At 37.5% G+C, this 72,089-nt stretch overlaps 3 protein-coding genes and 2 long non-coding RNA genes across 16 annotated transcripts; 1 reads left to right on the forward strand and 4 right to left on the reverse strand.

Annotated features, from left to right (window-relative positions):
- Positions 1-14,306: 14,306 nt before the first annotated feature.
- LOC110877709 (folylpolyglutamate synthase) lies at positions 14,307-18,996 on the forward strand. 2 transcript variants are annotated; one of them, XM_022125901.2, is made up of 16 exons: positions 14,307-14,474; positions 14,605-14,729; positions 14,798-14,863; positions 14,959-15,068; positions 16,117-16,177; positions 16,409-16,492; positions 16,582-16,638; positions 16,718-16,778; positions 16,874-16,920; positions 17,064-17,141; positions 17,403-17,567; positions 17,637-17,900; positions 17,996-18,074; positions 18,184-18,339; positions 18,438-18,595; positions 18,676-18,996. In XM_022125901.2, exons 1-16 carry the CDS (start codon positions 14,465-14,467, stop codon positions 18,733-18,735), a joined length of 1,581 nt encoding a protein of 526 aa, XP_021981593.1. In that variant the 5' UTR covers positions 14,307-14,464; the 3' UTR covers positions 18,736-18,996. The 2 variants fall into 2 exon arrangements, with proteins under 2 accessions (XP_021981593.1, XP_021981594.1); XM_022125902.2 differs by lacking the exons at positions 14,307-14,474; positions 14,605-14,729; positions 14,798-14,863; positions 14,959-15,068 and having other exon boundaries at positions 16,121-16,208.
- Positions 18,997-19,599: 603 nt separating this feature from the next.
- Positions 19,600-30,655, reverse strand: LOC110877708 (serine/threonine-protein phosphatase PP1 isozyme 3). 2 transcript variants are annotated; one of them, XM_022125900.2, is made up of 4 exons: positions 30,303-30,652; positions 28,318-28,877; positions 19,970-20,192; positions 19,600-19,887 (listed from the first exon to the last, which is right to left on the reverse strand). In XM_022125900.2, exons 1-3 carry the CDS (start codon positions 30,478-30,480, stop codon positions 20,004-20,006), a joined length of 927 nt encoding a protein of 308 aa, XP_021981592.1. In that variant the 5' UTR covers positions 30,481-30,652; the 3' UTR covers positions 19,600-19,887; positions 19,970-20,003. The 2 variants fall into 2 exon arrangements, 1 of the variants encoding a protein (XP_021981592.1); XR_004865947.1 differs by lacking the exon at positions 19,600-19,887 and adding an exon at positions 24,866-25,567 and having other exon boundaries at positions 20,056-20,192; positions 30,303-30,655.
- A 231-nt stretch (positions 30,656-30,886) lies between these two features.
- On the reverse strand, positions 30,887-31,551 carry LOC110877707. Its single transcript, XR_002557246.1, has 3 exons — positions 31,513-31,551; positions 31,254-31,382; positions 30,887-31,161 (listed from the first exon to the last, which is right to left on the reverse strand). It is a non-coding gene; the product is annotated as an uncharacterized LOC110877707 (long non-coding RNA).
- A 284-nt stretch (positions 31,552-31,835) lies between these two features.
- Positions 31,836-35,288, reverse strand: LOC110877706. 10 transcript variants are annotated; one of them, XR_004865952.1, is made up of 10 exons: positions 35,144-35,288; positions 34,586-34,957; positions 34,456-34,494; positions 34,174-34,279; positions 34,061-34,095; positions 33,832-33,906; positions 33,056-33,411; positions 32,647-32,970; positions 32,400-32,443; positions 31,836-32,108 (listed from the first exon to the last, which is right to left on the reverse strand). It is a non-coding gene; the product is annotated as an uncharacterized LOC110877706 (long non-coding RNA). The 10 variants fall into 10 exon arrangements; XR_002557240.2 differs by having other exon boundaries at positions 33,056-33,130; positions 33,238-33,411; positions 33,832-34,095; XR_004865955.1 differs by having other exon boundaries at positions 33,062-33,411; positions 33,832-34,095.
- A 29,500-nt stretch (positions 35,289-64,788) lies between these two features.
- On the reverse strand, positions 64,789-68,062 carry LOC110877705 (mitochondrial substrate carrier family protein B). The gene is made up of 7 exons (XM_022125898.2): positions 67,612-68,062; positions 66,623-66,799; positions 66,384-66,533; positions 66,191-66,292; positions 66,036-66,106; positions 65,862-65,929; positions 64,789-65,266 (listed from the first exon to the last, which is right to left on the reverse strand). The coding sequence occupies exons 1-7, from the start codon at positions 67,804-67,806 to the stop codon at positions 65,025-65,027; spliced, it is 1,005 nt and encodes a 334-aa protein (XP_021981590.1). The 5' UTR covers positions 67,807-68,062; the 3' UTR covers positions 64,789-65,024.
- Positions 68,063-72,089: the final 4,027 nt, after the last annotated feature.

Consider the following 72,089-nt stretch of genomic DNA (forward strand, 5'->3'; position numbering starts at 1 on the left):
GTTTCTCTCACCGGCAAATTTTTGAAATTTCGAACAAGTGAGGGGAAACCACGAACGGTTTCCCCTTATATACCCATCGCAATTAATGCGGAGGGAGAAAACGAATCATCACGTTCAAAAAGACCGAATTGCGTGACACCACGTGTCAAGCGCCGTTTTCGTTGACGGTTATCACGCGCGCGTGGCCGCTCACGCGCCTGACATAAGAGACGCTTACACTCTTTGCTACAGTGCATTTAATGCCTCGGGCAGTGCAAACGTCCTTTCATTTCAGCACATGCCAGAAAGATCTCACCAACTTCCACCAACTCACACGTGAGATCAGCCACGTATGCAACAAAAAGCGACTACCTTATCCAATTACAAGCGGCATGCGGTTTCTCTGGTATACCGCACCATAACCCATACCGCATATCGTTTTTTTTACATACCCCTAAAAATAGGCAAAAATATATATCTCCACACTATAAGGGGTATAATACCTTTCCGCACTACCCACGAGCACACGTGGAATATGCGGAAATGACACACACGAGCCCGTTCAGGTGTGTCAGATACTCAGAACCAGCATTGTTCTTTGGACTGAACCGCATCTCAGAAATAGGTAAACCGCATTGCCTTCATTCTCTTCAAGCTTCAAATCCCTCCTATCCGGTTCACAACCGCAGAGGGTACATGAACACCTTCTTTAACTTGAAGAAGGAAGGGAATGTACGCACGCGCACATCAGCAACCCTGACTCCTGAACCTTCAAGAGCCATATCCGAGCAACACACCCGTTTCGAGCGAATATGGGAATGCAAAACCGCAGACACTCATGAGTTACTGCGGACATAACCATAGCTTCCGGAAATGGTTGCTACGGTGGAGCCACAACTAACTCCACATCGAGGGACGAAACTACTCCAAGGAAAACTCCTCGGTATTGGAGCGGGAAGGAAGGTGCCTAAGGAAGAGATGCGGACGAAATCCACAATAATCACACGAGCCCTTTGTAACATACCAATTTTTATCATATAAATTATAAGGTTTGGTTAAATTTATTAACCACTAGTAACTAGTAATTAGTTTATTTTCAATATAAATATTCAACCCAAATAATTTTAAACACTATTTTATATATATTTGGTGGAAATAATATTTAATTAATTGGCCTGGATATAGTTGACCTTTCTAATAAAATAAAAGTATATAAAAACTTATGTCATGAGACGGGTAATCTACGGGTAAGTTGACTATTAGAAATATGAAGTTCCTAGACAGGCCTAAGAACCATATAATACTTAAATTATAATAATACATCGTATTTTGAACCTACTCTATTTTTAAAGAAACTTAGACCCAAATATAGACAAAAAATATTCTGGTTCCAATGACATATTTATTATTTTATAAAGTTATACACTACAAATAAGTGAAGCTGTTTAATTAATTATAATAATATAATAATAATAATAATTAACTTATAATTAAAATTTGATTTCCCTCAAACTAAATATTTCCGTTCAAAATAATGACTGTTACCTATTACTACAATTTAATTTTAATATTTAGTCTATAATAATAATATTCAATTTACAAATCAATTTAAAGTAAATATGTAGGTAGGTTTGAATATGTATACGTGTAACTTATATAGTAATAGTAATCTGAATTGTTATACGTGTCTTTATATTTCTCAACCAGCAAAAGCAATCTTCAACTATAAAAGCACAAAGCAGCATTCGAATATCTTGCCATCTCTCTCGCGAACTCTCTTTCTCTCTTCAGATCCTTTTTATTTTTCCTTGTAATAATAATAAAGTCCTGTCCCGTTTTAAGTATTGTAACTCCCGATCACCACTACCCTTTCCGATTGAGCCGAGTTCTATAACGCATGTCAAGGCTCTGCCCGACTAAGTTCGTGTGGATTCCATCTCGGGACTTCGGGACAAGATTGAATTAGGGGTATTATACTTAACACGAATACATTATATATTTTTCTTTAGCCCAAAGGTTATACCCAAAATTTATACCAGGAGTCCTTCTAATTGAACCCTAAAGTTACACAGTGGGTCCATTCTTTTTCTCACCATTTTATTCTCTTTTTGGTAAGTTACCCAAACTATTATTTATTACTTATTATTTATTATTTCTATTTTGTAACCAAACTTTTATCAAAAAGTCCTGCCTATTATTTTATTTACCCAATAGGGAACCATAGTTGAGACACCCAAGTAAACCTGCACAAATCCTAAAATTTTCATAAGCAATCAGAATCAGGATCAGAACCCCTAAAACTCAAGGGGGGCAAAACCCTAGTTACGATTATCTTCATAACTGATTATAAAATTCGAAAATTTAAAATCTGTCGACACAGCAAGCCTACATGCACGAAGGGCTACCCTATGAAAATAGGTTGATCACTCGCGTAGCGCGACGACTAAGGGGGTACCCCCTCGCGCTACGCGACGGTGTCAAATTTTCAGTATAAATAGCAGGGGTTGGGACTTGAATTTTGGCACTTGAACGACGAAAATCGGAGTTACGTAAGTCGAGTTATAAGCAAAACAGTCCAACACACACACACAATTATCAAATCGCTGCCACAGAACAGGGTAATTACTCAATCGCTATTACGATTCAGTTTCCGAGATCAATATACCCAAGGAATGCCTAAGTGCCGCCCGCATTGGGCTATGCTTTATCGTTGTCGATAATTCGATAATGAGCCGAAGCATTGTACTTTGTCGTTGTCGATAATTCGATATACGAGTTGAAGTACTATACTTTGTCATTTGTCATTTTGATAAATGAGCTGAAGTATTTCACTTGGACATTCATTGTAAAAAATTGATCTCGGGGAATTATCGTAACTGCTGTATTGGTCATTAACCTGGTTCTTGCAAAATTCGTTAAGATTTGATTTAGGTTTTTCACCAATACGTATTCCATTCTGTTAAACTACCAAGAATACTCCCAACTACACCCTTACAATCAAACAAACTATTAAATCATCAGAAGATCCAGAATAATAAAGTGCATGCTTAATTATCGGAAGAAGTAGAATCAGGAAGTTTGTTAACTCAATCCTGCATGCTGATTTGTGAGTTATTCTCTTTTTATAAATTCTTTTATCACAGTTTGTGATTAATTTACAATACTCCAAATTCATTTTCCGGGATTATAATACCAGTGATTAAGTTGATGTAATCACCAAATTGCAGCCAGTATGTGGGGTATTGTGCACAATATTACAGTTTAAATCATTTTAGGTGGGCGTACCTAATTTAATTGATTTACGTCATTCATTGGGGCAGCCAATGGTGATATGACCACTGTCACAGATTCGGTCGAGTGACAAATACTGTGGGTAATTGGTTGATATCGGAAACATGCGTAAAAGATCTTAACACTGTGAATAATCATAAAATGTGTCGTTTTCAGTAAAATGAATAATTCACTCAGTATTTCCCGCTGACAAAATCTTTTTAAAACGCGTTTCAGGTAATTACAATAGATTGGAGCAAGGATTGGATCCAACACTGAAGGACTTCAAGAAGTGGCTTATTTTATTAATTAAATCAAATTAAGAAATATTGTTTTTATTAAAAGCTACCTTTGTAAAACTTGGAATTTATTCCATCCATTTGAATAAAATCCGGTGTTTCTAAACTCTGATATTTTTCCTAACTCACGGTCCTGATGAAATTTCCGCTGCAACGTTTTTCAAAATAAACACCGGTACCACCGGACTGCTCACGGCACCGATTCCGGCTAGATGGGGTCGGGGGTCGTGACAGAAGGTGGTATCAGAGCTAAGCCACTACTTTAAGCCTATAAAGTGTTGTGATAACAATACTTAAGCTTAAATAAAAGAGTTAGGAGATTGCTATTAACTTAACTGGTAGCACATCTGATAGTATTTAGACTTGAACATAAGAAAAGATGCCTTAGTATAAGCTAAGCCACTTGTTTACGCAAATAGGTGTTATAATAATACCTAAGCTTAAACGGAAAGTTAGAAACTTAATATTATTTGATAGCACTCTGAATGATATTTAGACTCGAACTTAAGAATTTTGTCTTAATATAAGCTTCAAGATAAAATTACTTATATGAGTATAAATAAGTATAATTGGTATTCAATAAGAATAACGACTAGCAGGCAATAGCATTTAATTGTTATTTATTCTTGTTTATTGGTATTACTTGGTCAAGAATAAAAATATATTATGGAAATATAAATTTCCTTGATTCTGGATTAAAGCCCTAATAAAAAGAGGCACTTTTTGAAAAAGATACTATTTATGGGAAATAGGAAATTTTCTCTGGCAAAACTGGGTATAGAGTAGCAGACTCTCCAGCTTGTCCGGATATACTGAAATTACCGCTCCGGCGCGAACCGGATAAGACGGGGTAAATGGTATGTCAAACCAGTAACAAGATTTCCCTAAATAGTATCATGACCAAATATCTAACTGGTTTTTTTGGGAATATGAATCTATTATATACATTTAACCCTATGAAAGGTATGTATAATACAACATATGAAATATATAATATAGATATGTATATCTATAAGGAATTCCAAAAGTCAATTAAGAATAAAGCACAAGCATATGTATATAGATTTCTTTATCAGAAATCTTTCGCATATATCTTTAATTTTGATATCAAACATTCTTTCGTTTGATCATCTACCTCGTAACTCGTGTAACAAAATAATACTGGAAACCCATTAAGTTGGGACAACATCAAAAAAAATATAAGAATTACCAAAACGTTACCATAAATTATTAACGCCATAAATTATGAACGCAAGTAAGAAACATGTCAAGTTGTGCTAATGCACAAGAAAACACATGAAACTTAAATTATATATCCACAGATGTCGAAGTTTATCACACACGACTTCCAAAGGCAAGATCTTTGAAAAATATAAATTAGGCACGATGATACCTACACTAATTCCATCAATAAAAGAACTCCTAAATCAAAAATCGGCACTTTGCCACATGATCTTACAAACAATTAAAATATCGCTGAGGTACGTTGGAACAATATTTTATAAACATCGGTGCATAGTCTAACCTGAGTCATAATTATTAGCACTACAAAAGAAGTCATATATTTTTGCAAATCCCCGATTTCATTTCACCTCATTCAACATTCTCTGATAATGTCATCTAACAAATAGTTATCACACGAAATTTCAGATAAGAAGTTCTTATATTTCTTTCGTTGCAATTCTAACTTCTGCCTATAATAAGTTGACTTTCGTGTTCTTTTAATGGTCATCATACCATAAAGAATTCTTTCATAATAGCAAATAGTGATCTATTTTATTTCTTGGAAAATCCACACGGTACACATGCACTGTTTGTTGTGCATGTGATTCACTTGAGTTACGAAGACCATAGGAAGGCTCCATTCTAATTTGTTGTTTTATCAAAAGTTCCAAATCTCATTTTTCTATACTTGAGCTTTGCTTCGTAAACCGCATTTTACAAAGCGATAACTCTTTAATATCGAATCAATGAATTTATTGAAAAACTCGATTTTCTTTTTGAAGGGTATACATGGTTTCTGTTGTAATCATGTCCGAACTTCCTTATTAAAACTCGTTTTATCCAAACCCAGTTAACTTGCTCGCAATACAATTCAAAGTCCCATATGATGAATTGAAACCATCATATTCAAAATAGTCCTAACAAGCACTTCAATTCTCTTAAAACCATAATATGCTTGTTTAATCTTCGAATTCATCAAATCATCTCTTTGATCACGATCACTTTGTGATGACGTTTTCACAAAATTAAAGATTACGCTAATCTAAGATTTAATTATTTATTTATATTAAATCCGCTTTATTGATTCATTTTATAAAAGCAATCTTAACACAATTATGTGCTATAATAATGCTCCACCATTTCATGTCCTAAATTCCGTAGTCCTTACAACCAATCGAGCCTTTCATGATATTTCTTACCTTTCATTAATCGAAAAACATTGTATAAACTTAATTGATTATATAAAGAAACTTACAATATAATATTTCTGTAATTAAAAATTTTGTTAAAACCATCAAGGTAAAGAAATTATATTTTTACGTATAAAATTTTGTTTAAAGTATATTCTCATTTAAGTTTATGCATTTATTATTGATAATTAATATTAGTTTTATTATTAGTAATAATATATTAATAATAATAATGTTAGTATTATTTTCAGATACTAAAGTTATTATCAGGGGCATGTATTGAATAGCCTAGCCTTAATTAGGCATGGACTGGCCACCTATGCTTAAACAAGGCAGCGCTATCCAATATCTGCCATGATAATGACTAGTTAATTAAGTCATCATACTTATTTAGTAAATCTTAATTATATATTTTACTTTGTACTGTAAAGAGAGAACATATTTTTATAAAACAATACCAGAATTAGAGGGACGAATAAAATTATACAAATAATTATGTATCACATATTTTGTGATAACTATGTACCATAACACTCTAATAAGAAAATAACCATATAAGAATAATATAGTAGTCAGCGACTACATTGGGTTAGAAGAACATTGTAATACATAAAGAATAGTCACCACAACATTTGTAACTACATTTTACAACGCTATATGGTTTCAAAATAAAAATAAGTAATCACATAGAATTGACTCAGTGTTATATAAAATATTTTACAAATACTTTTACTCCTTTTATTCACAACTTTCATTTAAAAGTTATAAATAATAGTGATTCTTTTACAAAATCATAATACTAAAATATTTTGTAAATGGAATAACTTTACTACAGTATTTCGTAATCTATATTACATAATAAATATAAGTTATTTTACATAGTATAATAAATACTAAAATAATATTTATTTGAAAATGGTAACTATTTACATATAATGTGAAACAAATAATATATATTACACTTGCTTTAGTAATATAATATAATAGTTGGTCATGCCAAAATAACTTGTTCTATTTCCCTCTCTATGACATAGTATGAAAAATATAATCACTAATAGTGTACTATTACATTATTTCACCATTTAAAACAACTTGGAACTCTAATATACTAACTCTATTGTCCTTTGGTGTATCTTTACAATTCACTCATCTCAACACATAGAGTTTCTTATAACATAATTTACTTCCTTTTTGAACCTGTCAATTTTAAGTCTTCCTCAGTTGTCAATCAAATAAGATTTCTTTTAAATAAAGAATTTATTTGATTCTAAAAAGTCCTTCACATTTATTTTAAATTCTATTTATCATATATCTTTTGACCTGAACCCAGTCATCCTGGAAACTATACCCTTTCATCTCATTCGTTTGTTATCGAATTCTTACACTAATTCAGTTGAACCATTGAGTCTTATCTATTGTACAACTCATAGTTACAAAATTTGATATTTTGATTTGGTATCAATTACCTTAATATTATTCTTTTTGATCAAAAATATGACATAAGTCTAATAGAAATATCGTAGCCCAAATCTCGAGGACGAGATTTAAAACAAGGTGGGGAGAATGTAACATACCAATTTTTATCATATAAATTATAAGGTTTGGTTAAATTTATTAACCACTAGTAACTAGTAATTAGTTTATTTTCAATATAAATATTCAACCCAAATAATTTTAAACACTATTTTATATATATTTGGTGGAAATAATATTTAATTAATTGGCCTGGATATAGTTGACCTTTCTAATAAAATAAAAGTATATAAAAACTTATGTCATGAGACGGGTAATCTACGGGTAAGTTGACTATTAGAAATATGAAGTTCCTAGACAGGCCTAAGAACCATATAATACTTAAATTATAATAATACATCGTATTTTGAACCTACTCTATTTTTAAAGAAACTTAGACCCAAATATAGACAAAAAATATTCTGGTTCCAATGACATATTTATTATTTTATAAAGTTATACACTACAAATAAGTGAAGCTGTTTAATTAATTATAATAATATAATAATAATAATAATTAACTTATAATTAAAATTTGATTTCCCTCAAACTAAATATTTCCGTTCAAAATAATGACTGTTACCTATTACTACAATTTAATTTTAATATTTAGTCTATAATAATAATATTCAATTTACAAATCAATTTAAAGTAAATATGTAGGTAGGTTTGAATATGTATACGTGTAACTTATATAGTAATAGTAATCTGAATTGTTATACGTGTCTTTATATTTCTCAACCAGCAAAAGCAATCTTCAACTATAAAAGCACAAAGCAGCATTCGAATATCTTGCCATCTCTCTCGCGAACTCTCTTTCTCTCTTCAGATCCTTTTTATTTTTCCTTGTAATAATAATAAAGTCCTGTCCCGTTTTAAGTATTGTAACTCCCGATCACCACTACCCTTTCCGATTGAGCCGAGTTCTATAACGCATGTCAAGGCTCTGCCCGACTAAGTTCGTGTGGATTCCATCTCGGGACTTCGGGACAAGATTGAATTAGGGGTATTATACTTAACACGAATACATTATATATTTTTCTTTAGCCCAAAGGTTATACCCAAAATTTATACCAGGAGTCCTTCTAATTGAACCCTAAAGTTACACAGTGGGTCCATTCTTTTTCTCACCATTTTATTCTCTTTTTGGTAAGTTACCCAAACTATTATTTATTACTTATTATTTATTATTTCTATTTTGTAACCAAACTTTTATCAAAAAGTCCTGCCTATTATTTTATTTACCCAATAGGGAACCATAGTTGAGACACCCAAGTAAACCTGCACAAATCCTAAAATTTTCATAAGCAATCAGAATCAGGATCAGAACCCCTAAAACTCAAGGGGGGCAAAACCCTAGTTACGATTATCTTCATAACTGATTATAAAATTCGAAAATTTAAAATCTGTCGACACAGCAAGCCTACATGCACGAAGGGCTACCCTATGAAAATAGGTTGATCACTCGCGTAGCGCGACGACTAAGGGGGTACCCCCTCGCGCTACGCGACGGTGTCAAATTTTCAGTATAAATAGCAGGGGTTGGGACTTGAATTTTGGCACTTGAACGACGAAAATCGGAGTTACGTAAGTCGAGTTATAAGCAAAACAGTCCAACACACACACACAATTATCAAATCGCTGCCACAGAACAGGGTAATTACTCAATCGCTATTACGATTCAGTTTCCGAGATCAATATACCCAAGGAATGCCTAAGTGCCGCCCGCATTGGGCTATGCTTTATCGTTGTCGATAATTCGATAATGAGCCGAAGCATTGTACTTTGTCGTTGTCGATAATTCGATATACGAGTTGAAGTACTATACTTTGTCATTTGTCATTTTGATAAATGAGCTGAAGTATTTCACTTGGACATTCATTGTAAAAAATTGATCTCGGGGAATTATCGTAACTGCTGTATTGGTCATTAACCTGGTTCTTGCAAAATTCGTTAAGATTTGATTTAGGTTTTTCACCAATACGTATTCCATTCTGTTAAACTACCAAGAATACTCCCAACTACACCCTTACAATCAAACAAACTATTAAATCATCAGAAGATCCAGAATAATAAAGTGCATGCTTAATTATCGGAAGAAGTAGAATCAGGAAGTTTGTTAACTCAATCCTGCATGCTGATTTGTGAGTTATTCTCTTTTTATAAATTCTTTTATCACAGTTTGTGATTAATTTACAATACTCCAAATTCATTTTCCGGGATTATAATACCAGTGATTAAGTTGATGTAATCACCAAATTGCAGCCAGTATGTGGGGTATTGTGCACAATATTACAGTTTAAATCATTTTAGGTGGGCGTACCTAATTTAATTGATTTACGTCATTCATTGGGGCAGCCAATGGTGATATGACCACTGTCACAGATTCGGTCGAGTGACAAATACTGTGGGTAATTGGTTGATATCGGAAACATGCGTAAAAGATCTTAACACTGTGAATAATCATAAAATGTGTCGTTTTCAGTAAAATGAATAATTCACTCAGTATTTCCCGCTGACAAAATCTTTTTAAAACGCGTTTCAGGTAATTACAATAGATTGGAGCAAGGATTGGATCCAACACTGAAGGACTTCAAGAAGTGGCTTATTTTATTAATTAAATCAAATTAAGAAATATTGTTTTTATTAAAAGCTACCTTTGTAAAACTTGGAATTTATTCCATCCATTTGAATAAAATCCGGTGTTTCTAAACTCTGATATTTTTCCTAACTCACGGTCCTGATGAAATTTCCGCTGCAACGTTTTTCAAAATAAACACCGGTACCACCGGACTGCTCACGGCACCGATTCCGGCTAGATGGGGTCGGGGGTCGTGACACCCTTGTCGAACAACAAGCGGTCGAACAAGCGGTAACAAGTCTGCTTATGACTTTGTTACCCTACTTGTACGTTGGATAGAATAAACAATGATGGGCATTATCATGCCTATGATCATGTTTATTTGACCGTTGTCCAGAATCACATTGTTCGACCAAACATGGCCAACAATGACGCAAGTACCCAACATTGCTCCCACAACCGTGGCCAACAATGTCAAGCAACGAGGTAACCGCAAAAGACGTGCGGTTACTTGAGAGCTAATGGGAAGAACATGAACACTCCACGAACGGAATCATCATTAGATATCCAATCATGGGAACAACATGCTCTCTTCTTCATTCACCACTTCAAAGGTTGGGTCGAAGTTTGTGCACACCTTCAACCACATCTCAAAGATTGGTTCGAAGTTTGTACACTTCCTCCAACTAATTCCTACAGTTGGTTCGGCACACCAACAGGTGGCAACCAGCCAAAGGCTGAGAATTTCGCATCAGACGAAACATTTTCACCGGTACGGAAGAGGCGTCAAATGACCCTTCCAGACCTCCAGCTTGATCTACAAACAGAAAAGACCATCCACATGGTCTAGGATCTTCTCCAGACTCCAAACTACCTTCTAAACACCATAGTCCAGTACTCCTCCCACATACAACTTGTATGTGGCAGCAACACTAGATTGGGGGGACTTGAAGGGGTATGGTCCCAGATCTCGCGTCAGCATCGACCGCGAGTGACCATTACCCTTATCAAAACCCCCACCAGTTAACAACCTACTTGTGCCCATGCGAGAACGCATCGACACAAGGGGTGAATCCAATCTATCTAGTAACGAAGGAGGACTTACATGGAACATGAGAACGGTAGAGTGATGCGACATAGCATCACATCTGGTGTATGAAAACGAAAGTATTCACAGCGATGCGGCCTCGCACTGCGTCTAGTGAACACTTCTATCAATACAAGGAAGCTGGATAACAGCAACAGTCACCACAGACGACGATGCGGCCAGCACCGCATCTCGCGTATTTCTTGATCACTAGAAAGAGACGCGATAACATCAGATGTTACCGCAGACAGCGATGCGGCTAGCACCGCATCCTATACGCTCAACAAGTGGGACTGACACCACAGTGCAAGTGGAACCAATGGCAGTCACCTGTCAGATCTACGGAAGCGACAGACTGACGTGGCGTCGTCTCAACGGCCGACATGTCTGACACACCTGCAAAGGTGCAGCATGCCGTCAGTCTATTCATCCACCTCCTCCTTCACTCCTCGGCTATAAATACCAACCCCAAACCAGGTTTGAGGTATCTCTTCACAACTCTCTCACTACTACTACTATCTTACTTTGCTTCCCAAGCAAACTACTGATTCTCACGCCGGAGAGTGGTAACAAGGAGCACCCCCCACCCCATCCTCCTTGTTACGAGTCACGGTTTGTTTCCCTGTGCAGGAGATCAACCCACCGGTGATCCAGCCAGCGATTCTCGAGAGGAAGGGATTAACCTTTCTTGACGAGACCAGTAAGTTAACCCTGCCCGATTAACCATTGTTTCATCAAACTCATAATTATTTTTTATATCCTAAAGTATCAAGTTTTCATTGATAAGTGATACACAAGTCAAGATTGTGTAATAAATATTGGATTTTTTTTAGTTGACTACCACCCAAGAGATATTTTCAGATGGTCGACGAGTGACAAGTGTAAAGTTCATACGCGACTACAATATGTGATCATCTGCTATTAAGTTGGCACTAATGGAAACATAGTCTATATGCAAACAAAAGCAGTGGCGGAGCTTGATCAAAAGTTTCGGAGGGCGGAAAGTCATGGGACCCAATTTATATATTGTATAAATATTTAGACAAAACAATCCGGGGGGCGGGGGGGAGTCCTATATAATTTTAAAATTTTCGAACGAAAAATCAAAAATTTTACATTTCTAACCGAAATATCTGGGGAGGGAGGAGGTGCACCCCCGGTTCCCACTAAGCTCCTCCCCTGAACAAAAGTATATGGAGTCACGTATCACTTGGCTAAAGGTGTGATTTTATTTTCTTTAAAGTTACTATAGATCTAAGAAGATAAACTACTTTTGTGTTTTCTGTTATAACAATCTATCTGGATAACTTTAAACCTTAAATGCAAAATGATGACATAGGTCACCTTTAGACTAGAATACCTACATCCTACCCTTACCAATAATTTTGTTATGGATAAAATTTTACTTGTATACCGAGCAAGTTTACTATTTCTAAGACTGGAAGGTATGGGGGCCGGCTAGGCCAGGCAAGGACCGGCGCCGGTCCCCCACACCGCCCCCCTCCATCCCACCCCGGCTAAACCAGTAAGCCCTCGCCGAAGTTGCCGCCCCACATTTGAAATATATATCCGTTGTTTAACGGATAGAATAAATAAAAAAAAATTCTTTTCCACTTTAAATATATATCCATTTTTATACCATTTCACATCCATTTCTCCTAATCTTCTCCTTCTATCATCCATTTTTTTAAAAAAACACTCTCATTTTTTTTTACCATCATGAATCCATTCAACCCAAACGATCCCAACCCGAACAATCCAAACTTTTTTTCTAGTCCCGCTTACACTCCGACTATGGATTCTTCGTGGGGGTCTCCACCATTTACGTTCTCGGGTTTCCAACAATCACCTAACACCTTCAATCAAATGTCCCAACTTCAACAAATGCAATTTTTTTTTAGGAAATGTAATTTTTTTTTAGGAAATGTAATTTTTTTTATGTTATGAAATGAAATTATTTATGTTGTTTTATGTTGTATTTTTTAATTTTTATAAAGTTTTTATTAACTTATTAAATTAAAGCTTAGGAAATTATAAAATAATAAGGTGGGGTCCCATCCTCCATCCCCTTCAATTATCAATTTGGCCCATCCCCCACGAGCCGCCTACGTGGCGCCTACGTGGAGGCTCATCCCCGTGGATGGGCCAAACCATACCCTTTAGTCTAAGTGTCAAAACTCAAAAGACAATAGGCTTTTTTAGTCGTCTTTCTATTTTTTTTAAGTAAAATGTCTGGATAATCTCTGTGGTTTGGTAAAATAACACCTACAGTTTTCATCTTTTGAAAATTACATCAGTGTTCCCTGTGGTTTGACATGTTGTTACTTGGATAGTCCCTAGAATGGATGTCCGTTAATTTTCACCGCTAACTCCATGTAAAATGACCAAAATGCCCTTAGTATATATTAAATTAAAACACCAAAAGCAAAAATAAATATATTAAAATTAAAGGTGGGACCCACCAACCTTCTTAAAGCTCTTATATGTCTCTCTCTCACACACACGCGCGCGCACTCACTCACCACCACCTGCCGCCACCAACCAGAAGAGAGAAACGCGGACATGATGGTGACGATGGGTTGTTAATGTTAACAATGGTAAATTTAGTCGATTAAGGTACATATTGCCTATTAGGGTTTCGAATTTTGAGTCGAATTTATAGATTTAGAACTGATCTAGGGTTCTATTGGTTGGGTTTTGATGATGGTTGTTGTTGACGGTGGTGGCAACGATGGGTATGTTGACGGCAGAGAAAGATGATAATGGTGGTTGTTCAGAAGGTGGCTGCTGTTGTGGCGGTGGTAACCGTGGTGGTGTTTTGTGACGGGTCATAAGGGTTGGAGGAGTTAGGTTTAGGTGGCAGAGGTAGGTGTATCTGGAGGTGGGTGGCTATGGTGATGGTTGCAAATTGTTTTGTAGATGGCAAAGTAGCTTGTGGGCCCCACACTTTTAATATTTTTTTTATATGAGTGTCTATAGTATATGGTTTTGTTATTTTTTAAAGAGAGGGTAAATAAGTAATATCATATGAACTTAACAGAGAAACTAATGTACATTCACTCTAGGGACTATTCAAATAATAACTTGTCAAATCATAGGGAACACCAGTGTAATTTTCAAAAAAATACGGACTATAAGTGTTATTTTACCAAAACGGAGTATCAAAACATTTTACTCATTTTTTTTAATTAACTAGTGGACAAGTGAATTGTGGTTCCTACGTGTCTTCCACACCTGTTCACCCTCAACCTCCCTCCCTACACACCAACCTATCCACTCACTTCCGCTCTCAATCCACACTTCAACCACTGCTCAACCAACCATGGCACAAGGTACTCTCTCTCTCTCTCTCTCTCTCTTCAATTTCAATCACTAAATCAGTTCAACTTATTACTTTTATGTTTTCAATCGATTGAATGAATATTTGAATACAACTGAACTAACACGTTTATTGCATCTCAGATCCTAGCAGTGTTTCACCTTACGATGAAGCAATGGACGCTTTATCATCTCTAATCACTCAAAAAAGCCGTGCAGATCAGACCAACGCTGGCCTTCGATTCGAACTCATGTTCGACTATGTTAAGGTATACAACATATTATTAATATTATTTACACTAACAGATTGTATTCAAATTGACATGTTTTCTTGTAGATTTTGGATTTGGAGGACTCGATTTCCAAGATGAAGATTATTCATGTAGCAGGGACTAAAGGAAAGGTAATGTGTTGGTTGTTAGTTATCAGTTATGTCATGTTTAACATTTTGTTGGATGATTATTATGGTTATGGTAATGTATATGTTTGTGTTTGTAGGGATCAACGTGCACCTTTACTGAGGCCATACTGCGTAATTGTGGCTTTCGTACAGGGCTTTTTACGTCTCCTCACCTTATTGATGTTCGGGAGAGGTTTCGGTTGGATGGGTGAGTTTTTGGTGTTTTGGAACTGTTAGGTTTAGGGCTGAAAACGAACCAAACGTTCGGCGAACAGTTCGTGAACCGTTCGGAAGAAAGTTCATTTGTGTTCGTTCGTTTATTAAACAAACGAACACAAACAAGAAATTTCGTTCGTTTAGTTGAATGAACAAACATGAACAGAGGGCGCGTTCGTTCATTTATGTTCGTGAACGTTCGGTAACATGTTTGTTTGTGTTCGATAGTTCATTAGTGTTTCTATAGCTTTTATATTTTATTTAAATACTTCAAATTACGACAAATAAAATATTTAATAAGTGTCAATGTATTATATATTTTGTTCATGAACGTTTGTTACCATTGTGTTCATGAACATTAGTTTGTGCTCATTTGTGTTCATCATCGTTCGTTTTCATTCGTTGTCTAAAATTAACAAACAAACACAAACGAACATGAACAAGTTCATTTCCTTAACAAACAAACACGAATATGAAATCTCGTTCGGTAAGCGTTCTTGAACAGTTCGTGAACACATATATTTCTTAACAAACGAACACGGACAAGGACTTGTTCGTGTTTGTTCGGTTCGTTTGTAGCCCTAGTTAGGTTTATGGTTAAATGGTTCGTACATGTTATCCGCCAAACTTGTTTTAAAATATATGCATCAAGAGTGCATAAGGTGATGAGATCGCATCATAGTGCCTTATACAGTTAACCAATATTTGAACAACTTAAACCGTAGATTGCAATGCGACCCAGTTTTTCAAATCTGATTGAACAAATTTGACCATCGATTGAACAAATCTGAGCAGAATTGCTTTGCTGACAATATCTTATATTTTAGTGTTTAAACGTTAACAGGTTACATTATTGTCTATAAATAACTTTTTAGTAATCTTTTAATAACGAATGCCTCACATACGTTTTTTGGACCAAAATGCATTGGAGCACCAAATGCTTGCCTGTAAATCTGCAAAGAAACAAGTAGATTTAAAGATATTGCAAGTTTTCACTGTGGAAGATTGTTTAATTTCTATATTTTTGTTGTATGCTTCAGTGAGGATATAAGTGAAGAGAAGTTTTTGGCATACTTCTGGTGGTGTTGGGATAGACTGAAGGCATGATTTCTGATCCATAATCATTCTGAATGTAATTTACCTATTTATTATTTCATTATCTGTATCGTTGTGTTTTCAAACTATAATTTTTTTTGTAAAATCTGTATCCGGTTCTTATTTCCATTGATCCCAATAAATGGTCAATAACACTATTTGTGGACACATTTGTTGACTTTTTTTCTTCAAAATGAACTTGGTGTCTCTTAATTTGCTTCTGTTTTATGTATGCAGGAAAAGTGCACTGAAGATATACCAATGCCAAATTTATTCCGCTTCCTTGCTTTACTTGCTTTCAAAACCTTTGCAGCAGAGCAAGTACATTAACGTTTTATCTAACTTTCTCCACTTCCCAATTGCCAAAACAAAACAATAAATAAATAATACACATTGTGTTTTGGATACAGGTAGATGTTGCTATTATGGAGGTTGGATTAGGTGGAAAGTTTGATGCAACGAATGTGGTATGTAAACATATGTCGTAACTCGTACGGTACGCCTCTTTTAGATTGTAATTTCTAAATGTTGTGCATGAGTCTTCAGGTTCAGACACCCGTTGTATGTGGTATTGCGTCCCTGGGGTATGACCACACAGAAATTCTAGGTTAGTTTTGACGTATTTATATTCATATATTAATCATTATTTAATATCATCCTCAAGTGTGAATATAGACGAATCTTGAATGTGTCAATTTTTAGGAGATACTCTTGCAGCAATTGCTGGGGAGAAGGCTGGCATCTTTAAGGTGCATCCTAAAATTCCGTCAATTTTGTATACTTTTAGCAAATTGATCTAGATACTGTTTTTTGTTTCTTTTATGGTGTTTTGTAAATTTTATTTAATTTTTATTTATATCCGTGTCTAATTTGCGCTTATTATTCTATACAGAAAGGTGTTCCTGCGTTTACCGTGCCCCAACCAGATGAAGCTATGGAAGTGCTCAAAGAGAAAGCTGCACAGTTGGATGTAATTCACTTGTTTAAAATTTAATCCGTTTCATTGCATGCTTACTTATGTATGGGTCGATTCGAGTTATGTTATATTATCTTTAACAGGCCAATAGGGTAAATAAAAAGTAAAAAAAAAAAAAAAAATTAACTAAAAAAAGTGGGTCAAATGATTTGAACAAGTTGAAACTTGAAAGTCGCCTAAAGTTTATTTTTCACGCATACAGCCTCCTAGATCATAATATCCCAAAATTCAATTATACGACTTCTGGTGTTACAGGTGCCACTTCAAGTAGCATATCCGTTGGATAGCAAATTGCTAAATGGGTTAAATCTCGGGCTTGTAGGCGATCACCAGTACGTAAATGCGGGGCTCGCCATCAAGTTATGCTCCACATGGCTCCAAAGCACTGGTCATCTCGAACCCGATTCCATTGACCAGAACGTAAGTACCATAAACGCAATTCCATTAACCGATCTACAAAAAAAAATCAATTTTTATGCTTGGATACAGAATTCACTACCCCAGCAGTTCATGAAAGGGCTAACGACAGCAACATTACAAGGACGCGCCCAAATCATTCGCGACCCGTCACCCGATATTGAAAGTGTAGGGGACCTTGTGTTTTATTTGGATGGGGCCCATAGTCCCGAAAGCATGGAAGTTTGTGCAAATTGGTTTTCTCTTGCAATAAAAGAAGATGACAGACAACAAAAAGCTTCTAATGAAATTGTACCTCTCAACAATAGTGAAACCGCAAGCAAGAACTCCACACAGGTTAGACACAACGTGTAATATGTACTTTTCCAGTTGTAAAAAAAAAGTAAATGATAATTTTAACTTAACGAAGCATCATTTATTTGAAAATGCAGATATTATTGTTTAACTGTATGTCGGTGCGGGATCCACAGTTGCTTCTTCCTCGACTGGTGAAAACATGTGGTGGTCATGGTAATTAATATTTATCTCATGTCATTTTAGAATTACAGTCCATATAATACGTATGTGTGTGTGTGTGTGTGTGTATATATATATTTTAATATTAATATTGATGTTTCAGGTATAAACTTTAATAAGGCGCTATTTGTACCAAACATGTCCCTTTACACGAAAGTTGGATCAACCTCATCGTTATCATCAACTGATCCCGTAGCTGATCTGTCATGGCAATTAACACTTCAAAGAGTATGGGAGAATATCGTATTTGGTGAAAGAGGTAACCTTTAAATACTTATTTTCTGGATTACTTAGTGTATAAAACATCGGTAAATGGATAAAACTGTAATTTAGCCATATTATGATGATTGTTGTTAGGGAATACCAATAACAGTGACGCGATTTCTGTTGACGGAAAAGATTGTAGCGAAACGATAGTTAAAAGTTGTGAAAACAGCATGGTGTTTTCATCGCTTCCGTTGGCTATCAAGTGGCTGAGAGATGCTGCTAAACAAAATAAGTCTGTTCGAATGCAGGTAGTCAATCGTACCCGTTTCTTTTTTCTTTAATAATTTTTTTTCACAAAATATGTGTTTGACTGACAACCTTCTGTCAGGTTCTTGTAACGGGGTCATTACATTTGGTTGGTGATGTCATGAAATTACTGAAGAAATGAGTTTTGCAAACATTTTGTTGGATCGATATGAAATCACTCACCATAGGTACCTGATATAAAGGTCTTCAAATGCGATTTTGAAGGCTGCGAATGTATACACAACACAAATGTGGTCTCCTTTTGTTTTCCAGTTTTCTAAAGCTATTGTTTGGTTCTTGTTGGTTTTTAATTGTTATGTAATCTTTGATTTTGGACATGTGTATGTTTTTTAAGTGATACTTTATCTCTTATATCAAAACGCCGCACAACATTTATTGACAAGTGTATGAGAACTTTAAGGTGTCGGTGCTCTTGCGAGAGATCTCATGTTCGAATCAAGCTTTTGCCATTTTCTGTTTAAAAAAAATAAACAAACAAAAGCCCCATGTCCCGCGCAAGCTGCATTTTACTAGTGTAAGTTTATTACCCATGACGGTTTTAACGGTCACTAGAAAGAAAACGTGAGATATACTAAGATGAATTCGGTATTACCATGAGTCATGTTTGGTTTAGGGGTGAGTAGACTAGAGATGCACACTTCGATTAATTTTAGTAGACGATTCGGTAAACCAAACCACTTTTATACTTTTATATTCTCATTTTTGCTTTAACTAGTTTGGTTATTCACTTTAACCGGTTTGGTTACTAACCGGAATTAACCGGTTTTTCCTTTATTGGTAACCTGGTTAAAAAAAAAAAAAAAAAAAAAAAAAAAAAAAACCCCAACCAGTTAGGAACTGGCGGTTAAAATTAACTTCAAACCAGTTAGGCAAACGGTTATTATGTGCACCTCTAGGGGTGAGCCCGGTTCATAATAGAGTAATAGACTAGACCAGTTTAAGACCAGACCGGACACCAAAAGTGTGGTAAAAATGTAAATGCAAATTGAGAACCAAGACGCTGAGTTTTAACTTCTCTCGGACAAACTAGTTGCTTTTAATAGCAATTTTTCCGAAAGATTAAGCATTCCAATGTCTGAACTTAAACTTCTAAACCCGAGTACAAAGCTAAATATAGATTATAGACACATTTGATGCAATAGCTTAAAAGAACACAACTTCCATGATTGTCATCATCACGAAATCATCCTTTTTTTAATACGCTACGCAATAAAACACAAGTTGAAAACAGCCATACGCCAACTTTTTCTTCCCTAAAATCAGTGCCCGTCATCTGCAAAGGGTCAAAAGTATATTTGAAAGTCGAAACACTGCAAATAATTCAATAATTCATCGTATAAGAATGCTCTTCTAACCTCGGGAAAATGAGCAGCTGAAATAATGCAAGAATTACATCTTGGTAGACGTCAAGAACTTATTTTTCTTCTCGGCTGGCTTAAGGATTTGAAACGAACACATTAAATTTTCATCGACACTCATCATCGCACCTGCATTATCAAATTCACCACAATAATTCGGGGCTGAAAATATGGTAACAAGTTGTCTGTCTGCAAAGAATTCATAACCATCCTCCACAACCTGCAGCATAACAAGTGTTTTAATAAAACAAGATATTAAAATCATATAACAAATATTTTTTCAAAAGCAACGAAAGAAATGTTTCTTCTGCTCTCATTGTAGTGTGTAAAAGAAAGTCTTAAAAGAGGGTTCAAAAATAAACAACAACAACAACAACCATACCCAGTAAAATCCCACAAATAGCAAAGCTACTTATAGGGTCTGGGGAGGGTGGGATGTAGACAGACCTTGCCTCTATCCATAGGGATAGAGAGGCTGCTTCCAGAGAGACCCTCGGCTCGACAACAAACAACAAACCAACACATCAAGTCAAAGAATATAGAATATAGAAATAAGAAGTCCCCCATACCAAGAGATTGATCCGAGTGACACAATATAATGTAAATCATGTATAATAGCATGCATACAACATCATTTGGGCATAAACACAAGAAGGCAATCACCGGGAAAGTCCCTTAAAGAGTAAGAAAAACCTACCTCCTTAAAATACACCTAAGACCTTACTGCAATATCTCCTAGAAGTCCTTGACCCTAATCCTACGCCTCCACGAAGTCCTATCTTGGACCATGTCCTCAGAAAGATGCAACTCTACTAAATCATGCCTAATCTGCTCATCCCATGTCAGTTTGGGTCTGCCTCTTCCTCTCCTCCCCTCAACAGTAAGAGTTTCCACTACTCTAACTGGTGCCGTTGTTTCCCTCCGCTTCACATGCCCAAACCATCTCAATCTCCCCTCTTTAATCTTCTCCGATATACTAGCCACTCCTAATCTTTCCCTAAAAACCTCATTTCTTATCCGATCTAACCTCGTGTGTCCACACATCCACCTTAGCATCCTCATCTCTGCTACCTCCATCTTGCGCGCTTGTGTCTTCTTGATAGCCCAACAGTCTGTTCCATATAGCATAGCGGGCCTGACTGCTACCCTGTAAAATTTCCCCTTTAATTTAGTTGGGAACCTCCTATCACACAATACCCCACTGGCTGCCCTCCATCTACACCAGCCAGCCTGTATGCGATGGGTTACATCACTATCTATGTCACCATCCCTTTGTACAAACGACCCCAGATACTTAAATCTAGTTACCCGCGGGACCAGTTGATCCTCAATGGTGATTTGGGTGTCATCGTCGTCGGCTACACCACTGAAATCACAGTGTAGATACTCAGTCTTAGATCGACTAATCCTTAGACCCTTGCCCTCTAAGGCTACTCGCCACTCCTCTACCCTCGCGTTCAGGCACTGTTTATTCTCTGCAATCAACACAATATCGTCTGCAAAAAGCATGCACCACGGAACTGTCTTCTGAATCAACTTGGACAACTCATCCAAGACAACCGCAAAAAGAAAAGGGCTCAACGCAGACCCTTGGTGGAGTCCTACCTCCACAGGAAAGAAGTTTGTATCTCCTACAGGCGCGCGGACACTAGTTTCCGTTCTATCGTATGTATCCTTAATTAAGTCTATAAATTTCCCCGGTAGCCCTCGACCCTCCAAACTATCCCAAATCAATTGGCGTGGGACAGTGTCATATGCCTTTTCCAGGTCGATAAACACCATATGTAAATCTTGCTTCTTCGCTCTATATTTTTCCATCAACCTCCTTAGAATATGTATCGCTTCTGTAGTTGACCTCCCTTTCATGAATCCAAATTGGTTTACTGAAACCTGAGTTTCTCTTCTAATTCTAGTTTCAATTACCCTCTCCCAGAGCTTCATAGTGTGACTTAGCAGTTTGATTCCTCTGTAGTTCCCACAACACTGAGCGTCTCCTTTATTCTTGTATAAAGGCACCACGACGCTACTCCTCCACTGATTTGGCATTTTTCCAGTCTTGAAAATACAATTGAACAAAAGTGTTAACCATCGGACTCCTTCTTCCCCCAAACACTTCCACACCTCAATCGGTATGTTGTCCAAACCTACTGCCTTTCCTCTTCCCATCTTCATAAGTGCCCTCCTCACCTCGTCATGTGTGATCCTCCTGCAGTAGCAATTATTCTGTTGTCGCCTTTGAATCCTGGGATTGCTGCTATCTTGTTGGTATGCCCTACCATTGTTGAAAAGATTATGGAAGTAGGTTTGCCATCTCAACTTAATGTCATGTGCCTTGACTAAAACACGTCCATCCTCACCTTTGATAAACTTTACTACTCCTAGATCTTGTCTTCTTCGCTCCCTAGCTTTAGAAATCTTGAACATATCATGCTCCCCCTCCTTCATTTCCAAACGTTCGTACATTTGTTTATAGGCTGTGTTTTTTGCATCGGTCACCGCCTTTTTCGCTTCCCTTTTTGCCTTCTTGTATATCTCCCTTACCCTCAGCCGTTCCTCCTCATCTGTGCACCTCAAAAGCTCTCTAAAACTCTGTTGCTTATCCTTTATTTTGGTATGCACGTCTTCATTCCACCACCAGGACTCCTTATGACCACCAGTCTTTCCTGTTGTGACCCCTAGCGTCTCATTCGCCACTGTAGTGATCGTAGTCGCCATAGCCTCCCACATCCGGTTTGCGTCGTCGCCTAGTTGCATCAATGTCATCGAGTTAACTTTATCTCTAAACATCATACTTTTTTCTCCCTTCAAGTTTCCCCAACGGATCCTAGGTCTGGTTTTCCTCTCCCCCTCAGTTAGCCTTACTTTTAGGGCTATATCTGCTACTAGCAAATGATGTTGAGTCGCTGCAGTCTCCCTTGGTATAACCTTGCAGTCCATCCACATCCGTCGATCTTCCTGCCTCATCAAAAGATAGTCGATTTGCGTGTTACGTCCTCCGCTACTAAAAGTGATCAAATGAGATTCTCTCTTCCTAAAGAACGAGTTTATAATACCTAGGCCGTGAGCTGCCGCAAAGTCTAGAAGGTCTCTACCAGGGTCATTCCTATCACCAAAACCAAAACCCCCATGCACCAACTCAAATCCATCACTTTCCTTACCAATGTGTCCATTAAAATCTCCTCCTATAAAAAATTTTTCCTCCCTAGGTATGGCCCTTACTACTACATCTAGACAATCCCAGAACTCTCTTTTCACTTGGTCTCCTAGTCCCACTTGCGGTGCATATGCGCATACCACTGTCACTACTTGCTCACCTAATACTAACCTTAACACCATAATTCTATCGTTGTGTCGTATCACCTCAATTACATTCATATGCAATTCTATAGACACTAAAAATCCTACTCCGTTCTTGGCCCCATCCGACCCAGAATACAACTTGTACCCATTGCGCTCTTCTGCTCTATGTCCTTTCCACCTAGTCTCCTGTATTGGAGGAGCCCTGTCCCACATCGAAAGAATAAGACCTTCCGGTTGTATTAATAAGATCTTGGGTTACTCCCTCTATCACCAATTGGTTTTAGAGTGGAACCCCATAGACTTCAATATGGTATCAGAGCCACGGCTCTATGTCAGCTCCGGTTAAGGCCACGTGTACACCTCTTGATAGACCGGGTTACACGTGCGGGAGGGTATTGGAGGAGCCCTATCCCACATCGAAAGAATAAGACCTTCCGGTTGTATTAATAAGATCTTGGGTTACTCCCTCTATCACCAATTGGTTTTAGAGTGGAACCCCATAGACTTCAAATTGGTGATAGAGGGAGTAACCCAAGATCTTATTAATACAACCGGAAGGTCTTATTCTTTCGATGTGGGACAGGGCTCCTCCAATACCCTCCCGCACGTGTAACCCAGTCTATCAAGAGGTGTACACGTGGCCTTAACCGGAGCTGACATAGAGCCGTGGCTCTGATACCATATTTTAGTCTATGGGGTTCCACTCTAAAACCAATTGGTGATAGAGGGAGTAACCCAAGATCTTATTAATACAACCGGAAGGTCTTATTCTTTCGATGTGGGATAGGGCTCCTCCAATATCCTGAAGGCACGCTATCTGTACCCTGCGTCTTTTAAGTGCGTCTATCACTTCCAACAATTTACTACTAAGAGTTCCTACGTTCCAAGACGCCACACGTAAACTACAGCTTCTAACTTTACCCTTACCTGCACCTCTCGTCCTTGGACATGATCTCAAGTAAAAGTCATGGTTTCTATTGTCTATGCTTACAACTAACAACTAACCACAAGTAACAAACAACGGGCAACACACAGAGGGCAAAACTACCAACTCTTATTTATTTATTTATTTATTTATTATTATTATTATTATTATTTTTTTTTTTTTTTGACTTCTTATAGTTTTTTTTTTCTGGTGATTATATGAACGCTAAAGTTAACAAAACAAAGCACGCAACAAAATTCAACCAAATATCACAGAGCTTCTTGTATATACACAAACTATAGCCTAAAATCACAAAAATCAACACACAAAATCAATCAGAAGTGTGTTCAACAACACAATTCAAGAAAATATCATTGAGCTTCTTGTATTTACACAAATTATAGCCTAAATTCACAAAAATAAACACACAAAATCAACACACAAAGTCGATCATAAGATAATTGAACAAGAAAAACTCAACAAAATATCACTGAGCTTCTTATAAGTACACAAATTATAGCCTAAATTCACTGAGCTTCTTGTTTGTTAATGTTAAAATATATTATGTTAAGATATGTATATGGTTTTGGAATTTGGAAACTCAAATAATACCAATAATATACTAATTATTTGTTAAGGAAAGAAAACACCTGATGTATCCGAAATACCTCGTTAAGTCTGCCGGAATCCTTTGAGCCACCGGTGGAAATAGATCGGAACCTGCAACAACGTTCCAAACAACACAGCCCGAAGAATCTGTTGGCCGAGAGAGAGAAGGGGAGGGGGGAGTGAGAGAGAGATGTTGATGGCGGTTGACTGTTGGGAACGGAGGTGAGGCCGGTGGTGGTTTTTTTTTAGGTGTTTTTAGTGTGGGTGTGAAGGTTTAGGGACAGTCACGGTGACTGGTTGTTTTGTAAGTGGCTGGAGGCGGTGATTTAGGTTTAGGTACGGCACTTCCGACCGGAAAGAGCAGAAACGGGATAGAGAGGTGTTTACCTTTGCCGGAAAGAGCAGAAAAAAAATATATGTAAAGTAGGTATATGTATAGTTATATATTGAATCGAGTGCACCTGGATATATGTCGCGTGACGTTGCCGGAAAGCTCCGGTTACCGAAGATCTGAAAAGCAAGGGCGATGAGAGCTCCCTGGTTCTGAAGTAAGGGAGTTCGTCGACGTGAACTCGCCGGTTCTGAAGCAAGGGAGCCTCTGTGAGCGTGAAGCCTGAAAAGCTCGCTGGTTCTAACACAAAGGAGTCGCCGGAATTCCGGAGAAAACCAGTGACGGAAGGCGTGTAATATAGAGAAGAGACTTGCGGAGAGACTCGTCGGAGAGGTCACCCTTGCCGGGGGTCACCTTGTCTGGTTTGTACCTGTAAAAAATAGGAGAAACTTGCGGGAAACTAGCTGGCGACGAAAGTAATTTGGCCGGTGAAGAAAAAGGCCACCGCCCACCGCCCGGTTCAAAAATGAAAAGAAAATTATCCATTTTTTAGAAATTTATAAAAATATAAAATACTAAGTTTAATTACAAAAATTGAATTATCACAAAAACATATTAACATTTATTAATAAAAAGATTTAAGAGGGTTTTAAGCGGGGTCTGTTCCGTTTAACATCTATACTGTATTGGTGTGGGTGATCAAGAATTGGAACACGAGTGGTGTGATGAAATGTAATGCGGGGTCTGTTCCGTTTAGTTACCTTGGGTTGCAAGTAGGGGTGAATATGAATAGAATAAAAAAACTGGAGACCGGTCCTAGAAACTTTTGAATCGAGGCTCTCTCTATGGAAGGTGAAAACACTTTCCATTGGGGGACGGGTGACTTTAATAAAGGCAGTTTTGGATAGTTTACCGGTTTATTAATTTTCTCTAAATAAAGCTCCAAATAGCATGATCGAAAAATTTGAAAAAAGGAGGAAATTCTTGTGGGGGTGGTTTCGGTAAAAAAGTTGTCGGAAGGTTAATTGGGTTTCTTAATAACGCACTATTCTTCCAAAAAGAACTTTGTGGGTTAGGATTGGGTTCCCTAAAGGCGACAAATGTTGGCTTAATAGCTAAATGGTGGTGGCGTTTCGTTACAGAACGGAGTAGGTTGTGGAGACATGTCACATATGCTTTTCACAAATCAAGATAAGAAGTGTTGTTGCCATGTCAAAATTATTGAGAGGCTTTAATATGAATTTGGAGGAGCTCAAAAAAGTGAAGGCAGGAAATGGAGAAGCAGTGAGATTTTGGGTTGACTGCTGGGTGGGTCAATGCCCATTAAGGGACCAGTTTCCAAACATATACAGCCTGGACCTGGAGTAATCAAAAGGTTGCATGGTTAATGAGTGCTTAACGATAACAGATGGGGTGGTGACTACATGGAGGTGGCAATGGAAAAAGGGTAATGGGAATCAAGTGGACAACTGTGAACTGGAACCATGTTTAAGACTATGATCATGGAAACAAGTGGTACTGGATTAGTGAAGACACGCCCGATTTCGCGGTAAAGAACATTAACGAGAGAATGGTCCGACAGATAACTTTGTTTTCAAATGGAATAGTTGGATACCAAAGAAGGTGAATATACACACTTGGTGAAGCCATATGCAGGCTTGTAAACGAACCAAACGTTCATGAACTATTCGTGAACTTGTTCGGCGGGAAGTTCGTTTATGTTCATTTATTTAATAAACAAACAAACAAACATGAACAAAAAATTTTGTTCGTTTAATTAAACGAACTAACATGAACACACCTTGTGTTCGTTAATTAATGCTCGTCTATGTAGCACAGGGACGCCTAGAATCACCGGGTACCCGTCCCGGGGACGTTTTGGGGACGGGGACGCCATGGGGACGGAGACGCCATGGGGACGTCCCCTAAACGTTTCCGGGTATTGGGGACGGCGACTACACGTTTCGGGGACGGCGAATACAAGTTTCGGGGACGTATCCTATTATTTTTAGGGGTTTATCTTTTAAATCTTCCAAATTCCATAACAAACAGTTAGCCTTTCAATTAAAAAACTCGATCAACATTCAGTTATACATAAAGTCGGCCTTTCAGTTCTTTCTCTTCTCAATTCATCATCATATTCATCATCATTTGTATTGATCATCTATATTCATCATTGATTATCGCTTCTCAAGAAACACAAGGATCATCAACTACCCGTTTATATTTTTTATTTTTTATATTTTTTTGCCGTACCCGTATCTTGGATTTTTGAGTTTTGTCGTTCCCCGTACCCGTATCGTCCCCGCACCCCAGTCCCGTACCCGTTCCCGTGCTACATAGATGTTCGTGAACGTTCGTTTAAATTTTAGTAAATACATAAATAGTTATATTTATATGAATATTAGCTTTTCTAACTACTTATATAAATATAACTAATTAGTAATTAAGTTTTCTAGTAAAAAAAAATGAAATTTTAAAATTTTTCTTAGATCGTTAGTTAATATTTATATAAAAACCTACTTAATTTTAGCAACCATGAACCCAAATTTAGATGTGTTTTCGGATAAACTGTAATATATTAGACTTGTTTGTTTGTGTTCACTAATGTTAAATTGTGTTTGTTTATATTTGTTCAGTTACGTTCATTTATGTTCGTTTATGTTTGTTCAATCATGTTAATTTATGTTTGTTTGTGTTCGTTCGGTTTGTTTACAGGCCTAGCCATATGGGTCGGATTGCCACTTACACTTCGCTGGCTAAAAGAGGCATAAATTATGTGGGAATGGCGCTGAATCGGTGGAGCATCTTTTCGTCCAATGCGAGATAGCAAAAGCAATATGGAGTTTAGTCTCTCAATGAAGAGATGGCAATGGGCCGGGTATTGGTACACCCAGCCTAATACCTGTCAGGCATTTGTTGGGTAACTACCCGTCAGGTATCGGGCATAACCCGTTAATTTGTTAAAAGATACCAATTGGAATTTCCAAATACACATCCTTTTTACTATTATATTATTGCATAATTTTTATTTATATAACTATTATAAATTAAAATATACATTACATACATCTAACTTTTATCATAAATAATAATAACATTATAATTTTTATATAGTTTATTTATATACTTCACAACACACAAAATATAGATTATAAAAAATAGGTAATAGGTTATAACCTGGTGAGCCCGGCAAACAAGATCAAGATCATGCTTTGTTAGAAACTCCGACACCTTATCGGGCCCAAAAGTAAACGACACCCCTCTATCATTCATCCCCCATCCTTTCACCTCTTTACTAGGATCCGACCACAATAAATCACAAAGCAGGCCCGTATCGGGAATCGCAGTGGGCCGGGCCAAATTTCTGATTTGATCCAAATCCGATAGATCGGGTGATAACCCTCCATGCATGCACAGTATCTTGTCATCGATAAGAGCGGCAACGGGTAGACAGTTGAAACACTCGGTAAAAGCTTTCCATAACTTTACGTTAAACCGTCTTTTACATTCATCGTAAAATCCGTAGATTCGGTTTATGGATGCGCATTCATGGTTTCCTCGTAGAAGGAAAAAGTTTTCGGGGTACCGAATTTTGTAAGCGAGAAGTAGACATATTGTTTCTAAACTTTGCTTGCCTCGGTCCACGTAATCACCCAGAAAGAGATAATTGGCTTGCGGAGGAAAACCGCCGTATTCGAAAAGTCTTAATAAATCGCTGTATTGTCCATGTATATCACCTAAAATTACCAAATAGAAAAACAGAAGCAGAAGAGATATATCAGTTTTCTTTTTAAATATTTGGAAATAATAACCGCGTTGGTTACATCATGCAACGTATAAAGAAACTGATAAAAGATGGTTTAGTTTTGTTAAAGTGGGTGGGTCACCTGGGTTGGGTAAGGGGTCAAAAGCTTTAAGGTTGAAATGGGTCATTTTCTGTGCAGGCCAAAAAGGAGCAAGTAAAGAAACTTCTTTGTCCATCAAAAGATGATAAATATTGAATTATGTATTAGGTATGATTGCAAAAAACAGTAGTATTGCATTTGAGATAAAACACAGAGTTAACTGCCATTTTCGTCCCTGTGGTTTGGTGGAAAATGCCACTTAAAAAAAAGCGTCAGTTCCGTCCTCAACCTTTTTGAAACGTGCCACTTCAGTCCAAAAAGATAGCGTCTTGCGCCAGTTCCGTTCTCAACGTTTTTAACGGCGCGTTATCTTTTTGGACTGAAGTGGCACGTTTCAAAAATGTTGAGGACGGAACTGGCGCAAATATTTTTTTGGACTGAAGTGGCATTTTCCACCAAACCACAGGGACGAAAATGGCAGTTAACTCTAAAACGCAGCCCATAAAGGCCCATTCCCCTTTTAATAGACTTCTAAATTTGACCAATTTAAGATGCAACAAGCCCAGAAATGACGCGTTCCCATTCAATAGACTTCTTAGTTTGACCAATTTAAGACTAAAAACACAAATCATAACTAGCCATTCCCACTTTAATAGACTTCTAAATTTGACCAATTTGAGATAAAACACAACCCATAACGACCCCTTCCCCCATTCAATAAACTTCAAAACTTGATCAATTTGAGATAAAAACACAACCCATAACGACGCATTCCACTTTCATTAGATTTCGTCATTTGACATAAAACACAACCCATAACGCCCCAGTTCCCTTTCAATAGACCTATTCCCATAACGACCAATTGATAACTAAACGGGTCAAAATTGCCACCATCAATAATAAGAACCATATATATAAGAATTTATATGAGCTAGTGACCATCAACTTACTAAGAAGCATAAAAATATAGTGCATATCTGATACAAATAACAAGGGTGAATCTACATCACTGTGAGAATGATCATAAAACAAACAGTTAACAGTAATATTTCAACTAATACCCACAACATTGATAATATTCTGTAATTTGACCACCCTATAATTCAACAATCAGAATTTATCGTAAGGTTAACACATATATTTAGTACAAGATACACAACAAACCATCAGGGTAATCACATTTCTCAAAATAAACTCCCCAATTAAAACATAAAACAATTCCCAACCACATATACCGAATTCAAAACATAAAACACACAAAACAAAGCTAAAATAATACTTTATCAAAAGCAGACAAATGGGTTCATAATAAAATACCACAAATCTTGATAGGGGCTTCAAGTTCAAGCAAATTGGGTTGTTTGATAAAGATGTCACGAGAAGCAACACAAAGCTGCTTGATTTCAGCCTCTGACAGCTGAACCAACTTCCCGGGCTTGTTCGATCGAACTTCGATCAACCGTTCGATGATCCTATCCACGGCTGCTGGGTCCATTCAAACCCTAGTTGAAAGACCCTTGATATATATTTGTTCAGAAAGAACCCAAATTGTGTTGGGTTTGGGATGAAATGGGTGGGTGATTTGGGGGAGTGTCGGTCTATTGTTCCATGTCCCCAAGGGATGAAAGGGAGACGTCTGTGTCGCCCAACAGTTTGTGTCTTGATGTGATTGGGTTGTTATATATTTAGGGGAAATAAAAATGTTATTTTGAGTTGGAGGTGATTTATTTAGGTTAATAATGGTTTGATTTCATTTGTTTAATATGTAACTAGCCTAAGACCCCGCGAGTTTCGCGGGTGGCTTAACACACAAATTTATAACTTAAAATTGTTGAAATAATCCTTTGAAAGAAATAAACATTCAAGTAAGGAAATCCATCTCTCTACCCGCGGGTACGTAATGTATCAAACGAAGTTAGATTCAATCTAACTTTAAAAAATTAAACTAAAAATAAGGTAAGACATCTAAAGTTTGTTGAGTTTCGAATCATATAGTAAATGAAAATATTAGTTGTGCATAGATGTTAGATAGGAATCCTAACAACATTTCTATCACATCTTATCTGGTTCAGATTAAATCCTCTCGATCTCTTCTAAAAGGCTTTCCTTTTCATCTCTCATCTTCTCGTTCTGCTTTTGGAGTTCTTCGACCTGCTTAGTTTGTTCAGAATCCTTCCTGAAATGTTTAAAGGGGTGTTTGGATTAGTTTATGGGCTTGATTACATTGATATATGTTTAAGGGTGTGTTTGGATCAGTTGTGACTGTACCTATTCATGAAAGCCAAATTAAGTTTAAGCGATCGCACTTCCTTCTCAAGATTTTCACATCGCTTCAGCATAGACTGCATGTCTGATAAAGTTGCAGGGGTTTGAGTTCTTCCCTTTGCTTCTGCCATTCTACATCGTCATCGTCACACATCATGTTAGTAGACATTTAACAAAGTAGAACTTTTATATATAAATACTTCATGTTTCAATAATATAGAGATCTCTTTTTCTTGAATTAAGTAAAGATAGCATTACATACTTCTGTGATCGTTCCACCCTGCATTTCTTTGTAGGATCCTTGCTGTCCACTGCATAAATAATAAAAAAAACTTAGATGCATATGTTCATAGCTTTGTACTTGTTCATGTAAAGGAAAATGAGTTCAAAATACGTATCACACTAAAATATAAATAAAAGTTTATAACTTTAAAGGCGGAAAAAGGAGATGCACAAAACTCGAATTGAACTCCATAATCACCAAAAGACCTTTTGGCCTAGTGGTATCAAGGTGTTGGTTGGTAAGGCTCTGCCTTTCCATATGGTGAGGGTCCATGTTACGATAAGGAAATCGAGAGAATCGTGTAGAGAATAGGAATCAATCTCATTACCAAGTTACATCAACTAACTCATAGTTCGTTAGAGACCTTGCTAACCACTCCCTAAACAATCTAATTATTACAGAATAGTCCCTCATCTTATTAAAACTACATAAAACGTGACAGAACTAATATGACATGTAATAGTTCAAATCCCATTGGTGACAAAATTAAACCGTTCAAAAGAATTAAAGAAAAACTCCATATTCACTTAAGGCGGCCGATGTTACTGATCCAAACCAAATTAAATTTTCCCCTGCTGCAATACACAACCAATAAAGAATTAGTATGGCATAAAATATTTTTTTCTCTTAGTGACCGTAAACATTTGCATTTAGGGATGTTTTTGCGAACAGGCAATAGTTTATTCTTAGAAAGTTTTTGAAATTATGTTTTCCTATTTGCACACCATCAATGATATGTGCAATTAGTGATATTATTAAGGGTATTGATAAGCAATTGTCAAATAGTTAAAATATTTCCTGATCAATATATTTGGCAGTTAAATCGAATGTAATACTGTTAGTGACCATTAACAGTAAAGACAAACCTTGCGGTCCTGTTGAAGATTATCATGCATTTGTTCCTTTGTATCTATGAACCAATAAAAAAAGTGAAATTAGTAACATGTTTCACGTTTTGATTAAAAGCGCTTGCGATATCTACCCAACCCGTTTTGACATAAACTAAAATTATCTATTTTTGACCCGAACCTGTGGCCCGCCCATTTACCACCTACAACGTAGAGTAAAGTTTGGTAACTAATCTAAATGGTAGATTTAAGTTGCATCTTTTACCTGTACCTTTAGTAGGTGCTTGGCCTGAGTTGGTGGGGCCGTCACATACATCAAAACCACTTGATATGACAGGTGCAGTGGCAGATGATTCACTTTGTGAAGGTTCTCTAGATGCAAAACTCATCTGAATCTGATTAGTGGGGCCACAAAATTATCAAGGTCAGCATCTAAAGGCCCTTGAACTTTCTGAAACAACCTTGGATCTTGAACTGTTTCTTGAGAATATTTTAGGAAGTCACCAATCACCCCATTTGCTTGGGGAAGGATAGCAACATACACAACACTTGTATGAACACGTCCTGATTTCTCCGTGATGGAAACTTGCTACAAATTGCAAAAAAAAAAATGCTAAGAAAAATGTCTTTTACGTTAGCAGCCAAATTCACCAAGTGAAATGGTAAAAAAAAACCTGCACCCTATGAACTCCGCTCTCGAATTTTAGTTTTCCGTAGACATCTGCCCCGGATATTGCAGCACTCGCTTCCTGCCAAATTAAATACACTCGGCACGCATGACTCTTTGTTAAATGATCAAATAAAATCCTCCCATTAGCAAAAATAAAATAAAAATAATAAGAAAAAGAAGATTGACCTTGAATCCTTTCATATTTGAATCTGTGACTTACACCACCTCAAATATCCAACCCTTTTTCTGAGAGTATCTCTCATACTTGGTGTCAATCACGTATCATAGGTCAGGAATCAAAAAGAGAGAAAGAAATGGCATTTTGGTCCCCAATTTCGTCCAAAAGTTTGTTTTTCTAAACTATGAATAAAAAAAAAACAATATCACAGTGAATGCATTACTGTCATGGATTTTCTAAATGGGTTCATGGGCTCGACTGAAATTGACCCGAACCCGTTTATACCAAACCCAAACCCATGAGTTTCGTATTTGGTTCGACCTAAACCCATTCTGATCCCGTTACCCCACTTATTTTGATAGATATATATACACCCAAATCTATTATCTTATAATGAACAATCATGCATCAAGGATACTTTGAACATTTTTTTTATTGTCAAAAGTTGGGTGTAGAGTTATTTGTATAGCTTATTTTCCAAGAGAGAGTTATAGGTTATAACTTACAATTATACAGAGAGCCGTATGCATTCTAATAAACTTCAAATGCAATGATATCAAAAGATAGTAATGATGGTATAAATTTAAACTAAGAGAACTTACACGCTACAGGAACAACAGAAAAAAAAAATTCCTATTGCGAGTTAGTTGCTCGCCACCATCAATGTGCTTCCACCTCTGTTTAAACAAAGAAACACAAATGAATTAAAACTTGTTTTCAACTCTGTGTTTCACTATTAAGTATCTTTTCTTTCTTCAGAAATTTGGTGTTGGTTGAAAGTTTGCATCATATTCGTGTCTTAGCAATTTTTTTAGTGTCTTTTATGCACACCAGTGAACAACATCGGTGGTTTCAGACGTCTCTATCTGGAAAAAAATAACAAAATTAGGATGGTTTTACATTTGATAAAACAAATTACGTGTAAATCCTAGTTTATCTCATACCAGTCAACCCCATATTACATCATCCTCCATAAATTCCTCCACTTTGACTCATACCAGTCAACCCCAAATGTACCCCGATTACATCTGATGGCAACTATTGTCTTTACTGAAACAAATAAATCCCAATTTATCAAATCTCATAATAGAATCTTTTTGCGGTTTTCACCTGATTCTTTCATTTAGTAGCAGTTGATCCTTTTCTGTTCTTTTTTTTGCATAGAGTTGTCCCCAAACATGATACCAAAAAACACTAATATTCAACTTGTTATGTAGTTAACATACCTCAAATATGTAAATTTGGTGCATTCCAACAGCAAGTTCCTAAAGTAACAAAGTAATCAAACTATTATTATTACATTAGTTTAAAAATAGGATTATATAATTCAAATGAAGGCAATAAATAAACTACAACCTGCAACCTGCAATCTCACCGGTTACAATATGCAAGCTACAATTTGACCCGTCAAGAACAAAACAGAACCTGCGGTAGAACTGGGTGCCACTGGTTTTCTTTCGAGAGGCCATCTGAGCTAAAATCTAATGAGAAACTTAAACGCAAATGATATTACTAAGTGCCAGCCAACGTAGTGTATGGAGGCCAGTATCATCATATCTACATAATCTTAGTTCCCTAAGGGCATCCCCAATATTTTCGATTAAAATTAAATTGAACTGTAATTTGCAATTAGCCGGCGTCAGAAATTTCTATTAGAATGGAACCGTAACTCTATGGCTTGAGTTGATTCGGGTCTTTATTATTTTCTCATTCCTCCCAATCCACAGGCTGAAAAATAAACCGAACAACGTAGAAATGTGAATAACACTCTAAAAAGTAATAATATATGATTCAAAGAAAGTTCCGAATTTAATCTCAAACTAACCAATTCTAAAGCGGATAACAAAACATTGTGAAACCAAGGGTGTTACAATGGTGATAACTAAATTCGGAAATCAAAACAGAAATTCTTACCAACGGAAATAGGAAACGTACAGAGGATTCAAAAGCACCAGATTAATTTCAATTGAAATTCTCCAAATGAGGTATAACAAAGAAAACGCTCTAAATGATGCTACATAAAACTTTGTAGCATCAAAAACCGAATCAGAGATTATTCATTATTCTGAAACAAACGTAACAAAATTAAAAAAAAACGTAAAAACCTAAAACGATTTAGGGTAGCTTGCAAATTGCGATGGAACATGAAGAGTTTTAGGGTTTGTGTATTAGGGGATGAGAGTAAAGGATGAGAGGCGTGGATTCAGGGGAAATTGGATGATAGCTACAAATTAAATCGCCTTAGTAGAAATCGCCAATGTGGATGACGGCTGAGATTAGGGTTTTTGATTGTGAGAAGACGAATGAAAAGAAAAAGAGCTTGAGGCATAATGAGTTTTGGCGGTCAGTTGTGAAAAAGAGGGATTAATCAAATGCCACGTGGCAAGTAATGGCTTAAGCAAATGCCAAGTGGCCAAAATTGTTTTGTTTTAATATAAGTAATAGATTTGTTTGACATGTTCTATTAATAAAGGCAAAGCACTTAAATACTAGGGTTTGAGGGGACGTAGGTATTGAGTTTAAATCTCACAAACATCAGGGATCGAAAAAAATTTGTCGTTCAAAGAAAAAAGATCTTGAATATGGCCTCACTTTACCCGTATAATTATTGAGATTGTTATTAAATCAAAGTTACCGGTGAGCAGCTGACACATTGCTTAATTTATGATCTTAACTGATTAGAATGCGATATGTGTCCTATGTATAAATACGAAGTAAGATGATGGCTCTATCGTTCGCTGTGTAGTGTGTGTTCATTGGTTTGGAGTTTGGACCCATGTCACGTAGAAGAGGGTAGATACACGCCCTTTGGTGCGTCATTACAATATGGTAGCATGTTGACGGTTGTTTATTTTTTTTTATAAAATTAAAAGCAACGGTAAAATCCAAAGTCAAATGGTTATTTTGACAAGTACAATTTTAAGATTTGTTTCGTTCATTAAATTCGTTTATTTGTTTCCTTATCAAATTCGTTTTGTATCTTCTATTCCACTTTTTTCTCTTTCAATAAATTTCAGCTAAGTTTAAATTTTGAGTTAAAGATTACTTTAGTCATTGTGGTTTTCTCAAAATATCACCCTCAACTATCGACCTTTGACCGTTGCACCCCCAACTAACACTTTGACACCCGACACCCCCAACTTGACTTTTTGTTTGTACTGCCACCACTCTGTTAAATCTGCTCTAACTTGGTTAGTCTTTTGTCCGAGTGGCACCATTTCGCTGATGTGTACATGATTACGTGTGATGTGTTATATCTCATTTTCCTTTTCTCGTTTATAACACAAACACCCCAAAAAAAATTCTAATCTCCTCCATTCATCCCTAAAATCATTCACTGAAGAACTACCCTTGAATCCTATTAACAAAATCAAACAAATTGTGAATCCCTACAGTTTGTGATTTGTATGATGCTACTACTGATGTTAACCTACCGTTTCAAATCTCCGGTTGAGATTTGTATGATGCTAGTACAGATCCAGTAGAAAATCGAATTAGCAGAATCCAAACACCCCTGCAAACAAATTACCTTATTTTTCTGAAATTAACAAAAGTACCAAACACCATTTTTCCAATCCCATTCCTGATGAACTCTCAACAGGTCCAAAGGGTAAGCAAATTTTTCACCAGTACCTTTAAAATGCACCGTGTATTTCGACTCGGTTATCCCAATAACCTTCCTGATCCACCAGCCATCGCGATCATAGGCATCAACGACCTCCGACAAATGAAAGGCAGCGGCCATGGCTGGTCTCATCCTCACCTCCGGGTAGAAACATTAAATGATTCCACCGGAGTGACAAGATCGGTGCTCTCTGCGATCAAGATTAGAGGCTAGTGCGGCGAACCGGAACCCAGGTGCTAGCAACGTCAGCGGAGACGACATCCGATCTGTAACAGGAATCGGCTGTAACACCCCGTGTTTCGAAAGTCAAAGTCAAAGTCAAGATTGAAGTCAAAGGAAGAAAAGATTGCGAATTGTGATCTGTGACTCCTTGCTCTAATCCCGTTTTGACTTCTTTGACTTATAATTAGTCTATTCTATTGTGTACGATAGTTGTATTATGTGGTGTCTCTAATTAATAATTGAAGTTTATTCGCTATTTATCGATGTTTATCGCTTATCGCTTATCGCAATCGCGCCACAGCTCGAATTACGTGTTATGGTTATTGTTATACGTGTGTGTGCCTCTTACGTGTTACTTGTGCATGTGTAGTTATGTTTATGTTGTAGTGATTAATCGAAACGCAATCGAAACTCAATCGCAATTGAATCAAAAACGCTAAATGCAAGTGAAGTAGGATGATTGTATGCTAGATATAGTAGTTGGGATTAAAAGTAATTTGAATAGGAAACTCCATCGCATCGCAATCGCCATCGAAACCGCAAAATTCGTCGCACCGAACACTCGAACCAAGTGACTGATCGACCAGGTGACCAGCCGATCGACCAGGTGACCAAGTGACTTATTTTAGTAACAATTCGTCCGTTGGGCACGGCCCCGTGCCTGTCTGACACTATCTCTCCTCATTAATTGTAATTCGCAATTACAATTAATACGCCTGCAGTACTTTGGGCACGCCCCCGTGTTCACTGGGCACGCCCCCGTGGTGGGCAATAGAAGCTTCTACAGGTTTGTCTTTTCTGCTGCTTCTTGGGCACGGCCCCGTGCTCGCTGAGCACGGGGCGTGTTCAGTCTTCTGCCTTCTTTGTTTTGCTTGGGAGGATGCTGTCGAGGGGTCGGGCAATCCACTTTTGTTCCTTTTCTTGTATTTATGTTAGATTTAGCTGCCTTTTTGCTTCTTTTGTTAATTTGAGCTCATTTAATCCTGAAAATACAAAAGGAAGACAAAAACACACTTTTTCCAACATTAGTACTTAAAAGGGGTTAGTTTTATGCCTCATTTGATGTAATTTATATGTTGCATTTTACACACATCAAATATCCCCACACTTGAACTTTTGCTTGTCCTCAAGCAAAACTCTTTAATATGTGGCTTACACTCCCAAATGGAATGGGTAGAAGAGAAGGTTTTAGCTTGTCATAGAGTGTCGGGAATCCAAGATCTTTATTGGGTTTTATTTTTATTTATTTACAATCCTATTCGTCATGATTTATTAAAAACTTTTCATAAGGTAAATTATTTATTAAGGCATAACATACCTTTCTAAAATTCCATTTATATACAAGTTCACATACCTCACGGGAGAAATCACTCACACTCGGCCGAAGGTGTATTTTTAGTGAATCACTCGAGAGCGGCATGGAACTTATTCCTACCATAAGCTTGCCAAACAATCAATCCTCCTCCTTTTTAACATTATACCTTTGTAAATATCAAGAGGATTTTTTGGGTGAAGGGTTATGCTTGGGCTAAAGGTGGGTAGTTGGGTTAGTGGTTAGTAGAAAAGGGCGAAAGTCGTAAAAAGCGTCGGCTTTTTCGTAAAACATTTTGTTTTTGTGACTTTTTATTTTAAATGAAGTATTTCTTCAAACAAGCTTTTGTTTGAGGAGCTTTGTTTGTTTATTTCTAACTTCATTGTAAATTTTTTTTTAGTCACACGAAAACCGAGCTTGTTACTAAAATAAGTCACTTGGTCACCTTTTTTAGTAACAAGCTGCTGGAACGGGCTGCCACCCGATCGACCAACCCTTTCCACTTTGGGAACCTTATAAATACCCCCTGTCACCATCACACTTACTACTTTTGGCACTCTCTTGTCCGACCAAGCGCTCAACCTCACTTTTCCTCCGATTTCTCGCTATTCTGGTAAGATCTCGTCCTAAATCTTGTACTTCCTTAATCTACACGCACTTCTACACCTTTCTATCTTTTGAATCTTAACTTTTAACCGTGAAATCACTAGATTTGAGGTGTTCTAGGATGACGTCATCATGGTGTTCTTATGAACTTCATGTTTGGGCTTCAATCCACCGAGAACAACTTAGATCTAACTGATTTCCACATAAATAAACAAGGATCATTCATAGATCTAAACATATTCACGGTGAAAAAGGATTGAAAGATGGTTTTTAACTTTCTTTCAACTCTTTTACACTCAATGCACTCAAAACCGATAGAATCGGGCCTTGTTCTAGCCTTCTACTTTATCTCGGTGTTATGTTAGTTCAAGATCTGGATTATATCCAAGAGATTACCGATTTCGGGTTAAACATGGAACACCGTCCCGAACAGTTAACTAGCCGGATTTGGGTGATTCCTGTCCGATCAGGCTATTGAGTCGAAACGAGGTTTCTGCTGTCTAATCCGTCATCAAATTATCTCGATAAAACGACAAACTATCAAAGCAACCAAGTGTGAGATGAACGGAATGACCAGGACGGAATGCCGTCCGAACGGACTACTGTCCGAGCGGACTGTCATCCGATCGGGACGTCACTCGATCGACTTGCACATTAGGTCCCACACTCAAATTGTTTACCAACCAAAGAGGTCTGAACGTTGAACGAATTGTTGTCCAAATGGACTACCATCCGATCGGATTACCGCTCGAGCATGTGACATTTAGACTTCAATACTCAAACAATTTTCAACATGTTTAATACCAGCAGGTTGCCACTCGATCGGACAATAATCCGACTGAGTAAAAACTGCTGTAAACTTGTTCTCACTAAAGTGTCTAACCAATCGGGTAGTCGCCTGATCGAACATCTGTTCGATCGACCGACCTGAAAAGGCAGAGATACTTTTATGTTTTCAAAATGCTACAACAAAAACTTCAAAAGTCAAACCATCATACACAAACACATCCTTCACAAAGGAAGAAACAATCCACTCGAAAGGTCACCCAACCGGATGACCAACCGAGCGGACTAACACTCGAACGACCGGTTGTCCGATCAGACTACTATCCGATCGAACTGCTGTCCGACCCACTTGCACCCTGCATCGTTTTACGCGTCACTTATCATTATGCTATCAATCTGTTCAGACTAACCCTACTCTCTAAGCGCTCCCTTCAATCCATTCAATCGCTGTGAGTATACTCGAACCCTTTTTGCTTTCGCACTTTTGGGTGTTACATATGTTACCTATATTTATATCACATCAATCACACAACGCAACGCTATTTAAACGCTAATCATTATTGCATGCTATACGTGACTTAATGAATGCCTGTTTGTTTTGTTTACACATGGAATGCTGTCTACCTGCCTTAGCAACGGTAGTACTATTTGTTTGGACTCAGCACCTGTTCACTCAGGGGTTGTTAAGGACTATTAAATACATGGGTCACAGTGGTGATCATGCATTAAGAACTGCCTTGGGCAGTCAACCCGCAGTCATTGGTATCGATAGGTTCATGTCGATAACTAACATGCCACATTTTACACTGTGTACGTGCTGGTTATGCGTAACGATTTCGAACTCTATTATATCTATCAAACGTGTATGCTCACCTTTACACAATGTGTATTGACTTTTACTTTAACGTATGTGACATGTGCTTAGGATGCTTATTTGCTTTGCTTGCTGTGAAATCGAGGCTAGGAAAGGTCTAGAAACCAATAAACAATTGTCTGTATTATGAAATCTGAGTTGTCGGAACAAAACAATTTGACTGGATTTTATTTGTAATAATTATGTTATCCTTTATGACATGGTATGGGACGTGTTGTTTAAATAATCGGTAATTATAGTTGTTATAGAAACTTCTGGACAATCTGCTTCGCTCAGTGCCACGCCCTGATGATTCTGCCATCGGTCGGGGTGTGACAGTTGTTATCAGAGCCATAACTATTGGGAATTAGGCCAGACTCAACCTAGTCCGGGTCGATGTCTTAGAAACAACCTAGTCTATAGTTTAAGTACCAACAGACCGACTTGTGCAAAACCTTACGGGGTTGGTACAAGCTTATCTGCTATATCTCGCTATTCTCGCCTGCACTACACTATCACTGCACACTATCATTCGAAAATAAACAAGTAATTTGATCGAGATTAGGTGTGAAAACCGCAAACTCTCGGTTAAATTGCTTATTTGATCTGTATTTATCTATAAAACCAGAGAATTTGCGTTGAACCAGGAGTGAAATCCATACTTTAACGCAGATTTTCGTCTCTATTTTCTTATCAAAACAGGAACAAAGCTGTCAAGCTAGGGGTGAAACCCAAACCTTGACGACTTATTCCGCTCAATTTAGTTATACAAAACTCTCACCAAAGTCTCGACGGACTCCAACGACTTAAAGTAGCGCTTTAACTAGAAGGATGCATGCCATTCGCCCAGATTCGAGGCGAGAGCGCAGTTCCGAAAGTCAAAGTGCGTACCTAGAGTCCTTGTGAATAGTCGAATCACTTTGGGTAGTCAAAGTCTATCAAGCCTGAGACAATCTATTTCTCGAATTTTATGTGTTTCGATTATGAGCCCGCAACTATTGACTCTGATATTTGCTGATTTTTATGTGTGGATTTGCTGTTTATATGCTTCAATTTTGATGATTTATTCGTTTTTCGCTACAATCAACACACACAGACTACACTACACATCTACCTCAAAACGCTGACAAATCGCTATTGTACCATTCGCTGTGTACTCGCTATGTAATCGAAATTGCTATTCTTGAACGCTCGCGACTTTGAATGATAGGTTTCTGTATTCTGACTGCATCTGTGTGCTTATAGCAGAACTATGTGCCTATGTGCTTTTGTGTTTCTATGCCTTACGTGCTTACGTGCTTCTGTGATTAAGTGAATCTGTGATTATGTGACTATGTGTTACGTGATTATATGTGTTCCTGAGCTTTAGTAGTATTAAGATGTGTGAGGAGAGATTCGATTAAATTATGTCTGAGACCCAAGACGATGTCTATTGCAGACAATGTCGTCATCTGGAACTCGTCACCCCTGAATCACTCGCTAAGAACAGAGAGAGAAACGCCTAGCTGCTCTCGTCGCAAAGCAAGTAGCAAAGGTTGTTCCTCAGATCGTGAGTGAAATCTATGAGAATGCGAGCAAATCATCTGAGGAGTCCAATACCGAAGCTCCTAAAGCTGCTCCCAAGACTGCTTTCAACTTCAAGCAGTTCAAAGCTTGTGGTCCAAAGGAATTTACTGGCGAAGATGGCCCAACAGCTATGTTTCAATGGTTTGATTCCGTCGAAGTCACCCTGCGCCAGAGTGGATGTCCTGAAAATCTCCGTACTCTAACGCTACCGGCGTCTTCCAGTCCCGCGCACTAGACTGGTGGACGGCCGAGAGGAACAAGCGCGGAAATGACGCAGCCTATGAGCTGACGTGGGAAGAGCTGAAGGCCATTATGATGGATGAATTCTGCCCTCCCCATGAACGCCAAAAGCTGGAGGACGAATTCTGGCATATCAAGCAGAAGGATGGAGAGAACGCAGCCCTGACTGCTCGCTTTAAGCAACTTAGTATCATCTGCCCCGATCAAGTCAAGACGACCGACATGACGATTAAGAAGTACATTCGAGCTCTGCCAGACAGTGTTGCAGATTTTGTGCAAGCCGCAAAGCCAGCAACGATCGAAGAAACTTACTTGGTTGCCGCCGAAATCAACGACAAGCGAGTAAAAGCTGGTTTCTGGGATAAAGCTTCAAAATCCCTGCATCAAGCTACCACCGCCGCACCAACCGCCGACACCACCGCCGCTCCCCAGTCTTCTAAGTCCTCTCGTCGCAAGAGGAAGAACAACTACAACAACTCCAGCAACAAGAACCGTGCCATCATTACCGCCACTCCTCTCCAAGCAGTTCCAGCTCCACAACAACCACAACAACAACACCGCCAAGCTGCTCCAGTGACCTATGCACCGCCTACAAAGCGCGTGTATACTGGTCCTCATCCCGCCTGCCCGACATGCTCTTATCATCACCCGGTGGGCATTTCCTGCAAATATTGCGTTCACTACAATATGTATGGCCACTTCACCGCCAACTGCCGAACTGGTCCTCGCAACACCGCAGCTCCCGCTCCTGCTCAACAAGCTCTTCTCACTGCTCCTCAAGGCCAACAAGCGGCTCAGGAACCCGCGGTCAACGCCAGAGTCTACTTTGCATGTGGTGATCCCAACCACTTCGCCAACATGTGCCCGAACAGGGTTGTGAAACAAGAGCCTCAGCAGCAGCAGCAGCAGCCTCAACAGCAGCAACAACAAGCCGCTCGCGCCAGAATGTTCAACATCAACGTGCGCCAGGCCCAGGCTGACAACAACATGGTCAATGGTGCGTTCCTTGTGAATGGTATATATGCATCGTGTTTATTTGATACTGGAGCCGATAATTGTTTTGTATCGATCGAATTCGAAAAGCTCCTTAATCGAAAGCGCTCCCATCTCCCCTCAACATTCGACGTCGAAGTCGCTACAGGAAGAACTGTCGCCGTTAATTCCGCTATCCGTGATTGTACTCTCGAGCTCATCAACCACGTTTTCCCTATTGATCTCATTCCGATGCAGCTCGGAAGTTTTGACGTCATAGTAGGTATGGACTTCCTTCGGGAAAACCATGCTGAAGTTGTGTGCTTCGACAAGATGATTCGATTCTCGCTCGCGAATGGTGATTTATTATGTGTTTATGGCGAAACTGCGTCGAAGGATCTCAAGCTTATGTCGTATGTCCAAGGTAGCAAGTATCTTCGCAAGGAATACAGAGCTTTCTTGGCTAACATTGTAGTAGCGGAGAAGGAAAAGAAAGGGAAGACCGAAGTGAAAGACGTCCCCGTGGTTCGTGAATTTCCTAATGTATTCCCTGAAGGTCTCTCAGGCTTAACGCCAAGTCGTGAGATCGACTTTCGCATCGACCTCATTCCTAGAGCCAACCCTGTTGCTAAAACGCCTCATCGTCTCGCGCCTTCTAAAATGTGTGAACTCTCAAGCCAACTCCAGGAACTACTTGATAAAGGCTTCATTCGCCCGAGCACCTCTCCTTGGGGCGCGCCGGTCCTCTTCGTAAAAAAGAAGGATGGGTCGTTCAGGATGTGCATCGACTATCGGGAGTTGAATAAGTTGACCATCAAGAATCGCTATCCCCTGCCCCGAATCGATGATTTGTTTGATCAGCTACAAGGTGCCTCGTGTTTCTCCAAAATCGATTTACGCTCAGGCTATCACCAACTTCGCATCCAAGAAGAAGATATACCTAAAACCTTTTTTCGCACCCGTTACGGCCATTACGAATTCGTTGTTATGCCTTTTGGTTTAACAAACTCACCCGCGGTTTTCATGGATCGGATGAATCGCGTGTGTAAACCATTTCTCGACCGCTTCGTCATTGTGTTCATCTATGATATCCTGATCTATTCCAAGTGGAAAACCGAACACACGCAGCATCTACGTTTGGTTCTCGAGCTACTCCAAGGAAATCGACTCTATGCCAAGTTCTCCAAGTGTGAATTCTGGCTGGATGAGGTTCAATTCCTCGGTCACATTGTCAATAGTCAAGGTATTTATGTCGATCCAGCGAAGATTGAAGCAGTTAAGAGTTGGGTTACACCTAAGAACCCGTTTGAAGTTCGATCTTTTCTCGGACTAACGGGCTATTACCGTCGATTTATCAAAGGATTCTCTAAGATCGTCGTGCCGCTTACCGCTCTCACACACAAAGACAGATCTTTTGTTTGGGGAACCGAACAAGAGACTGCCTTCCAAACCCTCAAGCACATGCTTTGCAATGCTCCCGTCCTCGCTCTGCCCGACGGAAACGATGACTTTATTGTCTATTGCGATGCCTCGAACCTTGGTCTTGGTTGTGTTCTCATGCAACAGGACAAGGTTATCGCTTACGCATCTGGTCAGCTCAAAATCCACGAGAAGAACTATACAACCCATGACCTCTAGTGTAACATTCCTATTTTTATATAAGAATTATAGGTTTGGTAAATTTATTAAACCACTAGTAACTAGTAATTAGTTTATTTTTAATATAAATATTCAACCCAAATAGTTTTAAACACTATCTTAGATAGTTGGTTGAAATGTTATATTAATTAATTGGCCTGTATATAGGTGACCTTTCTAATAAAATAAAAGTATATAAAAAACTTATCTTATTAGACAAGTAGATTACGGATAAGTTGACCGTTAGAAATATGAAATACCTAGACGGGCTTGGTGACCGTCTAATAACTAAATTATAAAAATAACATTATATTTGAACCTACTCTATTTTTAATGAAATTTGGTTCAAAATGTAGACAAAAATATTCTCATTCTGATGACATATTCATTGTTTTGTAAAACGTCATATTCTAGAAGTTATACGCGCCAAATAAGTAAAGCAGTTAAATTAATTATAATATATAAATAATACATAAATAAAATAAAGTTACATTTGCAAAGTTGTTGCATGCCTCCGTATATTTTGATAAGGGTGAAAATTTCACCAATCATATTGAAGTATATATATGGCTAGGTGTACCCTCAAAATGAAATTCAACAAAATTAGAAGGATACGTGTCCTACTGCTTCTTGAGATTCAAGCTAAACAAATTCTACTATAAATATATGATTTCACAACATCACAATTGCTCAGATTCTTTTATCTCTTTTTGGCGCCCCCAATTTCTTTCCATATATATATATATATATATATATATATAATTCATTTTATGATAATAATAATAATAATAATAATAATAATAATAATAATAATAATAATAATAATGCCCTATCCCATTTTAAGTATTTTAACTTCCGATCACCGCTACCCTTTCTGTTGATCTGAGCCTCATAACATATGTCAGGGCTCTGCCCGACTAAGTTGTTGGGATTCTATCTCGGGACTTCGGGACAAGGTTGAATTAGGGGTACTATACTTAACACGAGTACATTATATTTTTATAGCTTAGAAGTTATACCCAAAAATTTATACCAGGAGATTTTCTAGTTGAACCCTAAAGTTACACAGTGGGTCCATTCTCTTTTCTCACCGTTTTATTCTCTTTTTGTGATTTACCCAAAACTATTATTTATTATTCTATTTTGTAAACAACTCTCATCAAAAGTTATATCTATTATTTTTACCCAATAGGAAACCCTAGTTGAGACACCCAAGTAATTCTGCACAAACCCTAAAATTTTCAGAATCCTCAGAATCAGGATCAGGGCCCCTAAAACTCAAAGGGGGTAAACCCTAATTGATATTTATCTTCCGAATACGTTGTCAAATTGAAGTTTCGTTCGACGTCGACTCAGCAGGGCTACCCAGGTGACAAGCCTACTCTAGGCTTAGGGAACTTGCCCCGCGACACGCGACAGGGCCCATGAAATCCACCGCGACTCGCGGGAGGTTCCAATTCTGGCTATAAAAGCCTTGGCCTGGGACTTGCTCAGTTTGATTGCTTCAACGTTCAAATTCGTTTCCTACGTTGAGTTATCATCCGTTTACTACATAACACACACTAGCACGAAATGCTGCTACGATACAGGGTATTAACTCGATCGCTGCTACGATTCAATATCCGATCGACTGAAACTATCTGACAGGATGTTTAAGTGTTATCCTTTGTCATTAGTCGTGATTTCGACAGGATGTTTGAGTGCCGCCCAAACTCGGGGTAGACTCTGTCATTCGTTGTGAATCCGATGGATGTTTAAGTGATTACACTTTGTCATTCCTCGTGAGGGTTTTAATCTCGTGATTTTATCGTAAAATGCTGTATTAGTTATTTACCTAGTTTCGGGTACATTATCGCTTAAATTAGGTTATTAGGCTTATCAGTAGGCTAAGCTTCACCCCATACACTTACAATCAAAGTAGATGCTAGTTCTCAGAAGAGCTTGAATCAGGAAACTTGTTAAATCAATACTGCATACTTATAATGTGAGTCATTCTCTTTTTATCAAATGTTTTACAATACTCCAAATTATTTTCCAAAGTTATAATTACAGTGATATATTTATGTAGTCTTCAATTACAGCCGGTATGTGGGGTATTGTGCACATTACTAGTGTTTTTATCAGATTAGGTGGGCGAGCCTATATCATGATACCCTTTTTAGGTGACAGGACCTAAATAGGGATTTACGTCATGTGTGGGTGACAGGCCCCAACAGTGATATGACCACAGTCACAGATCCGGTCGAGTGACAAATACTGTGGGTAATTGGTTGACATAGAAACATTGTAATCTCTCTTAATACTGTGAATTATAGCAAAGGTGTCGTTTTTAGTAAAATGAATGATTCACTCAGTATTTCCCGCTGACAAAACCTTTTTAAAACGCGTTTCAGGTAATTACAGTAGATTGGAGTAAGAAGTGGATCCGGCACTGAAAGACTTCAAGAAGTGGCTTATTTTATTAATTAAATCAAATTAAGAAATATTATTTTTAAAAGCTACCTTTGTAAAAATGGAATTTATTCCATCTATTTAAATAAAATCCGGTGTTTCTAATCTCTGATATTTTTTCTAACTCACGGTTCTGATGAAATTTCCGCTGCAATATTTTTCAAAACAATCACCGGTACCACTGGGTTGTTCGCGGCTCCCGATTCCGGCCAGGTGGGGTCGGGGGTCGTGACATCGAGCTAGGCGCAGTTGTTTTTGCGTTGAAAATTTAGCGACACTGCCAATATGGGACAAAGTGTACGGTCTTCACCGACCACAGGAGCCTACAACACATATTCGACCAGAAAGAACTTAATATGCGTCAACGCCGATGGGTGGAACTCCTCAACGATTACGACTGTGAGATTCGTTATCATCCTGGCAAAGCAAACGTTGTTGTCGACGCTCTTAGCAGGCGAAGCTACCTGCATAGCATTCAAAACATTCCAGCCCAGCACCATCTCGAGTCTCTCATTCGCGAAGCCCAGCATGCATGTTTTACCGAGCGTACTTTGAAGAAGGAAAGAATTCACCACGATGGAGCCCAGCTAGTGAGTAAATCGAATGGGATATTCCATTATCTGGACCGAATTTGGATCCCTAAGCGGAACAATTTGCGAAAGATTTTGATGAACGAAGCCCATAAATCTCAGTATTCTATTCATCCCGGTGCTGATAAAATTTACCAGGACCTTCGTTACAAGTACTGGTGGTCGGGCATGAAAAGAGATATCACTCTTTACGTTGGAAAGTGCCTGACCTATTCAAAAGTGAAGGCCGAGCATCAAAGACCCTCTGGCTTGCTGGAACAACCCGTAATCCCGATGTGGAAATGGGAAAGCATAGCCATGGACTTCATAACCAAACTCCCACGTACAACCGCAGGTCACAATAGCATCTGGGTTATCGTTGATCGCTTGACCAAATCAGCTCATTTCATGCCGATACGAGAAGACTACAAGGTGGAAAGATTAGCCCGAATCTACACAAATGAAGTTATCTGTCGACACGGTACGCCTCGCGACATCATCTCTGACCGTGATGGTTGGTTTACCTCGCGTCTGTGGGAAACGTTTCAAGCTGCACTCGGTACTGAACTTAATCTAAGTACCGCATTCCATCCACAAACCGATGGTCAGACTGAAAGAACGATCTGTACTTTGGAAGACATGTTTCGCTCATGTGTCATAGACTTAGGTGGTAATTGGGACGCATACCTGCCTCTAGTGGAATTCTCGTATAATAACAGCTATCATTCCAGCATTCAAATGGTACCATTCGAGGCCTTATACGGAAGAAGATGTCGGTCGCCGATTGTGTGGCACGAGATCGGTCACTCGCAATTAACCGGTCCCGAGCTATTGCAAGAAACAACTGACAAAATCCTCCAAATAAGAGACAACTTGCTGAAAGCTCGGAGTCGTCATAAACGTTACGCCAATAAACGACGCAAGCCCCTTGAACTTGCCGTTGGCGACCGCGTACTCCTAAAGGTATCACCTTAAAAGGGTGGGGTCAGATTCGGAAAGAAAGAAAAGCTCGCGCCTCGATTTATTGGACCCTTTAAGATTCTGGAAAGAATCGGAAAAATGGCCTACAGACTCGAACTACCGGAGGAACTCAACAACGTTCACCCGACTTTTCATGTGTCTATCCTCCGAAAATGCCTTGCTGAGCATGATATTCAAGTTCCTCTCGAGGATCTCCAAATAAACGAAACACTACACTTCGTGGAGAAGCCTGTCAAAATCATGGACCGCCAAACCAAGCAGCTCAGACGCTCGCGCATTCCCATTGTGAAGGTTCGATGGAAAGGCAAACGAGGCGCAGAGTTCACTTGGGAACTCGAAAGCGACATGAAGGCGAAGTACCCGCAGTTGTTTGTTACGGCTGAATCCTAATTTCGGGACAAAATTCCCTAAACAAGGGGAGCCTGTAACACCCCGTGTTTCGAAAGTCAAAGTCAAAGTCAAGATTGAAGTCAAAGGAAGAAAAGATTGCTAATTGCGATCTGTCACTCCTTGTTCTAATCCCGTTTTGACTTCTTTGACTTATAATTAGTCTATTCTATTGTGTACGATAGTTGTATTATGTGGTGTATCTAATTAATAATCAAAGTTTATCCGCTATTTATCGATGTTTATAGCTTATCGCTTATCGCAATCGCGCCGCAACTCGAATTACGTGTTATGGTTATTGTTATACGTGTGTGTGCCACTTACGTGTTACTTGTGCATGTGTAGTTATGTTTATGTTGTGGTGATTAATCGAAACGCAATCGAAACTCAATCGCAATAGAATAAAAAACGCTAAACGCAAGTGAAGTAGGATGATTGTATGCTAGATATAGTAGTTGGGATTAAAAGTAATTTGAATAGGAAACTCCATCGCATCGCAATCGGCATCGAAACCGCAAAATTCGTCGCACTGAACACTCGAACCAAGTGACTGATCGACCAGGTGACCAGCCGATCGATCGAGCTGCCGCTCGATCGGCCGGCTGCTCGAACGGGCTGCCACCCGATCAACCAACCCTTTCCACTTTGGGAACCCTATAAATACCCCCTGTCACAATCACACTTAATACTTTTGGCACTCTCTTGTCCGACCAAGCGCTCAACCTCACTTTTCCTCTGATTTCTCGCTATTCCGGTAAGATCTCATCCTAAATATTGTACTTCCTTAATCTACACGCACTCCTACACCTTTCTATCTTTTGAATCTTAACTTTTAACCATGAAATCACTAGATTTGAGGTGTTCTAGGATGACGTCATCATGGTGTTCTTATGAACTTCATGTTTGGGCTTCAATCCACCGAGAACAACTTAGATCAAACCGATTTCCACATAAACAAACAAGGATCTTTCACAGATCTAAACATATTCACGGTGAAAAAGGATTGAAAGATGGTTTTTAACTTTCTTTCAACTCTTTTACACTCAATGCATTCAAAACCGATAGAATCGGGCCTTGTTCTAGCCTTCTACTTTATCTCGGTGTTATGTTAGTTCAAGATCTGGATTCTATCCAAGAGATTTCCAATTTCGGGTTAAACATGGAACACCGTCCCGAACAGTTAACTGGCCGGATTTGGGTGATTCTTGTCCGATCAGGCTATTGAGTCGAAATGAGGTTTCTGATATCTAATCCGTCATCAAATTATCTCGCTAAAACGACAAACTATCAAAGCAACCAAGTGTGAGACGAACGGAATGACCAGGACGGAATGTCGTCCGAACGGACTACTGTCCGAGCGGACTGTCATCCGATCGGGACGTCACCCGATCGACTTGCACATTGGGTCCCACACTCAAACTGTTTACCAACCAAAGAGGTCTGAACGTTAAACGAATTGTTGTCCGAACGGACTACCATCCTATCGGATTACCGCTCGAGCATGTGACATTTAGACTTCAATACTCAAACAATTTTCAACATGTTCAATACCAGCAGGTTGCCACCCGATCGGACTACAATCTGACCGAGTAACAACTGCTGTGAACTTGTTCTCACAAAGTGTCTAACCAATCGGGTAGCCGCCCGATCGAACATCCGTTCGATCGACCGACCTGAAAAGGCAGAGATACTTTTACGTTTTCAAAATGCTACAACAAAAACTTCAAAAGTCAAACCATCATACACAAACACATCCTTCACAAAGGAAGAAACAATCCACTCGAAAGGTCACCCAACCGGATGACCAACCGAGCGGACTAACACTCGAACGACCGGCTGTCCGATCGGACTACTATCCGATCGAACTGCTGTCCGACCCACTTGCACGCTGCATCGTTTTACGCGTCGCTTATCGTTATGCTATCAATCTGTTCAGGCTAACCCTACTTTCTAAGCGCTCCTTTCAATCCATTCAATCGCTGTGAGTATACTCGAACCCTTTTTGCTTTCGCACTTTTGGGTGTTACATACGTTACCTATATTCAAATCACATCAATCACACAACGCAACACTATTTAAACGCTAACCGTTACTGCATGCTATACGTGACTTAATGAATGCATGTTTGTTATGTTTACACATGGAATGCTGTCTACCTGCCTTAGCAACGGTAGTACTATTTGTTTGGACTCAGCACCTGTTCACTCAGGGGTTGTTAAGGACTATTAAATACATGGGTCACAGTGGTGATCATGCATTACGAACTACCTTGGGCAGTCAACCCGCAGTCATTGGTATCGATAGGTTCATGTCGATAACTAACATGCCTCATTTTACACTGTGTACGTGTTGGTTACGCGTAACGATTTCGAACTCTATTATATCTATCAAACTTGTATGCTCACCTTTACACTATGTGTATTGACTTTTACTTTAACGTATGTGACAGGTGCTTAGGATGCTTATTTGCTTTGCTTGCTGTGAAATCAAGGCTAGGAAAGGTCTAGAAACCAATAAACAATTGTCTGTATTATGAAATCTGAGTTGTCAGAACCAAACAATTTGACTGGATTTTATCTGTAATAATTATGTTATCCTTTATGACATGGCATGGGACGTGTTGTTTAAATAATCAGTAATTATAGTTGTTATGGAAACTTCTGGACAATCTGTTCCGCTCAGTGTCACGCCCCGATGATTTCGCCATCGGTTGGGGTGTGACAGATTGGTATCAGAGCCATAACTATAGGGAATTAGGCCAGACGCGACCTAGTCCGGGTCGATGTCTTAGAAACGACCTAGTCTATAGTTTAAGTACCAACAGGCCGACTTGTGCAAAATCTTACAGGGTTGGTACAAGCTTATCTGCTATATCTCCCTATTCTCGCCTGCACTACACTATCACTGCACACTATCATTCGAAAATAAACAAGTAATTTGATCGAGATTAGGTGTGAAAACCGCAAACTCTCGGTTAAATTGCTTATTTGATCTGTATTTATCTATAAAACCAGAGAATTTGCGTTGAACCAGGAGTGAAATCCATACTTTAACGCAGATTTTCGTCTCTATTTTCTTATCAAAACAGGAACAAAGTTGTCAAGCTAGGGGTGAAACCCAAACCTTGACGACTTATTCCGCTCAATTTAGTTCTACAAAACTCTCACCAAAGTCTCGATGGACTCCAACGACTTGAAGTAGTGCTTTAACTAGAAGGATGCGTGCCATTCGCCTAGATTTGAGGCGAGAGCACAGTTCCAAAAGTCAAAGTGTGTACCTAGAGTCCTTGTGAATAGTGGAATCACTTTGGGTAGTCAAAGTCTATCAAGCCCGAGACAATCTATTTCTCGAATTTTATGTGTTTCGCTCAGTGTCGCGCCCCGATGATTCCGCCATCGGTTGGGGTGTGACATCGATGTTGTGGGTGTTGTTATGTGGTGTTTGGGAATTTGATGATGAACCGTTGAAGATAAAGAACCGATGAAGATGATGATGATTTGATTTTGTATATTGACAAGGGGTTGAAGATGAAGAGCCGATGCAGTAGATGATGATTTGATTTTGTAAATTCATAAGGGTTGTTTGATTTGGGGATAATTTATTGGTTCTGTATATTGTTATATATAATTAACCACCTCATCATAACACCTCATCAAAAATAAGCCACGAAATGATGTCCAGGTAAGAAAGTTGGTGCCACGTAGGATTAAAAACTAACAGAGTGGTGGCAGTGCAAACAAGAAGTCAAGTTGGGGGTGCCGGGTGTCAAAGTGTTAGTTGGGGGTGGCAACGGCCAAAGGTCGATAGTTGAGGGTGATAAAATCTAATAACCCCTTTTTAAAGTAATGTTAAATATTTTTTTTATTTATACATGGTATTAAGATGGTTAAAAATAACCCGAGCAAAAAAACACCTACAATTTGACCCGAACACACCAACTTAATAATATAAAATATATTATTTGGGTATAAACAATAATTCCTAATACAATATCAAATAACATGTGCGTTATTGTGTAACGATCCGTATTTCATACTTTCTATTTTTTAACAAGCTTGTATTCATATGTTGTTTCAATCTTCGTAATCTCGAGACTTTGATCATAAAGGAAATACATTTTTAATCATACTTGTTGTTCATCCATACGTGATAAATCACAAATGCGTAATTATACGAAATCGAACCATACTTATTATTACTTATTTTATGCTCGGAACATTGTTCATACACATGTTTATACCTACCCTAAAATGTCCTAAAAACACCTAACCTATGAGTTTATTACATAATATAACCAAACCATCAACAATCAGGGTTTAAAAATGAAATTTTGTTTTCTGGCATGTCTTACGGACCGCAAGACATATGTCTTACACTCCGCAAGAGGACTCTCACGGGCAGAATCATGCCCAGCTCGTCGTTTTAGCCATTAAACCCACTTTTCAACATCTTAACCCCCACCTAACTCCATAATAACTCAAACCCTAATTACTTCACTATATATATGCCTCATCCCCAACTCAAAAACACTTTCCTACATCTACAACACTCCCAAATCCCTTTAATTCTCTCAAGAAATGCTACATTTTAGCAGAAACCTCCTTGTGTTCAAAGTGAGTTCTAACTCACTTCCCTTCATCTTTCTTCACTATTTCTTACTTCAATCTCCTTGGAAAACTTCTAAGGATGTTACCCAAACCAAGGTGTAAAAAAGTGGTACATCACTTATATGAGGTTCTAAAGTGAGTTCAAAATTATGTTTTGTTTAACTTTACAACTTGTTCTTGTTTACATTCATCTTGTGGGAATCTTGTACCAAGCTTTGTCCCTGACTAAACTCATGTTGTGGGGCTTATCTTATGGTTTATTTCAGGAAGATAGAGGTCTAAAACCTCCCTTATTAATGTCACACCCAACCGATGACAGAAACATCGGCGTGAGACGAAAACGAGATTGTTCGAGATTGTTTTAATATGTTAAAACTCCTTTTAAAATCATGTTGGTATTTAGGTTGGTTACGTTATAACAACTTATAAGATAAAAGCAACCACAATAACAAGACAACTATGTAAATCTATATGGCCCAAAAATTGTTCGATCTTGCTAGAGCCTAATAGCAAGATCAAACGGGTCACGTGGTCACAACACACAAACAACCACAAGGATGGACTTGAGTGCATCCAGTCGTCTCGAGCAACTCCCACTGACTTCATGACTCCTGTTTAGCGTCCTCGGTTTTGTCTCCGGGTCTTCGTTTATTACAATATTTACAAAATACAATAAAGGAAAGAACCCTATCTATTACAACTTTGAACCATCTAGGTGGCCAAAAACCATAATAACAAAACCGAATAAAATATACAACTACAAAACAAGGTCGGGCCGAATTTACATATTGCACAACAATCACAAAATAAACCGGGCAATGTTTTGGTCAAGCAAAACAAAAAATATACTTTGACCAAAATTAAAGTGCCCTTAAAAATATTTAGATCAGAAACTTTAAATAAATACAGTTTGTGTTCTAATTGTCACACCCCAACCGATGGCGGAAACATCGGGATGAGACGAACAAATTGCTCAAAACTTCACAACACTATATGACAATATAAACCGGGCAATGTTTTGGTCAAGCAAAACAAAAAATATATTTTGACCAAAATTAAAGTGCCCTTAAAAATATTTAGATCAGAAACTTTAAATAAATACAGTTTGTGTTCTAATTGTCACACCCCAACCGATGGCGGAAACATCGGGATGAGACGAACAAATTGCTCAAAACTTCACAACACTATATGACAATATAATTTAGATTCAAATTTCATTTCAATGCTAAATGTCATACATGATTCAAATAAAAAGAACAACACTGTTTCGATACATAACATAACATGATAGATTAATCTAAGTGTGTTTCTGAGTCCACCTAAATCTTGTTTCTTCACTTAGCATCATCTTGACTATCAAACCTGCAACATGTATTAAAATAGAGTTCAATGCAAAAGCAAAGGCGAGTATACACGTTTGATACATAGCATAAAATAGTTTTAAAATAGTCTAAGGCTCGTATCCAACATGAATCACAATATGCAAGTTACTAGTATGTCGTAACGATGTCAAGTATATGTTTAAACCCAAAAATCCAATGCGTTAAAATAGCCTATCTCCGGTTAGAATAAAGGGAGGTTAACATGTTTGACTTAACAATACCCCAAGAATCGTGGGCGGTGCATTACTCCTATAGCGCTATAATTGTTAAGGTAGGCTTGTACGAAGTTAATGAGCATATAGACACAAAAGTTTAACATCACATACGAGATTAACAAGCATCATATAGTTTCATGTTCAAATATGGATAGAGAGTGATTCACATAGTTTCAAAGTTTCGTGAGTTTAATATAGAATACATGTTACACCCAAAGTGTTTAAAAGTAAAAATGGGTTCGAGTATACTCACTTTGGTTGCATATGGGGATTCCTTGAAATCACGCACGAGTAAAGATTTGAGAAATCCAAATAACGAACGGGAAACGATTACCCGAAACAGAAGTTGAAAATGCTCCCGTCGTCAGTTCCGATTACGGCAAGTTCGGTTGACCCTGACGACTTCGGGATTCTCCAGTGAGTTGGTTTTTGTTCCGGTGGGTGTTGTTTACTTCCGGTAGAACTCCGGGGATTTCTCCGATGAGGTTGGTTCTCTTCCGACGTGCTCGCGTCTCCGACACGGTTGATGGATCAAGGTTTCGATCTTGGGTGGCTTTCTTTCCGACAAGTTCCGTTCCTTTGATGAACGAAACGAAAAGAATCGTGTTCCGACGTATGTCCGCGATCTCCGGCAACGTTGCAAGGTAAATGAAAAGAGGTTGTGGTTAACTTGAGTGAGTGTGATGTTTTGGAGAGTAGGAAGAATGTGGTGAATGACTTTGAAAGGGTGTCGGCTGGTGAAAAATGGGATTTAGGGTTTTGACCCTCATAACTAGTCATACATACTAGATTTGGTTTAATGGGCTTGGGCATAAAAAAAAAACAAAATCAAACACCCTTAATGGGTTGCAGACGGCAAGCCTGTTAACAGCCATGATCTTTTCCCTATTTTTTCTATGTGTTGCAACTTAAGTGGTGTAAGATGTTTATTTAATGAACCATTCAACTATCCATTTAATAAAGTTCAATATTAGGTGGTGGAATAGAAAATTATAAATAAAACACCAAAACCAATTCAACCATATAAGAATCCGGCCGCAAACGACTGTTGACTGCCATTACTCTTTTTTTTTTTTTTTGACAAATAAAATGTGTATTGGTTGAGTAGGATATTTGTTAAACTATGTTTTACTAATTAACCAGAACATAATTCAGCAATTTTAGTTAAGTACATTTCCTATGGTTAGTGGGGGAATTAAAACAACAACAACATGCATAGTTCATTAGTTCTGAATGGAACTGTAATGTTTGATTCTTTTATTTTTTTTATTTATTAATATAAGCTAGGTAATTATTGCACAATTGATGTGTCACATATAGTTTAATGTATGGTTAGCATGTAACGAGACCCTAAATGGGTATTTAACATGTTTAAATTAACTAAAAGATGTGATAAAGGTAAGTGTGTATAACATATAAAATGTAGCAAGTATGATAATCATGAATAAGTATTTGCAAGTGTCCAAAATGTCGTATAAGAGTCATGATTATATGATATGTATTTGTAAGTTCCTCATATGTTTACAAAGTTCACGAATAAGACATCAAATGTATAATGAATCGAAACGTATAAGTTTGAATGAATAAAAAAAGTTTAATATGTTTGAACTTGAATTTTTTTTATTACGATCACAGTCTCGATTACACAACGATACAATGAAATACGATTATAAGAATACAAGTTTCCAAAAATAGAAATACTAGACAAACTTTCTAATTAAGGAAGTTACGAAAAAGCTGGGCGTTACAGTTTCCCCTCCTTTAGGAAATTTCGTCCCGAAAGTTATTCAAGAGTAAGACTTTGAAATGCATTTTGGCGAAGGGAATGGTTGTCTAAAATTGAGATTTCGAAGTTTTGAAAGTATGAAATTTTGAGGAAAGAAAAGATAGATTTGTAAAAAAAAATTGTTTTGGCTAAAATGATTTGAGGCATTAGGCATAAGTAAAACGTGCATGTATGTGTATAGACAAGTGAGCTTAATCATGGTTGAATAACTCAATGAGTAGGTATTTTAAAATATGCTACCTAAGAAGGAAAATTTTGTACGAAACGGTTTGTATTTTGAAGAAAAGTGCGGTCAGACGGTGGTTTACATGAAAAGTTTCATTGGTTTCAAAGAGCATTGATAAAACTCAGTTTTCTTTTTTTTTTTTTGTAGAAAGATTGTTTATTGGTGAGAAACAAGAAAGCTAAGTATTTTAAATAAAATGGTTTTGGAAGTAACGGCCAACTAAGTGTGTTTGCACATAAACAAGAATGGAAGATAGTTCTTAAAGCAAGAAAGTATTTTAGGATTCGAATGTTTAAATCGATTGGTTGTGAATGAGGTTTGTATAAAAGACAAAGAATAGCGGAGAATAATGGAGGTATAAGAGTGAACGATTGATCTAGTAAACGAATGCGAATATAAGAATGGTATGGGTTTTGGACAACGAAATCGATGTGTTAAGAATGAGGTCTCGTCGTGGATAATCAGATATAATGCGTTTGTGAGTTGTTTAAAGTTTTTATTAGGTCCAAAAGGTCTGCAAAACACTGAATTTCTCAAGGCACGTTTTACGAAAGTTTGGTAGCATGGTGAAAACACTTATATATAGGAAGTACCAGCGGCATATCCACCATGTTTTGACCATATTACGCCCGTTTCATATTCGGTGTCATGTTACATTCCGTGTCTTACCATACCCAGTAGTACACTCGATGGTTCTCATACGCCTATTATTATAATCCCGTGTGCACCCGCAATTATACCAATCATCACATGATCCGCATAGCTTGTACTAGTTGCGTGTGAATCAAGGTATACATAAATTTTGAAAATAAGATTGTGTGTGTATAGAAATGTAGCATATAAGCATGCTTGTGTTCCAAATAGTATAAGACCAACATAAGCGAATCCCTCGGGTTTCGCTTGCGTGTAGGTGCGAAAGTATAAATTGAGTATGAAGAAAGCATGAGCATAGTATAAGTTTAAATATGAACACGCATGTGAGCATAAACACAAGACGCGTGACAAGAGTATAAGCACAAGCATAACGTGTATGAAAAGCGAGTATAATTGTGAGTACAAATTTGAGCATAAACGAATGAATGTGGGTATAAAAATAAATCGTATAATTGAGAGCATGCATATGAGTATGAGTATAATATAAATTGTATAAATGCGAGTATAACTATGAATATAAGTGTAAACATAATTGTATTGGTATGAATAAAATATATGGATGTGAATATAAGTTTAAGCATAGTTGTATAGGTATAAGTATAAGTAGGATGTATAAGTATAAACACGAATATGGATATGAGTGTAATAAGTAATGATTTCGTATATGGTATTAATCTTAATATACGAATTTTAGCATGTAAAAGGCCAGGAAGTTTTGAGTATGAAAACAAAATGAGGGGTATATGTGAAATTGTCATAAGATATAAACTAAAACACGTACGATGATATGCATGTATAGTCGTTTGAGCAAAGCGTGAAGTTTAATGAAAATCAAAATAGATTGAGTTGACATGAAATATAGAATCTACTTTGTAAATGTGAAGAGAGTATATAATATCTGTTGGGTAAGTGAAACGTACTTTGTAAAAGAATGAAAATGCTACTACGGTTTTTAGAAGAATTGATATAGTTGAAAATCATTGGTTCTTATGACGTTTCCTTGCCCACATGTTTGAATTTAATTGATGTATCGAGTGAGGTTTTGAAAAGTTCTAGGGATTAATAAGTTTGCATCATTTTAAATAACTTTGTATAAAAATTTTGAAGTTTATAGATTCTTGCGAAAAATTGATCCTTAGAAAAGAAATTTGATATATGAACTTAGTGATTATCGAAAAACGTCTTTTAATAAAATGTTTCATTGATTTTGAAAGGAGTTTCAGTAAATGTTTGAATAATATTTGTAATGTTTTATAGGCGTGTGCGAAAAGTCGGTTTGATTCCCAATCGTATATAGAAGATCTCTAGGTTAATGACATGTGATGAGCTAGTTTTAATAATTACGTTGAATACGAAATTTCGTGGGCAATGGATTTATTAGACCGACTAAGTTGATGAGTAGCATTTCGTAAAATTTTGAAAATCAAGAAACTAGCGTTTATGGTTTGATTAAAAATTTTGTGCATGCGGGTTATATAGAATAGATTGTAGTATAAGAAATACTTTTGAATAAACAATGCATTTTGAGATAACTAGGAATTTGACCAATGGTAAATGATTTAGATATAAACATGATCGTGTTTACATAATATAGTCTATGAAAAGAAAGTATCGGTAACGATCACCTAGGTAAGGGAATCACCCCTAACCCATTGGCGAGGTCGTTGTAAGATGAGAAAAATAAGCGGAGTTAATCGTCAAGGTAAGGAAATCACTCCTATCTTGATGATATGTCTCCACTTGTTACAAAAAGTGTAAATGAAATTACGTGAAATTATGCACGCTAATAGTGTATAATCGTATGAAAAGTATAGTATGATGTATGCGCAAACGTGAAATCTCAAAGAATGGTTCAAAATTGAGAAGAGAGGATTGCATCATAAAAGATCAGAAATTATAAAGCATAAGTTCAATTAAAAACTTGAATTGTTCCAAAACGAAACTTTGACTAATCAAAGTGGTCGAAAAGTCTTATGAAATTGAGAAACATGCTTTGGCCTAATAGGTGGTATACACTCGCCGACAAGTCGGTTAACGGTATTCACCCTTCCGGTTAGAATAAAGGGAGGTTAACATGTTTGACTTAACAATACCCCAAGAATCGTGGGCGGTGCATTACTCCTATAGCGCTATAATTGTTAAGGTAGGCTTGTACGAAGTTAATGAGCATATAGACACAAAAGTTTAACATCACATACGAGATTAACAAGCATCATATAGTTTCATGTTCAAATATGGATAGAGAGTGATTCACATAGTTTCAAAGTTTCGTGAGTTTAATATAGAATACATGTTACACTAAAAGTGTTTAAAAGTAAAAATGGGTTCGAGTATACTCACTTTGGTTGCATATGGGGATTCCTTGAAATCACGCACGAGTAAAGATTTGAGAAATCCAAATAACGAACGGGAAACGATTACCCGAAACAGAAGTTGAAAATGCTCCCGTCGTCAGTTCCGATTACGGCGAGTTCGGTTGACCCCGACGACTTCGGGATCCTCCGGTGAGTTGGTTTTTGTTCCGGTGGGTGTTGTTTACTTCCGGTAGAACTCCGGGGAGTTTCTCCGATGAGGTTGGTTCTCTGGCGACGTGCTCGCGTCTCCGACACGGTTGATGGATCAAGGTTTCGATCTTGGGTGGCTTTCTTTCCGACAAGTTCCGTTCCTTCGATGAACGAAACGAAAAGAATCGTGTTCCGACGTATGTCCGCGATCTCCGGCAACGTTGCAAGGTAAATAAAAAGAGGTTGTGGTTAACTTGAGTGAGTGTGATGTTTTGGAGAGTAGGAAGAATGTAGTGAATGACTTTGAAAGGGTGTCGACTGGTGAAAAATGGGATTTAGGGTTTTGACCCTCATAACTAGTCATACATACTAGATTTGGTTTAATGGGCTTGGGCATAAAAAAAAAACAAAATCAAACACCCTTAATGGGTTGCGGACGGCAAGGCTGTTAACAGCCATGATCTTTTCCCTTTTTTTTCTATGTGTTGCAACTTAAGTGGTGTAAGATGTTTATTTAATGAACCATTCAACTATCCATTTAATAAAGTTCAATATTAGGTGGTGAAATAGAAAATTATAAATAAAACACCAAAACCAATTCAACCATATAAGAATCCGGCCGCAAACGACTGTTGACTGCCATTACTCTTTTTTTTTGACAAATAAAATGTGTATTGGTTGAGTAGGATATTTGTTAAACTATGTTTTACTAATTAACTAGAACATAATTCAGCAATTTTAATTAAGTACATTTCCTATGGTTAGTGGGGGAATTAAAACAACAACATGCATAGTTCATTAGTTCCGAATGGAACTGTAGTGTTTGATTCTTTTATTTTTTTTATTTATTAATATAAGCTAGGTAATTATTGCACAATTGATGTGTCACATATAGTTTAATGTATGGTTAGCATGTAACGAGACCCTAAATGGGTATTTAACATGTTTAAATTAACTAAAAGATGTGATAAAGGTAAGTGTGTATAACATATAAAATGTAGCAAGTATGATAATCATGAATAAGTATTTGCAAGTGTCCAAAATGTCGTATTAGAGTCATGATTATATGATATGTATTTGTAAGTTCCTCATATGTTTACAAAGTTCACGAATAAGACATCAAACATATAATGAATTGAAACGTATAAGTTTGAATGAATAAACAAAGTTTAATATGTTTGAACTTGAATTTTTTTTTTATTACGATCACAGTCTCGATTACACAACGATACAACGAAATACGAGTATAAGAATACAAGTTTTCAAAAATAGAAATACTAGACAAACTTTCTAATTAAGGAAGTTACGAAAAAGCTGGGCGTTACACTAATTCCGGTTAAAAGAACCGGTACCGACTCGTATGTTGTAACCAAGGCTCTGATACCACTGTTGGGTTTCTATGGTGATCGGTTAAAATTTTATTTATCAAAACCCGGGTCAATAAATAATAATCAATTAATTAAGCGAGTTAATTAATAAAACGCAGCAGAAAAATAAACAAGTTATCAACAATAAACGAAACCCGACAGGATCCGGTTACATGCAAATACGAGCACAATGATAAGTATATTTAACTACCGATGAGAAAGATATACCTCGGTTAATGACTAATCGGTTGAGACACCGAGGTTCAACGAACACGTGCTAGTGTTACAAACCAACGAAACATGGCGAAGGGGCGACGACAGCAGCCGGCCGCTTCCGACGGCGGCGGCGAGCGGCAAGGTGGCGGCGGCATTCGGCGGTGGCTGGCAGGCGACAAGCGCTAAGGCAGCGGCGGCAGCTGGCAGGCGGCGAGCGCCAAAGCAGCAGTGGCAGTCGGCTCACAGAGGCGGAGGACTGGCTAGCCGATGATGTATGTTGAGAGCATTTCTTTTTTTCTTCATCCAACCACAATTGCAAGACGCATAATTCTTAATTAAAAAGAAGATGGAGGCTATGCATGTTTGCCAAGTGGCGGACATGCACAATGCATGTGCGACAAGCGGCGGGCATGCACAATGCATGTGCGACAAGTGGCCAGGACTCTTTGCATGTGCGACAAGTGGCAATGCAAGAGTGCATGCACGACAAGTGGCGGTAGCGTGGGTGCACGTGCGACAAATGGCGCAGCAAAGGTGCATGCGCGACAAGTGGCGGGAGGAGTGTTCTTGTCTCACCCGGTGCATGTACCCGTCTCTGAGTTAATACCCGCTCATGATCGCTGTTGGAAATTATAATCCGTTTCGTATGTTGTTCGTAATTATCAGTTAAACAGATTAAATGTATTTTAGTTCGTTACCCAAGGTGTAACTCTTACGGATCAAGACCCGATCAGTAGCGTTGAATTATCGAACCGAACATAATATCCAACAAGCTGTGCCACATTGACTCAGAAGTGTGACAGGTGATAAGTGTTCATTGGATGAATCATTTTTCTAATTAAAACTTCAATTGCTTTTTCCTCACTAACATGACTATGTTTATAATTTTCTCTCTAAAATACAAAAAGTCAAATATGATGTGCCACCAGCAATGATACCTATATCACGTAAATCACGTGACTTAATATTTTACTTTGTGACACGATTATAAACCTAACAAAAAACTAACACCATGTTCACATTAGTTTCATGTTTTTCTTTTCTTTTCTAAAAACAAATTCTTCAGCCAATTATAGGTCACCATGTTTTCATACGTAATTTTAACGACTGTTGTGAAATATGTAAATTCATGATTTCTCTTTGTTGACCAATTCATACTTTGGTAGTTTCGTTTTTTTTTTCTTTCTGTTGACCAATTAAATATCATGATTTATTTCATTGTAACTCGTATTAGAGGAAATTGACAGTTTGTGAAGGAGGTTGTTGAATATCTGACATGTTCTATGTTCTATGTTAATAATGTATGTTTAAAAGTTTTATGGTAATGAAAAAGTTATAAGATTATCTTAATAAATGTCTGTCTATGCACATCCAATTCATGTATTGGATGACAATGATATTTCTTTATTTTTAAATGTTGTTTAAAAGGTTGTAGTTTATGAGGATGATTAGGAATAGTAATTCGTTACGCATGAATCAAACATACAGTTTCCGAAAATGTTTAAAAGGTAGTAGTTTATGAGGATGATTATAGAATTATAGGAATAGTAATTCGTCACGCATGAATCAAACATACAGTTTCCGAAAATGAAAATTGTTCGGTTTACCTTCTTATGTGCAGAAGATAGATAGGTTGTCCACGTAATGTTTTAAGTATACAAATCTTAAAGAGTAAACAAAACTATAATCAATTTGCAGATGACCTTTTTCAAAGTGACATTATCGTGATCAATATACATAGTTCATCTTACGGTTATTCAGACATGTGACCAGGAAGCAATTAATCAGATGCGTTGGACGAAACTGACGCAAATTGTACTTATTCTAAACCTTTATGAGCTATAGTTGAAACTCAAATTGAGCTAAACATAACAATAGTCACAAAAACAAATAACTATACAATTTGATCATCATTATCGGCTTAAAACAATTTTCTCAAACATAATCCCCTTTTCACGAGCTTTTAGCACTTTCATGTATCCTCCTCATCATGTGTTTTTGGTTAAATCATTACATATAACATATAATTTGATCGATATCACGAATCCTAGACTTCGAAACATGTAGACAATTGATGAAAGCCACTACTCCATTATCGCGGGTGTTGTTGAAAAACCTACCAACAGTATAGACCTCAAGATTGAACAAAGTGTATCCCCTCTTTGTAAAAAATATCACACAATACCAAACATGATTTTATAAAAAGTTACTTCACGTACATAACATAATCATTGCCAATCATGTAACATCCCAAAGCAAATGTGACATGCCTTGTCTTTAAAAAAAATCAAAGAACATGTCATCATATCTTCAATCATGGATTCAACATGCATTTTCAATCATCAACCTTTCTTCTATATAAAATAATTTTATACTTTTACAAACATAATAAAATATTTCAAATAATTTCTCAACTTCTCTTCAAATAAAATTTTTAACTATAGATGCAAATTTCCTTTTTTCTAAACGTACCTCATTAAAAAAAAACAAAAAGAAAAAGAATTAGCCCCTCACAAATGGACCAACTATATTTTGATATGACAAAAACAAGATTTCTAATTTAAAGAAAGATTATAACTAATGAGGTTATATCCCCTGGTGTCTATATGACTAAAATGCCCTTGTGCAAGTCATCTGCAAGAGTCTAACTTTGACAACACCTGCTTCAGTTTCTCATAGGTCATGAATACAATCCCAATGCTGGGAACCACTTTGTAATATTCCGGCAAAATTCCACGGTATATACCGCGCACCCCTTCCGCTTTTATTATTTGACCGAACGTACCCAAAATGCCCGTATTATACACACGGGCCCGCCCACCTGCTCCTTCCAACTGCATCCGCCGCCTCACCAGATCCAGAGGAAATGTCACTGCAACAAAATGTATAAAAATATGTTCCAACAGAAACATGTATAGAAACATATTTGAACAAATAGGTAACACTAACTAACTTCAATGGATACATCTGACAAGACAGGCGAGTCAAGTAACAGGCCGGGTTCAAACATATTATCGGTACGGGCCTACATGGGCCCGTTAAGTTGAGTTGCCCGGTACTAACTTTCTAATCCATTTTCTAGAATACTTAATGTGTCAATTACAATTAGAAGAAAATACCATTCTAACAAAATGTTTTCGACAGAAATGTGTAGAGAAATTATATTTGAACAAATGGGTAATAATAATTTCAATGGATATGGATCTGGCAAAATGGGCGGGTCAAGTAACAGGCCGGGTTCAAATATACAGTATCTGTACGGGCCTACATGGGCCCGTTAAGTTGAGTTGGTCCGGTACTAAGTTACTCATCCATTTTCTAGAATACTTGACGTGTCAATTAAATTAAGATTAGAAAATAATATAATTCTAATAGTTGTCTAAATTATTGTTAACCGTTAGACCCGTTTGGTCTCTTTTAGCTGAACTTCTTATTTTGACCCGTCTTAAGGAAAATGACTCACTAACCTGTTGATGATGCAATGCCTGAAAGACTGCCACAAGCCAAGCTGACGAGGACAGTCGAATCTTGCGGTCTGTCACACAACAAAACAGACATCCGAAATTAAATATCACAATGTGTAACCCTCCATTAAAACCAAAAAACGATCACAATAAATATAACAGAAAAACTGCAGCTACCTATGCAACTGCCAATAAGATCTTGTTGTGTCGTAAACCGAAAAGCTAATCGCCAGGTTCGGCCCAACACCCTGCAAAAAAAGTATATAGTCAGTCGAGAACAAAAGTATAAAAAATCGGGCCAAAAACAGTGGCAAAAACGTAAAAACCATTACCAGTAGACAAGCACCAAGTCCTTTATAGAGGCCGAGAACGCCTTCTTCCCTGCTGATGGTGCGTAAAGCATGCCATATACCTCTATAATATATAACATTCCTCTGCAAGACATTATAAACAAAAAAAAAACACAAATGAGAACGTGGAAAATTTAAGTATAAGAATAATTGTAACATACTAATCGGTTTCTACCTGTGCTGAAAGCCGAGTTCTTACAAGATCCAACGGATATGTAACCGAAGCAGCGGTGATACCCGCTAAGCCACCGCCTGCTAGCCGTATGAACAAGTCGGTGCTTATATTAGTCCCGTGATTCTCCACCCCCATTAGCAGCTGTAAAATCTATAGAACAAACATTATAAAAAAACATCAAAAGATGATTAAGGAACAGGGTAGATGTTAATTAAACAGCAAAGAACGTTTGTACCAACATTCTTGTAGCGTTCAAAAGCGTAGAAACTAATGGACGAGTAAGGAAGACGATGAGCGATTGTAACTAAATTCCCCTTCCAGAATGCACGGAACCCTTCTTCGTTAACTATACGCGAAGCTTCACGCCATATTGTTGTCTTTCGTAAAGTTGAAGCGTCAGAGTGCATGCCCTGCACCTGTAAAATCACAGGGTACCAAATTGAGAAAGATTTGAACAGCAATTTGCATAAACATTGATTAACCTTCAAATCTCATTCATATAAACATTAACAAACAAACAATCATACCCAGTAAAATCCCACCTACCTCAATTTGGCCGATAATAATCCCAAGTCAGTTATTGGCTGATAATAATCCGAACTGGTCAATTTTTTTTGTAAAATAGTCCGCCGTTAAAATAGCTTAACGGAGTTAAGTTTTTTTTCCGAAATACAAACCGATGTTTTAGGGCTTTTGATCAGAACGAGGATACGAGTCGATTGATGTAAAACTTACCTCGAAATTGTGCTCGAAATGGCTTGATTTTTGTTAATTGGAAGTTTAAACACCCGAATTGAAGCACCGTTTTCATGGGTTGGGGCAGTATTTCGAGGTAAGTTTTACATCAATCGACCCGTATCCTCGTTCTGATCAAAAGCCCTAAAACATCGGTTTGTAATTCGGAAAAAAACTTAACTCCGTTAAGCTATTTTAACGGCGGACTATTTTAAAAAAAAATTGACCAGTTCGGATTATTATCGACCAATGACTGACTTGGGATTATTATCGGTCAAACTGAGTTAAGTGGGATTATTTATTTCCAATTCGCCAAACTAAAAAGCAAACACACAAGAAAAAAAGTAGCACCACCCCCTGAAAATTAAAAAATCTATGCTTCAACACAACGCTAAAGCTAAGGCAAACAAAAGTGTTGGAAAAACTAACTTGGTTAACTCCTAATCCCCAAAAATACATGAAAGAAATTACAAAAAAAAAAAAAGAAGAAAACCTGAAAGAGGATAGTGAGTCTAGCGAGAGGAGCAGTACAAGTCTTGCTAACAGCACCAGCAACCCCACCTGCAATAAGTTGAGAAACCGTCCCCACCTGCGACTGCTGTTGCTGCACCGGCCTCTGGTGGTGCGCCACCAGTTTCCTCGCCGGACCACCGCCTTCTACAACCCCCACCGTGGCTTCAGTTTGCATATCTATATGAAAATCGATAATGCTATTATAGGGAATTGCGAATACAATCAAGATCTGAATAGGAAAACCCTAAAAGATTGAAGAATATTATGGTGATGTTGAATTAGGAAGATTGTGAGGTGGGTATTGAGTTTTAGAAGCTGGGTAATGGCGCACGAATGTTATCTTGATAATTGGTATTGGTAATGGTAATGGAGAGCACCGAGTAATTCTTCATCTCGTCAAAAGGATTGCACTTTGATTGAATACGTAGGTAGGAAGGAAATAAAGGTCGGTTAGTCTTAAAAACTAATTTATTGAAAAATATATATATATTTTTTTAATTAAAACCTTTCATGAAAAATATTTTTTTTTTAATTAAAACCTTTCATGTTAGTTTATGGTATAATTTTTTTTTATCCATGTGTTATGGTATATATTTCTTTAACTTATTTTTATGGTATCTATAGCTTTATTTTTAGAAAGAAATAATATTTTATATTCGTTTTAGGCATTTAACTTATTTTTATGCTATCTATAGCTTTATAATATTTTTTAAGAAAAAAATAATAATTTATATTCGTTTTAGGCATAAGTTACTAGAGATGGCAATCGAGTGGTTCTCGAATATGTTAGTTTTATACTTGATTGTAAAAACATGTTTTATATTCATCTCAATGTCGAGTATGTGTTGAGAACTTATTGTAAAGAAAACATCGGTCATGTGTACTCGCACAGGTATGAACTTCCACAAGATGTCTTCTGATCAACTTATGGCTTGAATACTTTGATCAGTGCTTCTCGGATACTTCAAACAAACATCATCAGCTTTGTCATAGGAAGGGGATTTTCTGTGTGATTACCTTCTAGTTCCAGAGTGAGAAAAGTATTGACTATTTGAGAGCAATTATGGTAAAGTGTAAATATGAGTGAGAGTATGAAAGAATGAATGAATATATTACCTTAGACCACACGGTATGGGTATGGAAACACGGCGTTGTTGTCAGTCCACGCCATCAAAACTACCCCGTGTCCCCCGTTGTGAACGGCGTTGTGCTTGGGGCTTGAGGATTTCCATTGATGTGGGGGAAACTGTGTGGTGAGGTGGAGGCTCTTGATTGGTGGGTGTAGTTTAGGTTTATTTTGATTGGTTGATGTTATTTTTTTTTAAATTTATTCTCTTTCACGCCACTTTCCCACCACGTGTTTTTTTCTCCACGCCACCATTCTGACATGGTTGCCACGTGTCGCTCCACGCCCTTCCTTCAATCCCCTCCACACCGTGTAGTAAGGGGTTGTCATCACCCATCACACACCACACCCAATCACTATTTGACACCTCACTCCATCACGTTCTATCACATTTTACTGTATCACACTTGTAATGGTCATCAATCATCACTCACACTCATCACACCTCAACACCAAAGTCAAACACACACACATTCTCTAATCACACCTAAACACCAAAGTCACACACACACACACTTTCCTCCATCACTACGCAATACCCATCACTTGTTTGGACTCCATCATGCGTGATAGTACACTCGCGGCGGTGTGCTATCACTCATCATAAAGCTTCCATCACTTGCCCACATCAACCACCTTACGGTGGAGTATTTATACCAAGAGAATTAGGGTTGATGTCACTATCTTGTAGTGTGAGGCCCCCACAAGGGTGTAACCGTTGTGATAGTGATATCTTTATTTCTATTAGAAGAAATGAACGTTCATACTGTCTTGTTGTACTATGTTTGTCACGTAGGCGTAACATAATTGTGAATGGGTTTAACCAGATTATGTCGGGTCAAGCAGGGTCTAGCGGGCATATGGTTTAAATCCGGGTCATGTCTCTTCATTAACCAATCAGGTATCAGGTATACATGTTAGTTTATTAAAAATTACCATTTAGGTTACCATATACATTTCTTACTATTTTATTTTTTATATAATTTTATTAATCAAGAAAATTAAAATTATGAAAAAAACTCATGAAATGGTAGTATTTTATTTCCACGAGAACGAAAGAAAATATTTACGGTATGGTCAAACAAACGAGCATGTATGTTTCGGATAATCGAGTCTGATGTTATTTAATACTTTAAAGGTCTCATACCCCACAGAACTTTTAAAAATTATACCCATACTGGACTATTGATTCCGAAAATATCAGTTTCCCGCCGGTTTGTGTACGTTTGTCACCTTGATAAGTTAGAGAAATATTTCAAATAGGATAAAATTATTTATTTATAGTAAACAGATATAATAAACTAAGCTTTTTTTTTTTGCAGAATAAATAATATTCGTACGTAATTTGAATGAAAAAAGATAATAATTGTTGGAGACGAGTAATTTTCACGTGTCATAAAAAGTAGAAGGAAAAGTTTGGGACCATGTTTTGTTGAATTAATGACTTCACCTTTTTCTTTGTATGCAATTTTGAACTTGGCAAAGAATATCTCTACTTGTGGCCTAGGAATATTCTTCTAGCCTTTTATTGTTTTTTAAATACATATTTTTTTAACGGTCCCCAATCAAGCAAATGCATTTCCTTTTTCATAACGGTCAGAGTTGGATGTATACTCGACTCACTAAGCCAACAGTTCCGGGAAAAAACCCGCCCACCCGAAGGCCCACTGCGGTAAAACCCGGTTATGCTCGGTTTCGAACTGGCGACCTCCAGAAAGACCTAGTTCTAAACTTCATTGCCACCAGTACCAATGTCCTTCAAAGTGATGTTAGTAGGAGTTGAACTTGGGACCTCAAAGAAAGAAACCAAGTGACTAACCACTAGACGAACTTGAGAAATACACCTTGGTTTCATTAAATTCAAATGAATAATATGAATAAAGATTTACACATTTACATGGTATATTTACATGAGGATAAAGAAATATGTCTATAGTTATTCATGATTTATTTAATTCTTGACCCTCTAATAGTTTTATGTAAAGAGTTAAATTTGTTATGCATAGGTTTTATGATAAACTCTGTCTTATTTTTCTATAGCTATCTATCACAGAAAAGCACACAAACATATATAGATGTATGCTTTTTTTTGGGAACGACAACTTTCATTCAAAAACCAGCAAGACGCTAGAAATACAAAACATATATAGATGTATGTATATTATGTTTCTGTGTCTTGTTTTGGAGTAATTGAAACTTGGTACTTGGTGGTGTAACTAGTTGTGGATCGAAATTGGATTTACATATAGATACAAAACCATAATATATGAGGTTTCTATATCTTGTTTTGAAGTGATTGAAACTTGTACTTGGTGGTGTAACTAGTTTTGCATCGAACTTGGATTTACATATGAATACAAAACCATAAAAGTTATACACAACCAATGGCCAAATTCGTCGAACATATATAAAGTTGGCACTATGTAGACTCATAAGTTAAAAAAAAATCTCCAAGGGTACTTTTCGACCGTGGAATTTAAAATGACATTTGAGACTTTGATATACTATTACACTCGAAACTCTCCAAGTCTCCAACGCCAACAAACCAACCGTCTGGCGTCTAGAGTAGTCCAAGATAAAAAGGTGTAAAACCTCAATTCAAAGTTCAAACATGGCCAAATTGTCAAGAGTAGCCCAAGATAAATAAACGTGAAGCCTCAAACATAAGCCCAAAAATTTCAAGTGTACTCCCTACTCACATCTAGAATGACTTTTGTTAAATATGGAGTAATCGAGTACATTTATGTAGACTTTGTGTTCTTTAGTTAGAATTTCCTCTCCTCTAACTTCAATAGTTATACCAAATCTTCTTTAATATAAAAAGTTGAATTTTTTTTTTCTTTTACAATAATAGTGTTAACTTTTTATCTTAGTTATTTTATGACTGTGTTACATTTATATTCGTGAATCATTCATTTACGCTATTTAAGAACATATATAAACGAACACATATCAACAAACAAAAATACAAGTAATATAATATTTATTGCGATTCATGAATGTACATTTATGTAGCTCATACAAGGTATATATACGTAGTTCACTAGCTATATGTAGCTCGTCAACTTATATATATTTTTCTTATTTTTATTTTTTTCGTAAAGATTAGTAACATATAAAAAGTTACAAATTTTTTTAAAAAAATTGTTTGATTTATAGTGGTGTTTTTAATGCTCAAATAACTTTAAATTTCTCATAAAATCCATATTCTATATAGTTCTCATTGTCTTAATAAAATGTTTTGGAAATGACCCGACTTAGTTCAACAAACCGTTGAAGAATCTGTTTCTAATCCACGTGAGTTCGAATCAAAGAAGTAGTCTCGACAGAGG

The sequence above is a fragment of the Helianthus annuus genome, chromosome 9 (assembly GCF_002127325.2).
Source record: "Helianthus annuus cultivar XRQ/B chromosome 9, HanXRQr2.0-SUNRISE, whole genome shotgun sequence".
NCBI classification, from domain to species: domain Eukaryota; kingdom Viridiplantae; phylum Streptophyta; class Magnoliopsida; order Asterales; family Asteraceae; genus Helianthus; species Helianthus annuus.

Excerpts from the sequence above, each read along its gene's own strand:
- LOC110877709 (XM_022125901.2), top strand. Across the intron at positions 16,779-16,873 it reads TGACCACACAGAAATTCTAG|GAGATACTCTTGCAGCAATT; the intron begins GTTAGTTTTGAC and ends GTCAATTTTTAG. Across the intron at positions 18,596-18,675 it reads ATAAGTCTGTTCGAATGCAG|GTTCTTGTAACGGGGTCATT; the intron begins GTAGTCAATCGT and ends ACCTTCTGTCAG.
- LOC110877708 (XM_022125900.2), bottom strand. The coding sequence starts at position 30,480 with ATGGACCCAGCAGCCGTGGATAGGATCATCGAACGGTTGATCGAAGTT. Across the intron at positions 28,878-30,302 it reads AGCCCCTATCAAGATTTGTG|GTGATATACATGGACAATAC; the intron begins GTATTTTATTAT and ends TGGTAATTTTAG. Across the intron at positions 20,193-28,317 it reads TTGTTTGCCGGGCTCACCAG|GTTGTGGAGGATGGTTATGA; the intron begins GTTATAACCTAT and ends GTTATGCTGCAG.
- LOC110877705 (XM_022125898.2), bottom strand. The coding sequence starts at position 67,806 with ATGCAAACTGAAGCCACGGTGGGGGTTGTAGAAGGCGGTGGTCCGGCG. Across the intron at positions 66,107-66,190 it reads GACTTGGTGCTTGTCTACTG|GGTGTTGGGCCGAACCTGGC; the intron begins GTAATGGTTTTT and ends CTTTTTTTGCAG. Across the intron at positions 65,930-66,035 it reads TCTTATTGGCAGTTGCATAG|ACCGCAAGATTCGACTGTCC; the intron begins GTAGCTGCAGTT and ends GTTGTGTGACAG.